We start from the raw sequence: 72,089 nt of genomic DNA, 5'->3' as shown, positions 1-72,089 counted from the left end.
AGACACCTTAATTTGGGTAAACAAGGCCGCAGCTTTATTATATTGAAGGCCCGAGTCATACAAACAATTTAACCCCCCCCCTTTCTTCAGCTTGCCCCACCCCCCTCTATCCGCCACTCCCCCCGGCAGGATAGCCTCTTCCAGCCAACCGGCTCGCTGCTCCAGCACCCCCCCCGGATTCAAACTCCCGCCGCCTGCCTGCAAGGAGCCAACCCGGGTGGACTCCCGCTGCCCACCTGCAAGGAGTCCGGCTGGATCGCTCCCGCCACTTCGAGCAAGGAGCCCTTCACAGACAACAGCCCCCAGTTGTCAACCCCCATCCACCTTAGCTGAAACCCTATTTAACCATTAACACAACACATAACAATCTTGCAGCGCTGCCTGCTCTTGCACCGCCCGAAGTCCCTCTGCCTTCCCCCGCGACCTGCTGACCCCCCTCCTCCCCGTGCCAACTGCCGACCAATCAGGGCCGCCGTTGCCTAGCAACGCGCCCTGCCGAGCTCTCACTCTACCTCGCTTCCTCCCTGCTTCTCCCCCCCCCTTCCCTTGCCCTTCCTCTGACCTGGCCTTGCTCCCCCGCTAACCCCCCCTCCCCCTCCGGAGCTGCCCGATTCCCGAGTGGGCCTGGGCCCACATTATACAGCCCCGAGCGGACACTAGGTCCACTCGAGCGCCAAAACATTTGTTGACGACCATGGACCATCTTTACCTAACTATATAGTTCTTTACATTTTTAACTTTGTAGTTTTGGAAGACTAACATGGTGGTGCATTTTCAATTTTGTATTTTATGAAGGTTGATTGTACTCCACTCAGCTCTAATTGGATATAGTGGACTATAAATGTCTTGATAGATAAATATTGACATAGTTTTAAAGCTAGGGTCATAATATGAAGCTCCAAGGATAGACAAAGGAACAACATCAAGAAATATATTTTCAATGAAATGGTAGTGAATGCCTGGAATGCCCTCCTGGAAGACAGAAGACAGAATAATAAAATAATTCAAATGGGAGTGGGATAAACTCAGAGTTTGCCAAGTGACTAGAAGATTGAAATGAAGAACCAAGTTAATCTATGGCAAGGTTTGGTGAAACATTTCTGCATGAAGATAACCTGTATGAAGAAGCAGTTAAAACCAGTCAGTGGGAGGGGGAGCTCTGGCCCTGCTTTTTAGGCTGGGATAGGGGCCTTAGGGTAATCCGCACAGAGCATCAGATATAGCCTTAAAAATCTTGCTGTGCAGTCTGGATGGACCATTTTTGTCTTTATCTGCTGTTGTTCACTGTTATGTTAGTACCATAAGGAAATATTTTTTTTCACAGAAATGATGATGGATGTATGGAACAATCTCCAAATGGAGAGGGTGGAGGCAAAAACAATTTGGATTTAAAGAAAAAAAGACAGAAAATCCTTAGCAGTGGGGAAGTAAGGATAAATCCACAGTAAAATTATTGCCAGTGGTGATGCAACAAGAATAGAATATGAGATTAGTGGGCCTTTTAGTCTTTATTTAATGGCATAGTCTATATGTCTGAGTCGGGGCTGGTCTAATAATCTCTTATAAAGAGACTTTATTTCTTTTTCTAAAGAAACTCTGGACCTCAAAGTTGCAGGTATTTTTTTAATTTAGAAAGTGACAATTCTTATTCAAGGAAGCTCACAGTTTATTTTCTTCAGAAAATACTTTAAAATAAAAAATGTTGTGAAACGGAGCCCAAAAGCATGCTTATCCTGTTATAAGATTTCTATTGCACCATGAGCCAAAACTGAAGGAAACAGATTTTTTTATTTTAGTGTCGAGGGGGAAGTGGGAGTGAAGTTTTACATGGGAATAATTTAAAGTGCTACATAAACCAATAAATTATTTTTAATGTTCAGAAATCTTTGTGAAATGTATCTATTTATCAAGACATTTATAGTCCACTACATCCAATTAGATCTGAGTGGAGTACAATCAACCTTCATAAAATACAAAACTGCAGATGCAGCACCATGTTAGCCTTCCAAAACTACAGTTAAAAAATTTAAAGAACTATATAGTTAGGTAGAGATGATGCCTTTATTAAATAATGTTTTAAGGTGCATGTTAATTGAGCTGCCAAGGTCCTTATTTTATTTATAAGTTCTATTTTTGGCTGCCTAACTGGTCAAAGTGTCAAGGCAGACTACAAAACATTCAACATAAAATATAATCAATGAAAACAAAAAGAAAATAACAGAAATGTTAATTTTATAACAGAATAAAAACAAGTAAAAGTGCATCAAGCAGTCACTTTTGTGATAATTCTAATCTCTCTCATGAACTCAACAGCCACAAACCCTTTGTACTCCAGACAGCCATGGCGTAGAAGTACTTGGTATTAGAAGAGGCATAATCAAATAATTAATGATAGTGCTTGACTGGTGCAGAAAGCTGAAATAATCTTGAAAGGATTTATTGAAATTGGCAAGTTGTTTGACATTTTATTAATGAGCAAAAACATAATTTAGTGGTATAAATCCAGAATGTTGAGTCTGGCAGTCTGCTGTAAAATAAAGAGAAGAAAGGTCTGCAGTAAGGAAGTGAATGGAAAAAAAAAATTGGTTTGTTATGTTTCTGTCTTTTTGTTTGTTTCACTTCCAAACTTATTTCATTTTGTAAATCTCTACCCTATAGGAGGGCCCACATAAATAACTCCACCTCTCAGCTGTGTGATTTAGATGGGCACATATTGCATGCCCACAAAACTAGGGGTTCTCTCAGGGATGGGGCTAGAAGGCTGGAGCAGAAAATAAAAATGACATACAACAACATAAAACTTACAATGTATTACTATTGCAAGTAATGCATATAAAACCAATGCATGCACATTTATATAGCACATTTAAATTCTTATTTTCCATAGGGAACAGAGGCACATGGCATTACAGTATAAGAAAAGTTTTTGAACATTGGAAGATAAAGAAAATCTTTTTTTTTTGTAAGTTTTAACTGAAACTCACTAAGCCCACACTAAATCTCAGTTCAGTTTACTTACAGAATATTTCAGATTTCCCACCTAAATTCTGGCCAGAAAAAAAAAACAACAACATAAGTTCTCAATTAAATATCATGTGGACATGTGGTCTTTGAATCCTTTTGTCACATTTGGCTGGCCATGAAACCTCTCTCACCCCGATGCTGACTCCATCCCACGGCAGGGACGCCACCATGCTTCCTCCTCCTCCTGGGCCTCCTTAGACGTCCACACACAGAGTATGCACTGAAGCTTAACGTGTCCACGGCAGGAAAAGCTCTACGGCACCCTGTGATGAAGTCACATGCTGGCCTATTTAAGCATCCCTGAGATTGCAGCCCGGCGCCTCAGCAATAAGTCCTCCTGCCTTGCATTGCCTGTTGCTAGTTCTGCCTTACCTTATCCAGCTTGCCCTGCTTTGCCTAGCCTTCCTTACTGTGTCCTGCCTGCCCTGCCTCGTTCAGCCTGCCTTACCCTCATCTAGCCTGCCTTGCTTTGTCGCACCTGCCTTGTCTTGTCCTTGCCTTGCCTCGCCTCATTCTGGTCTGCCCTGTCTTCCCCTGCCAGCTCCTACCCACCTCAGACTGTTCTCTCATGCTCTGACCATTGCCTGGACCTAGATGCCACCTGATCTTTGCCTGTCCTGACCTTTGCCTGGACCTTGATGCTGCCTGATCTCCACCTGTTCTGATCTTGGCTTCCTATCTGATATCATCTGACTGCTCCTTATGGGACCAATGCCTAAGTCCTGCTGGCCCCCAAACCCAAAAGCTCAACCTGCAGGAAATGGCGTTGGTATAGGTAAAGCTCAACCTAGTCCCTGTCTGAGCATGTCCGCCTGCTGTCGGTGTGGGCCTAGCAAGTTCACTTGTGAGGCTGCATCAATCATGCCACAGTCCTAAGGGCTCACTTCCCAAGATAACTTTTGACAAACTAATTTACCGTCTGATGACTGATGAAGCAGCTGTTGCTTGGGAAGCCACCACATGGATTCAGGGTCAAATTTTCTCATGAATAAAGTGTCCAACTCTGACACAAAATAAAAATAATTCCCTCTATATCATACATAAAATGTCAACAAATCTTCCTATTTTCCCTGCAGCTGAGTCAGCCTGGTACTGAATGTATACAGACCTATTCTTAATACTAGTCTATATAAATAAAAATGTTAAATAGTTTGGACAAAATCGCTAATCTCAGAAACCACTGAACCGATTGCTTTCAAATTTGGACACAACCTTCATTTCGCACACAGGAAGGTTCTTCTGTACTTACATTACAGATATGTCACACCTGTGACAGGTAAAATAGGTTTAACATTTATTTTGAGAAAACAGCGACATCTGCTGGACGTAAGCGCCATCTGTTACACCTTACACTAACACACGCTACACTAATCATTTCGCCAGTCCACGTGTCACTTCCATTTTAACACATTCGCACACTTTTTTCCCCGGAAGATAATATTTCCTTTACAGATAAAATACACCCACCACCCTCCTCACACCCCCCACTCACATGCCAAATTGATTTACTTCCCACAGCCTCCCAACACACACAAAACTACCCTCCTCACACCCCGCACACTCATGCCAAATTTATTTACTTCCCAGGCCCTCACAACACACACAAAACCTGACAGAAGTCTGGGAGGCTCCAGCAGGAGGCCAGGACCGGTCCGGGACACATCTCCTGCACTACGGCTGTCGGCTGCCAGCAATCAACATGGTGCCGACGGCCCTTTCCCTTACTATGCCACTCGGAAACACCAATTGCGGCAGTAGCCCATGTGACATAGTAAGGGCGAGGGCCCCTCGGCGCCATTTTCAGGACTGGCAGCCGGCGGACCTTTGCCCTTACTATGTCAGAGGACCTACTGCTGCCATTGCTCCACCCCACTGACATAGTAAGGGCAAAGGGCTGTCGGAACCCGTTTCGGTGCTCGCAGCTGATGGACCAACGCCAATACATCGCTCCCGGACTGCTCCTGAACGCCCGCTCCATGACTGACATTTTTATCAGGTCTCGGGGGGTCTGGAGGGTGGGGGATGGTAATGAATTTATTGCTAACATCTTGGGAAGGGGTCACGAGGGGGAGCAGGTTTCATTCATTCAGCAACACTGGAGGGGCAGGGGTGGGCTACTGTTTTTCACAGGGCTGGGGGAGGGGGGGCAGGAGAGTGTGGGGTGGTTAGTTTAAGAGAACTTTTCTCATAGGGTTGTTTTTAGGGGGAAGGGGGAGGTTCACACACAAATACATACACTAAACTTGCTCAATCTCGGGAACACACCAAAATAGCCCTCCCCAGACCACAAAACAAATGTGGAAGTGCAAATTTGGTTAGGCACTCCCCTATTTGGCTACATAACGTGCACAGACGCCCAGGGACAGACCACATGTAGCACCAACAATTTTAATTTCCCAGGTCTTGGGAGGGGGCAGGAGGGTGGGGGGTTATTTGATTTAAAGGGTTGGGATTGGGGGTTTTTTTTGGGGGTGGGGGGGTTCCCACAGAAATAGAAAGACAAAGGTTTTCTGATCTGAAGGGTAGGCAGTAGGCGGGGGGAGGTGACAGTGAGGGAGGGAGAATGAGGGGGAGGTGAGTGTCAGGGGAGGGAGAATGAGGGGAGAGGTGAGTGTGAGGGGAGAGAGTTGGAATGGGGACAGGGGAGGGAAGGGGGGGTGAGTGACCAAGGGGGAGGAGGATGAGTGACTGAGGTAAATGAGCAAGGGGAAGGGGGAGGGAGGGTAAAGAACCTGACTTTGCCACTGCATCGCGTGGCCGGGTACCACTAGCTAGAAATAAAACAAAAAGTAAGAGGTGGAGTTGCAGAAATTCACTGCTTATTCCTGGGATAAGAACATAAGAACATAAGTAGCATGGAATCTATTTTCTCTTTGGGATCCTGACAGGTACTTGTGACCTGGATTGGCCACTGTTGGAAAGAGGATACTGGGCTTCATGGAACTTTGGTCTAACCCAGTATGACAAATCTTATGTTCTTACAAAATATTTAAAACTCATCTTTCTTTCCCTCACTACAAAAGAACAAACAATTATCTGTCTCAGTACTTCTGTATAAGTATGTTTATTCTAATAATGATGATGTAATGACCCAATGAGGTTCATTACCAGTATTGCTCTGGTGTACTCCTTTAGGTAGAGATGACAGACAGGTTGGAGATTATGGGGAGGCACCATTTGTTACAGCCCCCCTCCCTTTGAGGCAGCTGGGATGCCCAACCCCCCTGGTGAGGTAATAAAAGCAGCTCTCTACTGAGAGAATATAGGAAGTACAGTTTTGGTTTCAAGTTTAGAGGAGGTGTTGGAGGTTTTGGCTTTTGTTAGATTTTGGGGCCTATCCCTGGACTCAGGTGCCACCTGCTTACAGTTCCTGGTGCAAGATCAAGAAAGCTGCCTCTGCAGTCCACACCTTGGCTGCAAGTTTGGTTCACTGGGTTGTTTGGGGGATTTTTCCATTTTTCTTGGTAAGGAATGCATGAGACCTCTGGGTGTTACTTAGGGAAGAAGTCATGGGGAAATCTCTCCCTGGGGTGCCCAGAATTGGTAAAATCTACCTCTCTGTAACCTCCATGAATACAGGGGACTAGTGGTGACCCACAGCAGATATTTCCTGGTATTTGAACTCCATTATGGGAACAAGAAATTTCTGTTAGAAGAACTAAAGGAAGATTTTACTGCCCCTTCCTTCCTTGGAGAGAAGACCTTTGAGAGCTGTTTGTCCAAAAGGGGATCCTGTTCATCATGGGATTCAATAGAGAGAAAAATATCGAGAGAGGCACTGCAGAGGAGAACTGTGATTAATACCAAATTTGAGAACTATTAAGGACACCTAATTGGAGTTATTACCCCTGGGGTGAGAAGATTTGAAACTATCTGTGCAGAAACTATTGTACCATTTTTGCCAGCTTGGAGGGGTTTCCCATGCCCAAAAAAGGGAACACTGCCTACTTGGGAACCTCATTATATCCATTAGAGATGTGCATTCATTTTTCAATGTCAATGACATTGTCTAATTCGTCATTGTTTGGCAATCCAAAAAAAGAAACAAATTTCAATGAATTTTCGGGTTAAAGTTGTTTTTGTATTACTGCGCACTAACGGACATTACTGTGCACCTAATATCCGATATTACGCAGTAACACCAGTTAGGATACAGTATGTCACAAGTGCATTGTGCGCAGTAATGTCCTTTAGTGTGCGCTGTGTCAGGCATTACCGCGCAGAAATGGGACCTTAATACGCAGTAAATGCCGTGACTATACTGCACAGTAACTCTGTGCTAATGCACACTATGTGTATGTCAGTGCACATTACTATGCTAGTGCGCAGTAAGATAAAATGATACTAAATTGATACTTTTAGTCAATTTAGGGATGAATATGTATTCCTATTGGTTGTCTTCTTGTTATTTATTCATGTTACCAAGGTTACTAGCAGCTGAGGTACTGTTTTTTGTACAGATTATTTTATATGGAATGGGAATGGGGGATAGCTTGACAAAAATTCTAGTCCTACTGTGAATCTGTGATGACTGATTATGTCATCAGTCATTTGACTAGAATTTGTTTGTTATTCTTCTGTTACCAGCACTGACAGATGAAATGCTAGTGCATGTTTTGAATTTGCCAATCCCTGTGAATTTTAGAAAGGGGGCCGTTGTTGTATTATATATGCATTATACATATGCAATATGCAATGTGCATGCACACACTTTTAATTTTCCAATCCTGTTTCATTTTTTATGAGAAGTACATGATAATTGGTTAAGTGTATTTTTGAATTGGCCTTTCCCTCCTACTTTTACTAACTAGCTATTAAGCATAGCTAATAGCTATATAATAAGGGGTGCTTGTTAGTGTGTTGCTTTTGTTTTGTGGGTTTGAGAAGAAAACATCAGCTCTTTATTCAATCAGTCATTAGCTGTAGCTGTTGATTGATAGTTATACAGTCTTTATTGTTAAGGGGTAGCTGCCTGGCTTAGCTAGCTTAGGCATGCATTTATCAAAATGTGATAGTAAAAGGGGTGTGTTTTATGCTGAGAGAGAGAGAGACTAGCCATAGTGTTCCCTTCCTAGATAGGTATTTGTATCCCTATGGATGGCCCACCTAGTAACTCGAGGTGAGGTTTAGGTATTAGTGTAGGGGGTTAGGGGCCACCTTGACATTCAACGTGAGATGTAAGAACAGAACAGTGGTCTCTTGTGAAGATTTGATGGCCTACAGAGTGAGGAAACTCCAAGATGATATTTGTGCAAGGTTCTCTCAATGGACTATCTACCTGGGTAACATCAAGCTAGGTGGAGAGAACATTGCCCAAATCTCATCTTTGAGTGAGTTTCCTCTACCCATAGGTCATCAAATCTTCACAAGAGACCACTGTTCTGTTCATATGTCTCACATTGAATGTCAAAGTGGCCCCTAACCCCCTACACTAATACCTAAACCTCACCTTGCATTACTAGGTGGGCCATCCATAGGGATACAAATGCCTATGTAGGGAGACAACATTATGGCTTCTTTCTCTCTCTCTCTCTCTCTCACTCAGCTAAGCTAGTAGCTTCAAATATACTAAAACAGGCCTTTCAGGAGACATCACAAAATGTGATGCAAGCTTAACACTACCAAAGAAGGTGTGGTTAGGTCTGTGCAATAGCACTTCACAGACTGGCAAACCCAGCCCACTCCTCCTCTTTTTCAAATTTGCATCGCATCATAAAATATGGTGCTATTACATGCATTAATGGGGCTTTTCATTTTAGCTAGCTGCTACTACTACTAGCCACAGTAGCCTATATAACTAGCCAGTAGCCACTACCAGTGAGCTTGCTATTAGAAGTACTGCTTCTAATACTTCTAAATACTGCTTTCTAATTAGCAGTGAGCACTTCGCAGCATTATCCTAGCCTGCGCACCAGCAACAGTGCTTGTAAGGTAGGTGCTTTCTGTGCATTGCAGCAGTAGAGTTTTAGTAGATTTATTAATATTATATCAATCTACTAGATGTATTATATTAACTTGTTTAATCTACTAGATTTATTATAGCTAGCTAGGCTATTAGCCTAGTGTCACTGGCTAGTGGCTAGTGGCTAGCTATTAGCAGGTGAGCCACTACTAGTATAGTATATCAATCAGATTACTAGTGTCACCTATATCCTATACATCCAATATATATCTATCCTATATTATAATATATATCTGTCTTGTGGTCTGGGGCTTAAGTATATAATATATCTAAAAATACCAAACAGTGCAGCAGTAGTGTAGTAGATTATTTATTATTATATCAATCTACTAGATAGATTTAGAGCTTAGCTAGCTATTCTAGTAGCCACTAGCCAGTGAGCTATTAGTATATTAATTAAAGTTGTAAAAACACCAAACTAGTGTCTCACTGCTATTTGCCTACCAGCTTAGTTGCATTTCCAGCTTTAACTGTGCCTGGCTGGTAGTCAGTCATCAATCAGATCACGCAATAGCTTCTTTTACATGGCTTAAACTAGGCATGAATTTTTGGCTTTGGATTTGTTTTGATAATTATTTCCATTCCCAGCCACTGGAGACTGTGTTTCTTTTCTCAGCATCTGCTTTACATTATCACAACACTAGCTCTAACACACAATGAAGGTTCACTTTAGGGATGTGCAGCAGGGACGGATTCGTCCCATTCGGTATTCGTATTCGTCGGGACCCAAATCCGTTGCATCTGTTCTCGGGGGACCCCAATCTGTTCATTAGTTACATATTTATTTATTTAAGGTTTTTATATACCGGCATTCATGATAAAAATCACATCATGCTGGTTTACATATGAACAGGAGTGAATAAATACATCAACTAGAACTATCGTGCAGGAAAAAGCAGTTACAAATAACAAGGAATGATGAACTGGGAGAAGATGGAGATAAAGGAAAGAGATTAGTAATGGCTAAAAACTATGTAGAAGGAGACGGAGATGAGCTGCTTGTTTTAAATATGTAGAAGGTGAAGGTATTAGTTTGAGTCAGGGAAGGCTTGCTTGAACAGCCATGTCTTAAGTCTTTTTCTAAAAGTGGGGAGGCAGGGCTCCTGTCTGAGATCGGGTGGGATGGAGTTCCATAACGGTGGACCAGCTGTAGAAAGGGCTCGATCTCTTAAGGTGACATGTCTGGTTGTTTTGGCGGGAGGTACTTGGAGAGATATTTTGTAAGCGTCTCTGGTGGGTCTTGAAGAATTGCATATCTGGAGAGGGATTTGCAGGTCAAGTGTGGTGAGTTGATGGATGGTTTTGTATATAACAGAGATAGATTTGTAGATGATTCTAAAGTGTATTGGTAACCAATGAAGATCTTTTAGGATAGGAGAGATGTAGTCTTTTTTCCTGGTGTTTGTCAGTAAACAGGCTGCCGCGTTTTGTACCATCTGAAGCAGTTTGGTGTAGGATGAGGGGAGACCTAGTAAGAGAGAATTACAGTAATCTAACTTTGAGAATATAATCGCTTGGAGGATCGTTCTGAAATCTTGGGCGTGGAAGAGAGGTCTTATCCTTTTTAGCATTTGGAGTTTGTAGAATATGTATTTGTTTCCCAAAAAAACCCCATCCCAACCCTTTAAATTTAATTAACTACAACCCCCTACCCTCCTGACCCCCCAAAAACTTGCCAAAAGTCCCTGGTGGTCCAGCAGGGGTTCTGGAGTGATCTCCTGCACTCGGGCTGTCGGCTGCCAGTATTCAAAATGGTGCTGATAGCCTTTGCTCTTACTATGTCACAGGGGCTACCGGTGCCATTGGTTGGCCCCTGTCACATGGTAGGAGCAATGGACGGCCAGCACCATTTTGAAGACCAGTAGCCGACAGCCCGAGTGCAGGAGATCACTCCAGGACCCCCGCTGGACCACCAGGGACTTTTGGCAAGTCTTGCGAGGGTCAGGAGGGTGGGGGTTTATTTTTTCATGATAAGTTGTATTCGTGGGCGTTCGCCATACATTTCATGACCCCCACAAATACAACGAACATGGCATATACGTTGCGAATTGCCAATATGTTGCAAAAGAATGCACACCCCTAGTTCACTTTGCTGTTCCCAATTCAGGCACTCACCAGCATAACTCCAAACCTTTCCCCTGCCAGTCATGTCCAAGATTTGTCAATCGTCAGTGTCACTCACTCACTATATCCTTCTTTGTCTTGTGGTCTGGGGCTTGCCTATTATAGCTATTAGTTCAGTAAAGTTTAAAAAATACCAAACAAATTTATTAACTTGTTTAATCTACTAGATTTATTATATCCTTCTTTGACCACAGGATCATCATGCCACTCCCCTCTGGAAAAAAAGTGGCGCGGGCAATCCATTGCTCTTACCATGTGACAGGGGCCGGCCAATGGCACTGATAGCCCCTGTCACATGGTAAGGGCAAAGGGCCATCAGTACCATTTTGATTAGTGGCAGCCGACGGCCTGACAATGGGAGATCTCTCCCAGGACCCCCGCTGGACCACCAGGTACTTTAGAAAAGTTTTTTGGGGGGTCGGGACGATGGGGGATTCTAAATAATGAGATTTAAAGGGTCAGGGTGGGTTTCGGGGTTGTTTTTCTGTGCTCTTTCTTCCCACTACCCCCCAAAATGCTAAGAGAACCCCACAAAAATTTCATGGGAAAATATCGTACGATTCACATCCCTAATTTTTATGTTATTTTATCAAATCTCCTGAGGCAGCCACTTGAGGAGTGGTGAAACTTAGCCAGAGTCAGGCATTTTTACATGTCTCCATTGTAATAAACACTTTGAAAGGACATTCAGCATCTATCTCCTTTGTTTACACCATCAGGACATGGTGAAGGCCAAGCCCCATCACTAACCCCTAGTCTGAGGCCAAGGCTGAGACCAAGGCTTAGGCCTGGGAAGACTGCCAGGTTCCGGCCAAGGCTAGGTCCCAACACTGAGGCTCAAGGCCAGATTAGAGGCCCAGAACCAGGCCTTCTACAAGTTTTTTTTCCCATACATTTCAATGGCTGTACTCCAGTCTGGAGAAAGGCATCTCAGCGACATCATCGAGGTGCATTCTTTCACCAGGCAGCATCATTTTTTGTCAACAGAAGAAGAAAGAAGACCTATGGAAGGCCTGATCCTTGGTCTCCAGGCCTAGATATTGGGAATGGACCTTGGGGGTGGGACCCATCCTCACCTGTACTTTGCCTTTGGACCCAGGCCTATACCTAGATCCAGGCCCTGGATCTAGGTATAGGCCTTAGCAACAGAGCTTAGTCTTGTCCAGACCTTAGTGGCCTTAGTGATGGGACCCAGCCTTGGCCCAGCCCCAGCATTGAACCTGAGCCGAGGGATAAGCACAGGCTGGACCAACGTGAAAGGCCTAGATCTGGGCCTTGATTATAGGACATGACCTTGGTTATAGGATCCAGCCTTGAACCAGGCCCCTATGCATAGTTCCACCGGTGGGCCTTTTTTTTTTATACATATATGCAAAAATACCTGAAATTGTTCAGGTATTTTCATCTGAGATTAATTTTTGGTTCATTCCATTCATTCAAACCAAAAATAGCCTCATTTGTTGCAGTTCACTCATTCATTTAGAACAAATGCACATCACCATTATGAACCTAACAGCAGTGGTATGGATTCCAAGAAGACATTTGGGTGATCTGCATGGATGACCATGTTTATTTTCCTTATCTGTAGATATGATGTTAAATATAAGCATTGTTGATAACTAGATACAATCTAGGAAGGGTTTAATTATTTGCACTTTTATATTTTGTTTCTCTTCTTTTGCAGCCATGTAACATGCTACTTCTCTTCAGCATCAACAGGGAAGGACAAAAGGAGGAGAAACCTTAATCATCCCAGAAGCAGGTCATGGATTGGATCAAATGGGGCAAGCTACACAAATTGTCCCCGCCCACTACAACAATTATCACCATCTCTTTGGTTCAACAAGACACAGAATGTGTACTATTTTTTTTTCTGTAAATTAGAGTTTTATGTTTTTTTTATTTCTAGTTTTGTGGTGCCATATCCCATATGAACTGTATTGTGCAGTGCTTCATATGATTGAAAAGATCTAAGTGGCTAACTATATGAGTTTTGTGTGTATGGTGTGAAGGAGGAGTGTAATTCAAGCATATATACATATTAGATTATTTGATCCAGAATTGATTATGTATGGTAATGCTATCAATCGTCAATGGGGCATCATGCTTGCTAATGAATCACTGATGTATCACAATAGAGTCTTAGTTTATTTTTCCTTGGGTTTCATTGTACTATTGATATGTGCTTAGATACCTTCATTTTCAGTTTTCACTTTATTTTTCCTTGGAATTTATCAGCAATTTTTGTAACAAAAACAGAAATGGGAAAAATCAGTGGAAAGAAATTATGTAACTTTTCTGGGTAAATATGGTTTTTATTCTTTTTGTAATAAACATTTATAAATTCCCAGGAGAAATAAAGTAAAATACAAAACAAAGGTCACTATATGTGCTATACATTAGAGAAGATGAGAGTTGTATATATATGAAGAAATGTTTGCATATACCTAGAAAATATATGAAGTGCAAGTTAGGGGTGCGAAGGAATAGGAATGACAGAAAGAAGGGATGTAAAGTTGTGATTGAAAGGAAAATTGATACTTATAGTAGAATGAAGAAGAGAATGGACCTATTATTTAGATGTACAAAGGTGTTTGCATATGCCTAAATGGATTACAAAAGGTGAGCACATTGAAACAAGGCATAAGAAGAGAAATTGACCCTTTAGAGACAGTTTTCGCAGATAAACTTAGGGGGGTAACTTTCAATTAAATGCTCGCGGTGGCATATATGTGTGTATAAGGCCCCAAGCAGCTCCAGACAAGTATTTTATAATATGTGCATATGATATATGCATGCTTTATAAGATATGAACATCTCTACCCTGCAACATGCATGCATATGTAAGCTTACATGTGAATATATGCAATGCATTGAAACCATGCATATCAAGGAATTAAATGTGCATTCTTTTCCTACCTATTTAAAAAATATACAAATCAATATTGTATGCAGAAAAGTAAAGTAGGACTTGCATAAGTACAGATTTATGCATGTAAGCTGGCCAATTTTAAAACATGTGCATGTAAAAGAAAGTACAGGTTTACCAGTTAGGTCTCAATGATCTGGAAAGGGACTGGGTCAACTGATGGATTTTCTGACTCTTCAGCCTAAACTCTAGGGGTCTGCATTCGTTTGCAACGTATTGGCAATCCGCAACATATATACCATATTTGTTGTATTCGTGGGGGTCATGAAACATAAGGCGAACCCCCACGAATACAATGTATCACAAACAAATAAACCCCCACCCCCCTGACCCCCCCAAGACTAACAAAAAGTCCCTGGTGGACCAGCGAGGGTTCTGGAGCCATCTCCTGCACTTGTGCCTTCGGCTGCCAGTATTCAAAATGGCGCCGATAGCCTTTGCCCTTACTATGTCACAGGATCTACCGGTGCCATTGGTCTGCCCATGTGACATAGTAAGGGCAAAGGTTATCGGTACCATTTTGAATACTGGCAGCCGAAGGCACAAGTGCAGGATATGGCTCCAGGACCCCCGCTGGACTACCAGGGACATTTGGCAAGTCTTGGGGGGGGGGTCAGGAGTCCCCCACAAGACTTGTCAATGGCACCAGTAGCCCCTGTGACATAGTAAGGGCAAAGGCTATCGGCGCCATTTTGAATACCGGCAGCCGACAGCCCAAGTGCAGGAGATCGCTCCAGACCCCCGCTGGACCACCAGGGACTCTTGGCAAGTCTTGGGGGGGGGGGGGGGTCAGGAGGGTGGGGGTTTGTAGTTAATTAAATTTAAAGGGTTGGGATGGGGTTTATTTTGGGAAACGAATACATTTGTAACTAATGAACGGATAGGGGTCCCCCGAGAACAGATGCAACGGATTTGGGTCCAGACGAATACGAATACCGAATGGGACAAATCTGTCCCTGCTGCACATCCCTACTAAACTCCCTGCAGTTCACCCAGACCACCCACCCAGTTATTAATTCATAATAAACATGTTTAATATTACAGCAGATAATTAGCAGGTATAAAAATATGTGAGCAAGCTGTATATACACTAGGGATGTGAATCGTTTTTCAACGATTAAAATTATCGTCCGATAATGTTTATATCGTCTTAAATCGTTATAGAACACGATACAATAGAAATTCTAACGATTTATCGTTAAAAATCGTTAAATCGTGTTAGTGCGCACTAACTCGAGTTAGTGCGCACTAACTCCCCGTTAGTGCGCACTAACTCGATTTAGTGCGCACTAACTGAAAATGATACAAATAAACACTTTCCAGGTCACTGAAGGTCAGTTAGGAATGAATATGTGTTCCTATTGGCTGGCTGCCCTCTTATCTATTGATGTTATCAAGGTTACCACTGAGGTGATGGTTGGGGGGATGGGAAATGGAACTGGAAACTAACGAACACCAACAGAAAATGAAACAAAGTGTTCACACTTCCCAGGTCAGTAAAGGTCACTTAGGAAAGAATATGTATGTATGTATTCCTATTGGCTGGCTGTGCTCTTATCTATTGATGTTACCAATATGGTTGGGGGGATGTGAAATGGAAACAGTTGGAAGCTTGACAAAAAAAGTAATGTAATGATCAGCACTCACGTGACTAGAACTTGTTTGTTTATTATTTTTGTTAGCAGGCACCTGAAATGCTAGTGCATGTTGAATTTGCCAATCACTGTGCATTTTAGAAAGGTGGTCCTGGCTGGAACTGTACACAGTTCAAATATATGTAATTGATTGTTGGTAAGTGTATTTTTTAAGTAGCCACACTGGCACCAGTATGTTTACTTTTCCTCCTACTTAACTCACTAGCTCAGCTTTGTAAGAAGGGCTTCTCTGCTTGTGTGTTGTTTTTGTTTGGTGTGAGGAGAGCAGAAACATCAGATCTTTATTCAATCTACTACAGTCATCTCTTACAGTGCCCTATCCCTATTAATACCAGGAGTGTTGTGATCTTCCTGCACACAGTGCCCTAACCCTGATACCAGTCTGAGACAGCTCCCTCCCTGCATTACTAGTGAGAGGCTGGCTTCACAGACAGGGGGAGCTGCCTGACCCTCCCTCCTGACTTCCCCCATGTCCCAGCTAGTGAAAGGTGTGTGGGTGAGGGGGGGGGGGAGGATGGTGAAGTCTGAGACAGCTCCCTCCTTGCATTACTAGTGAGAGGCTGGCTTCACAGACAGGGGGGAGCTGCCTGACCCTCACTCCTGACTTCCCCCATGTCCCAGCTAGTGAATGGTGTGTGGGTGAGGGGGGGGGGGAGGATGGTGAAGTCTGAGACAGCTCCCTCCCTGCATTACTAGTGAGAGGCTGGCTTCACAGACAGGGGGGAGCTGCCTGACCCTCACTCCTGACTTCCCCCATGTCCCAGCTAGTGAATGGTGTGTGGGTGAGGGGGGGGGGAGGATGGTGAAGTCTGAGACAGCTCCCTCCCTGCATTACTAGTGAGAGGCTGGCTTCACAGACAGGGGGGAGCTGCCTGACCCTCACTCCTGACTTCCCCCATGTCCCAGCTAGTGAATGGTGTGTGGGTGAGGGGGGGGGGGGGGGATGGTGAAGTCTGAGACAGCTCCCTCCCTGCATTACTAGTGAGAGGCTGGCTTCACAGACAGGGGGGAGCTGCCTGAACCTCACTCCTGACTTCCCCCATGTCCCAGCTAGTGAATGGTGTGTGGGTGAGGGGGGGGGGGGAGGATGGTGAAGTCTGAGACAGCTCCCTCCCTGCATTACTAGTGAGAGGCTGGCTTCACAGACAGGGGGGAGCTGCCTGACCCTCACTCCTGACTTCCCCCATGTCCCAGCTAGTGAATGGTGTGTGGGTGAGGGGGGGGGGGAGGATGGTGAAGTCTGAGACAGCTCCCTCCCTGCATTACTAGTGAGAGGCTGGCTTCACAGACAGGGGGGAGCTGCCTGACCCTCACTCCTGACTTCCCCCATGTCCCAGCTAGTGAATGGTGTGTGGGTGAGGGGGGGGGGAGGGATGGTGAAGTCTGAGACAGCTCCCTCCCTGCATTACTAGTGAGAGGCTGGCTTCACAGACAGGGGGGAGCTGCCTGACCCTCACTCCTGACTTCCCCCATGTCCCAGCTAGTGAATGGTGTGTGGGTGAGGGGGGGGGGGGAGGATGGTGAAGTCTAAGACAGCTCCCTCCCTGCATTACTAGTGAGAGGCTGGCTTCACAGACAGGGGGGAGCTGCCTGTCCCTCACTCCTGACTTCCCCCATGTCCCAGCTAGTGAATGGTGTGTGGGTGAGGGGGGGGGAGGATGGTGAAGTCTGAGACAGCTCCCTCCCTGCATTACTAGTGAGAGGCTGGCTTCACAGACAGGGGGGAGCTGCCTGACCCTCACTCCTGACTTCCCCCATGTCCCAGCTAGTGAATGGTGTGTGGGTGAGGGGGGGGGGGAGGATGGTGAAGTCTGAGACAGCTCCCTCCCTGCATTACTAGTGAGAGGCTGGCTTCACAGACAGGGGGGAGCTGCCTGTCCCTCACTCCTGACTTCCCCCATGTCCCAGCTAGTGAATGGTGTGTGGGTGAGGGGGGGGGGGGTGGATGGTGAAGTCTGAGACAGCTCCCTCCCTGCATTACTAGTGAGAGGCTGGCTTCACAGACAGGGGGGAGCTGCCTGACCCTCACTCCTGACTTCCCCCATGTCCCAGCTAGTGAATGGTGTGTGGGTAAGGGGGGGGGGGGGATGGTGAAGTCTGAGACAGCTCCCTCCCTGCATTACTAGTGAGAGGCTGGCTTCACAGACAGGGGGGAGCTGCCTGACCCTCACTCCTGACTTCCCCCATGTCCCAGCTAGTGAATGGTGTGTGGGTGAGGGGGGGGGGAGGATGGTGAAGTCTGAGACAGCTCCCTCCCTGCATTACTAGTGAGAGGCTGGCTTCACAGACAGGGGGGAGCTGCCTGTCCCTCACTTCTGACTTCCCCCATGTCCCAGCTAGTGAATGGTGTGTGGGTGAGGGGGGGGGGTGGATGGTGAAGTCTGAGACAGCTCCCTCCCTGCATTACTAGTGAGAGGCTGGCTTCACAGACAGGGGGGAGCTGCCTGACCCTCACTCCTGACTTCCCCCATGTCCCAGCTAGTGAATGGTGTGTGGGTAAGGGGGGGGGGAGGATGGTGAAGTCTGAGACAGCTCCCTCCCTGCATTACTAGTGAGAGGCTGGCTTCACAGACAGGGGGGAGCTGCCTGACCCTCACTCCTCCGGGGTATTGTGATCTTCCTGCACACAGTGCCCTATCCCTGATACCAGGGGTGTTGTGATCTTCCTGCATGCAGTGCCCTATCCCTATTAATACCAGGAGTGTTGTGATCTTCCTGCATGCAGTGCCCTATCCCTGATATCGGGATGTGTGCAAGAAGATCACAACACCCCCGGTATCAGGAATAGGGCACTGTGTGCAGGAAGATCACAACACCCCCAGTATCAGGAATAGGGCACTGTGTGCAGGAAGATCACAACACCCCTGGTATTAGGGATAGGGCACTGTGTGCAGGAAGATCACAACACTCCTGGTATTAATAGGGATAGGGCACTGTGTGCAGGAAGATCACAATACCCCTGGTATCAGGGTTAGGGCACAAGTTCTAGTCACATTGACTGATCACATTACTTGTTTTGTCAAGCTACCAACTGTTTCCATTTCCCATCCCCCATATACTGTCAGTAGGAAACTTGGTAACATGAATAAATAAGAGGGCAGCCAATAGGAATACATATTCATTCCTAAACTGACCTTAACTGACCTGAAAAGTGTCAAATTGTATCATTTTCAGTTAGTGCGCACTAACTCCCGTTAGTGCGCACTAACTCGAGTTAGTGCGCACTAATCGGAAAAAAACGATTTTTAACGATTTTTTAACTAAAAAATCGTGCCTAAGACGATTTTCTTGCCCTGCCACACGATTTCTATCGTTAAGACGATATGGAAAACGATTCACATCCCTAATATACACACACAATTGTCTGAAAAAAAAAAAAAATGTGTGCATGTGTTGACTCTGCCGGGGAATGCAGCCAGTCCTCCCCTTTTTTACATGCATATATGTGTGCCAGAAAATGAAATACAATCATAATTTTGACTTTAAAAAAAATGAAATATGTGAGTAAATGCTTTTTATGCGCATCACTGTAAATTTTTACACACTTAACATTTTGAAAATTCACCCATAGGTAGTGCTTAGGGGGAAGGTTAACATTTTTCATACGTATTATCTGATTAACAGGGTCATTCATCAAAGTGTGTTAATGCCAGCAACAACACCATAACGCACTGCAATACTTATCGCAGCGAGAGGCGCAAATGCAAATTTGTCAAAATTATTCAAAGGGGCGGGATTGGGAGGATTAATGAAAATGAGGGGTTTTTAATGCCGGAAATAACTACACCATTTTTGCTGCTGTTAAACTCTGTGCTATGCTCGAAATGGCCGAAATGCAATTTGCAATAAATATTACAAATTCCATTTCAGGCATGGGGAGAGGGAGTGGAGGGGGGTGGAGAAAGTGAGGGAGAGGGGGGTAGACAGAGATAAAGAAAGTGTTGCGCCAGGAGGTAGACCCTTGGCCTAGTGCAGAATTGGTAGGCTCCCTGGTTGGACCCAGACAGTGCCTGCCACCAGGAGGAAGAGTACAAGAGGAGACAGAGGCTAGCTGGAGCTTCGCCACTAGTAACACTAGGTACCCCCGGGTTGAGCCCTTGGGTACCCGGGCCGCCTGGTCTTAGGTGAGCCTCGCAGGATATCCTTGATAGGAAGTTCAAGGGTGTGCCCACCATGATCAAGGGTGTGTGGTTGATACTCAGGCTAGAAGTCCTGGGTGCCTGAGAAGGCCAGAAGAGCGTCTCTGAATGTATGGCAAGGATCAAAGCCAAATTCAAGGAAGCGTGGTCAGCTAGTGCAAGAGTCAGAGCCAGTAATCAGTTCATGGATAGTCAGGCAAAGCAGGGGTCAGTTACCAGTAGTTGTTGCGTCTGCCAGTCGCAGACGGCTGCGACTGCTCTGTCTTACCTCTTTTTCTCCCTTTTCTCTCTTTTTGGGCAAGATGGCTGCCTCTGGTTCCGAGTGCCGAGGGTCTCGGCGTTTCCAAACCAGCATGGGCATCCCCATCCGCCATGCTCACTCCAGAGGCCTCCTAGGGCGTGAGAGCACACATCTCCTACACTCAAATACACGTCATAGTTGGAACCTCGGGGGCGACCCCACCGCATGATGTCAGTACCTCCGGGTATATCTAGCCTCCGCTTCTGCTACCACCTTTAGTTAGCAAGGACTTCGGTTTAAGCTACTGTGACCGCTCTAAGCTGTATGCTCAGATATTGCTTCACTCCAAGGGCCTCGCTTCAGTAGAAGCTCAAGATACCTGATCCTCGGGGGTTTCTTGCTTTCAGCTACCCTTCGGGGTTCTCTCTAACTAGACAACCGCTCCTCAGGGGTCTTGCTCTCTCTTCTACATTTCAGGATATCGTACCATTGGGTACTCACTTCTCGAGGGCCTACCAGCCATTATATCCTGCACCATGGACCTTCGGTCCCAACCTACCACCATCAGGAAGATGCCATCATTCCTGTGAGTACCTCTACGATCCAGTGCTCCAGCTCCACCCACCATCTGTGACATTAACCACACTGCGGGCTTCCACCTATCGTGAAAATCTGGGTGAGACTTCACATCTGAGCCTGTTGAACGTACTGGTACTTCTTGGATCAGTGCTTTACCTTCCTGCCTTACCATCTATCTACAGCATTACAATAAAGCCTCTATCCATACTGTGTCTGCTATCTGAGTTCAGCCTATTGCAGTGGGTCCCCACAGGACCCCCTCCCCATGGGCGGAGTCATCTCCATTGTGACCAAGGTTCCACAATGCCACAAACACAACAGATTGCTAACTCTATGGATTCGGCTCAGCTTGCAGCCCTGCAGGCCATCCCTTGCCTAGCCCAGCAGATCACAGAATAATAAAAGTCTTTGGAGAGCCTAGCTACTGCCTTCAATCAGTTACACAATCAACTGAACTCTTCAGCACCTCCACTGAAGGAATTGCTGTCCCCAGTGGTAACCCTTAAGACCACTGTACCTTTATCCACGCCTACCCGCTTTACGGGTGAAGCCAAGATGTGCAGAGGGTTTGTTAATCAATGCAGCGTGCATTTTTCATTACAGCTTACCCTCTTTCCCACTGAAGCTTCAAAGATCATCTATATCCTGTCGTTCCTAGAAGGACGAGACCTGGCCTGGGCCTCACCATTATGGGAACGTGAAGATCCTATCCTGAATGACCTACCAGAATTTCTAAAACTTTTTAAGTCTGTGTTTGATGACCCGGCTCACCAGACCATTGCTGGATCCGCCTTGCTCAACCTTCAGCAAGGTAACAAGCCACTTACAGACTTTGCTATTGAATTTAAGACTCTAGCATCCGAACTACATTGGGACACTGGGTGCTTACGTGCCATATTCATGGAGGGTCTCAACTCTCGCGTAAAGGATGAATTAGTAGCTCGTGACTTGCCTGATACCCTTGAGTCCCTGATGGAACCAGCAGGGAGAATTGACCACCGTATCCACAATCTTACTCAAGAGGCTAAGAGTCTACAAAAGTCTACAGTGGGGGCTAACCGTCTAAACCTGTACCTATTGTTTCCAGCTTACTGTCTTCACCCCTAGAGGAGGAAGAGCCTATGCAACTAGGTCAAAGCCATTTGACCTCTAAGGAGAGATGTTATCACAAGTGTATGGGGTTGGGCATGTATTGTGGCCAATCAGGTCATGCAGTCCAAACCTGTCCCAATTGTCCGGGAAACTGATGGGCCTGGGATCTGCAGGAGGACTTCTCCTGGGCCTCACCTCTCCTCCATTATCATTACCTGTATCTCTGCTTTGTGGAGGTCTCAAATTTCAGACTCTCGCCCTCATTGACTCCGGTGCCAGAGCTTATTTTATTATGAAGCGCTTGGTTGAACATCTATGGATTCCTACCACACCAATAGCTAAGCCTCTGCTATTGTCATCCATCCATGGAGAAACACTTCCTGGAGAAGTTTCATTGACCACCCAGGCCATTGGCCTGCGCACTGGAGCTCTACACTCTGAGTCAATTTCCTTTCTAGTGTTGGAAAAAGCCATGCATCCGGTGGTATTGGGGCTGCCGTGGCTTCAAGACCATATGCCACAATTTAATTGGGCTACCGTCGAACTGTCCCAGTGGGGACCAGACTGTCATGGGTGGTGTCTTGCTGAAGTTTCACCGCTCATCTGCATGCCCACTATACCATCATTACCTGGCTTACCTCCACAATACGCCTCCTTCCAGGATGTTTTCTCAAAACAAGCAGCTGATGTTCTTCCGCCACACAGATAGTTTTATTGTGCAATAAATCTAGTCAATTCAGAACCTCCCAAAGAAAGTGTTTACCCTCTTTCAGTAGCTGAGACTAAAGCTATGTCTACCTACATACAAGAAAATCTTCAAAAGGGATTTATCAGACCTTCCAAATCACCTGCCAGTGCAGGCTTTTTTTTTTGTGGGGAAAAAGGATGGCACCTTACGCCCCTGCATCGACACAGGGCTCTGAATGAGATTACCATCAAGGGCAGGTACCTCCTGCCCTTAATATCTGAACGGTTTGATAGGTTCCAAGGGGCCAAAATATTCTCCAAATTAGACCTAAAAGGAGCTTACAACTTGGTGCGTATTCGAGAAGGAGATGAATGGAAGACTGCTTTTAACACCCGTGATGGACACTTTGAATACCTCGTCATGCCCTTTGGTTTAAGTAACACACCAGCAGTCTTTCAAAATATGATGAACGACATCTTATGGGACTTACTATGTCAATGCGTAGTAGTATATCTCGATGATATACTGATCTTTTCTCAAGATCTGCAAAGTCATCAAGAGGATGTTAAGAAAGTTCTAAGATGCCTGTGTGAGTACCACCTTTACGCAAAGCTTGAGAAGTGTGAATTCCACAAAGAGGCTGTACCCTTCCTGGGATACATTGTTTCTAAGAATGGGTTTCAAATGGACCCCAAGAAACTTGAGAGTACCCAGGACTGGTCTCAACCCACAGGCCTGAAAGCACTGTGTCGCTTCTTGGGATTCACCAATTACTACAGATCCTTTATTAAAAACTACTCATCATTGATGGTCCCTCTAATGCTATGACCAAGAAGGGAGCCAACCCTGCCAATTGGTCTCCAGAAGCCATCTCAGCCTTCCTGACGCTCAAAGAGGCTTTTCAAAAGAAGCCGTGTCTCCGCCACCCTGATCCACATCGTCCTTTCATTGTGGAGGTCAACGGATCCGACATTGGTGTGGGGGCAGTTCTAAGTCAGTACAGCGAATCCAATGAGCTCCATCCTTGCTCCTTCTTTTCTAGGCGATTCTCGCCTGCTGAGAGAAATTATGGGATAGGAGACAAGGAGCTTCTCACAGTCAAGCTGGCTTTTGAAGAGTGGCGTCCCTGGCTAGAAGGTGCACAACACCAAATAGTAGTATACACTGATCACAAGAATTTAGAGTACCTTCGACATGCTCAACGACTCAACCACCATCAAGCAAGTTGGTCTCTGTTTTTCAACAGATTCAACTTCCTTCTGAAGTACCGTCCAGGAGACAGGAACACTCGGTCTGATGCCCTCTCCCGATCCTTCTCACCTGAGGATGTGCCGGATGAATCCCATCATATCATCGATCCCGAAAGAGTGATCCTTGCAGCCATCCACATGGTACCTGCAGGGAAGATGGTGGTGCCAGAAGCTTAAGGAAAAAACTGTTGAAATGGGCACATGATTCCCGTCTGGCAAGCCATCCAGGACAGAGTCGTACTCTAGCTATGTTGCAAATGGATTATTGGTGGCCAACCATGAAGAAGGACGTACAAGCATATGTGGGTTCCTGTACTGTCTGTGCCAAGCAAAAGCCACCACCTGGGTGTCCTTGGGGCCTATTACAGCTTCTACCATCACCGGATGAACCATGGACCCATATCGCTACCGATTTCATAGTGGACCTGCCATCGTAACCCATATGGCAATAACACCATATGGGTTATGGTCTACCGTTTCTCTAAAATGGCACACTTTGTAGAATTACCAGGATTACCCTCTGCTACTGAGTTAGCAAAACTCTTCATTAAACACATCTTCCATCTTCATGGAATGCCTAAACATATCCTATCTGACAGGGGAGTGCAATTTACTGCAAGGTTCTGGAGAGCATTATGTCAAAAATTTGACATCGCCTACCATCCTCAATCTAACGGTCAGACTGAAATGATGAATAGGACGCTGGAACAATTTCTGTGATCTTATGTTAACTCTAGACAGAATGACTGGGTTCAATTACTGCCTTGGGCAGAATTTGCCATCAATTCACATCCTGCTTCTTAAACAGGGTCTTCCCCTTTCCAGCTTGTCTTCGGGAGACAACCATTACCTCTGCTGCCAATTCCATTGTCAGTAGCCTCTCCTGCTGCCCAGGCTACCGCAGCAGAATTATCCCAACTTTGGAGACAGATGAAGGAGCTTCTCCTCAAAGCAGGACAAAAGGCAAAGAGAACCTATGATATTCATCATCAAAAGGCACCCCAGTTTAAGCCTGGAGACAAGGTTTGATTAAGAACCAAGTACCTTTGACTGAAGCTTCCTTCTGCAAGATTTGCACCTTGCTTTGTGGGACCTTTTGCATCCTTAAGCGATTAGGAAATCTAACATACAATCTCAAACTGCCTCCATCAATGAAGATACACAATGCATTTCATGTATCTCTACTAAAGCCAGTGATACTCTCCGAGTTCTCCAGGAAAGACCCAGAGCCTACTAGCCTGGATACAGAAGATGACATTGAATATGCCGTAGACGACATCCTTGATGTATGTAAAAGAGGCAAGATGTGGGAGTATCTCATCTCATGGGAGAACTATGGCCCAGAGGAAAACTCCTGGGAACCACTGGCTAATATTATAGACAAGGAGATGGTACGTCAATTCCACCCACGCAAGCCCAGACCGCCTGGAAGAGGTCTTGGAGGGGGCCTTTTGAAGGGGGGTACTGTTGCATCCGTCAGTTGCAGATGGCTGCAACCTCTCTGCCTTACCTCTTTTTCTCCCCTTTCTCTCTCTTTGGGCAAGATGGCTGCTTCAGGTACCGAGTGCTTTGGCATTTCCAAACCAGCATGGGCGTCCCCATCCACCATGTTCACTCCCGTGGCCTCCTAGGGCACGAGTGCGTACATCTCCTATGCTCAAATACACATCAGGGCGGGAACCTCGGGAGTGGCCCCACCGCATGACGTCAGTACTTCTGGGTATATCTAGCCTCCGCTTCAACTACCACATTTAATTAGCAAGGACTTTGGTTTAAGCTACTCTGACCGCTCTAAGCTAGATGCTGCTTCAGTCCAAGGGCCTCACTCCAGTAGAAACTCAAGATGCCTGCTCCTCGGGGGTCTCTCACTTCCAACTACAACTCTCTTAGACAACTGCTCCTCAGGGGTCTTTCTCTCTCTTCTACATTTCAGGATATCGGACCATCGGGTACTCACTCCTCAAGGGCCTACCAGCCATTATATCCTGCACCACGGACCTTCGGTCCTAACCTTCCACATCAGGAAGATGCCATCATTCCTGGGAGTACCTTTACGATCCAGTGCTCCAGATCCACCCACCAGCTGTGACATTACCACACTGCTGGCTTCCGCCTATTGTGAAACATCTGGGTGAGACCACATCTGAGCCTGTTGAACGTACTGGCACTTCTTGGATCAGTGCCTTACCATCTATCTACAGCAGTACAATAAAGCCTCTATCCATACTGTGTCAGCTATCTGAGTTCAGCCTATCGCAGTGGTTCCCCACGGAGCCCCTCACCATGGGCGGAGTCATCTCCATTGCGACCAAGGGTCCACAATGCCACAAACACAACAGAAGTCAGTCTATGGATAGTTAGCCAAAGTAGAGGTCAGTTACCAGTAGTCAGTCCGTGGATAGTCATCCAAAGCAGAGGTCAAGTTCCAGAAGACAATCAGATGTGGTTGAGTTCAGGCAGAGGTCAGTTCCAGGCAGCGTGCAGACGTGGTCAGTAATCAGGCAGAGGTTAGTTCCAGGCAGTGTGTAGACGTGGTCATGGAAACAGGCAGAAGATCAGAGGCAGGCAGCAATCAACGTAGTCAAAGGGAAGTCGAGGTCAATACCAAGAAGACAGTCCGAAAGGTACTACCTCTGGAGATGAGGAGACAGAAGGACGCTGGAACAGAAAGATGCTGGATCAGAAGGACGCTGGAACAGGACTGGAACAAAGGCTGGTACGAGACTGGAACACAGACTAGAATGCAGAGGTAAACTAGAAATCACTAGGATCGACCTGATTGCCAAGGCAAGGAAATAAGGGTAGGAGCTTCCTGTTATAGTGCGATCAATCAGGGCGTGCCACATTGCTGGGATCCGGCCCTGGCCCTTTAAGGGTCCAGGCAGTCCGCGCGCATCTAGGGGCGGGGCCTACTTCATGGAGGACACCGAGCCCCACCGTGAGGCCTGGCTGGAGGACAAAGGCCCGGTAACCGCCACCGCGGGACGCTGAGGCCTGGCTGTGCTTGCCACCGTTGCAGGGGAGGACAACCTGGGACCCTTGGAGGAGCTGGAGAGGTGAGCAGGCCTGGGCGCGGGCCGAGCTCGGATGGGACACGCAACAGAAAGCCTCTGGGGTGGCACACATAGTATTCAACTATTTATACTACTTAGGAGGGCCAGCTAGAAAGTTGAGGTGAGGTTTTCGTGATGGTGTAGGGTTTTGCAAGCAGAGTGAGACATATAAACCTCTCAGTAGACCTCAGTGAAGATTTGACATCATTTGGAGTGAGGAAAGTCACACAAAGATAAGTTTTCTACAATATTCTCTCGCCCTAGCTTGATGGACTCTCTACCAGGGTGCTATCAAGCTAGGGCGAGACAACATTGAAGTTATCTCATCTTAGTCTGACTTTCCTCACTCCAAATGACATCAAATCTTCACTGCCTGTGTGGGCACTTCACGAGTAGTGAAGTACAAGTATTGTGGGGTGTGAAAACGTTAACACACGTTGCATTAAACTACTTATGTGAAGCACTAACATGTGGTGCAGTAATTCAAAAATTATCATAGCCACGCACCTTTTTCTTATTGCGGGCATTATCCATGCAAAAATTATAGCATTTTGATGAATCTAGGGGTACGTTTGAGAAGAAAGGTTGTTCCATACACCTTTCCTAAATTTCTCCAAGCATAAAAAGTTTCAAATGTGGAAAATGTCCTGCCATAGAACATAATGTTAACTGCACGATGGTGGCAGAATTCCAGCTTGGGTTTATACTAGCCTCGATCAGGAGTGATAAATATATGTAGTTTTGAGAGATGCCACAGACGAATAAAAGATGTACATGTATTTGGGTGAATGAGTAGTTGTCGGTATCTCTGCAGATGGAATGGAGGGTATCTATGGAACATTTATATTGACTCCACTTCTTGTTCTCTTTTTAAGCAATGATGATAATTTTCTTTCTCTGCTGAATACTGACTGTATAGTTGCCTTTCTGACAGTTGCTGTTTGGGATTTGTTTGATAATCACCCTCCAGAGGTCCAAAAGATTTTGCGTGAAATGAGCCATGCGTGTTGTCATGGATAGTGGAATTTTTCAAGGCTATACTTTATCTGGCACCACTGCAACTTTCAGCTAACCAGTGGAAACTAAAGCTAAACAACATCCTGATCTGCAAAGGCTCAGCACTCCCTGGCTTCAAGTACTATCCAACATAACACAGGCTTTTCAGCTTAAATGTAAAATAAATAAATGCAGTTTTTTTCATATGAGCTACATTTTACAATACATAAAACAGACACAGAGCATTAACCACTTATCCTGCTCACCAACAATTTTTCTAAGGTTTGAAGTTGCAGAAGACATAATAGACTCTTAGTTCCCCTTCCAACAGCTGCCTGTGCAAATCTCCCTGATTGAGCCCTCTCTAATCCTGACCTCATGCCAGCACCAGAGGAAGGTGCTGCTTTAAAGCTAGACGTGCTCATACAAACCAGCCACAATCATTCTGAATGTTTGCTCTGAAAACACATTATTGTCAATAGCTTTCTAACAGATTCCAGTAGTCCTCTGCTTAACACACTGCAGTCTATGTCATTATTTGCTCTCAGTTTAAATTATAGATCATGTAAAGCAACAAAAACTGTAAAATTCATTATGAAATTAATATTAGCACATATGTCAATGCTTTCAGAAATAGCAAATGTACTTTTACAAAACAGTGTCCTCCTTCAAGGAAATAATTAAACTCAAGACAGTTACAAAGAAGATGTGGTTCGCTAAAACAAATAATGATTTCTGGATTTCTGGCAGCAAAGTAACTAACCACTTGTTTATCTTGGATTTTCAATAGTCATTTTCAATGTTCTCTGTAATTTTGACCCATGAGTACGAAGTAAATTTATATGTATGGATATTGTTCAGTCCTGTGTGTGTAGTCTTGAGTGCAGTAAGATGCATGATTCATTTGAAAAAAAAATAGAGAGGGTAATATGCAAACATTTTGGAACCCCTTTTATGTTTTGCTGAATCCCTAACTGAAGAGAAGCCGACACAACATCTACATAGCACAAAGCTAAACACAATAACCTTTTGCATTTTGTATGCACAGTTACTATTTATTTTGTCTTTCTAACAGGTTGAAAATAATCAGGTGAATTTTCAAATGTTGCACATGTACAAATTAGCACTTGTGTGCATAAAATAGCACAAACACAAATATATGCTATTTTCAAACTGCAACTGACGTGTAAATTGGGGACTACGAGCAACTTTGTGTGTGTAAGAAAAGGGCGTTTCGGGGATGGACCACAGAATACGCAAATAAGTTATTTTAAAATCTGCTAAAGTGATGTGTGTATATCTTTTACTTGCTTATATTTACTCCTGCTCATTATCTGGTGCAAGTGATCGTAAACATCGTTAAAGTGAAAAACTGAGCAATGAGGGCACTTCAGGCTGAAGAGCCAGGAGGTCTTCACAAACTGCAGTTGGACTGAGCAAACTGGTAGACTAAGTAATAAAACTGGTTATTTGATTGCCATATGCATGTCGAAAAATAACCTGATTTATGTAGGTAAAAGACAACTTACAGGGAGTAAAAGTGTCAAATTAAAGTGCTAAAAATCTACACGTGTATTCATATAAAATTGGAAATACAAATACATAGCCAATTTCCAACGTATTCAGCTAAGTAGTGCCTTTCCCCACTAATTAGATGGACAAATTTGAACTTATTCAGATAAGTAGTATCATTTATCCAGCTATATTCTATTTATCTGGCTAAGTAGCAGGGGTCTGCATAGCTTGATGAGTCTGAAAAGCAGTTCTTGTCCATTTAATTAGCACTTTTCAGACTTATCCTGCTATGTACCACATTTTAGCTGGATGAATCAACATTTATCCAGAAAGTCTGAACTTGCACGGCATATGTTTTTTACATATGCAGGCATTTGTGCTCATATATGTACTCATATTTTATAACCTTTAAGTGTTGGTTATAAAATACAGTAGCAACTTTGGGTACACCCATATACACATGTAAATGGGCAGTTGTGAGCAGTTTTGAAAATTATCCTCTAAATGTGCAAAAGTTTGGACACTAGACCAGTTGATTCATTATTACTTTATAACAAGTTGGTAATAAGACTCAAAAGGTTGTGTGACTTGTTTGGCCTTCGGCTAGTTAGGTAAAATCAGTTTCACAGTTGAACACATAATCTTCTAACCCTTTACCCCAGCCATAACCCTTCCACCTACCCGAACTTTTGCAAAAGCCAATCTGGCCATAGGATCACAATACACTCATGCTGAGATCGCAACAGCTTTCAGCATTGTTCTAACAGCAACGCTGGAGGCATAAGTTGCCGGCATAGTGGTCAAAACTGGGATCATAGTACAAGCATACAGTGACTCCAGGGCCAGGCTAGCTTTGGCAATGGTATTAGCTGGATGAAAGCGTTAGGGTTGAGAATGGGACGGAGACGAGGGGAGGGGAGGGAGGGGCATTACTGAGCAATTTTGCCTAACCAGGGAGGGGTTTGAGGGATTTGGGGGATCTGTGATTTTTTTTTAACTGAATGGCCACTTAACCAGCTATATTCTTTTGAACTTATCTTGCTTCGTTAACGTCCGATACAGAAAGAAGCGCAGGAGAGCCGGTGAGTGCACATGCCAGTGTCCTGGGCGCGCGATTCAGTATCGGCCAGCATGCAAATGAGGGCCCATGGTAAAAGGAGGCGCTAGGGACACAAGCGCATCCCTAGCACCTCCTTTTTGATAGAAGTGGTGCAGTCAGCAGATTTGACAGCCCACGCTCAATTTTGCCGGCGTCGGTTCTCAAACCCGCTGACAGCCACGGGTTCGGAAAATGGATGCTGGCAAAATTGAGCATCTGTCTTCCAACCCGCGGGCCGCGGGCATATTTTTAAATTTTTTTTTTCATTTTTGGGGCCTCCGACTTAATATCTATGATATTAAGTCGGAGAGTATACAGAAAAGCAGTTTGTTCTGCTTTTCTGTCACTTTCCCAGTGCCAGCTGAAATTAATGCTTGCCTTTGGCAGGCGTTAATTTCTGAAAGTAAAATATGCGGCTTCGCTGCACATTTTGCTTTCTGTATTGCACGGGAATGACTAATAGGCCCATCAACATGCATTGCATGTTGCGGGCGCTATTAGTTTCGAGGGGATTGGCCGTGCGTTTTCGACACACTATTATCCCTTACTGTATAAGGGGTAAAAATAGCCAAACGTGGGCTAACAGTGCACTCTGCCGGAGTGCACTTTACTGTATCGGCTTGATAGCTGGATAACTTTAAACCAAACTAGCTCTATTAAAACATAGTCGGTTAGATTAGATTAAAAAGTCATCCAGCTAATGTTAGCTGGACTGCTGTAATTCTTTATCCGATTGAATATCCCAAATAAAGTTATCTGGCTAACATTAGCTAAGTAAGATAGCTGGTTTCAGGGCTTTTGAATATTGATGCCTTATTGTATGTCTAAATGGAAGAGGATCAGTTAGAACATTCTGGCTTGTGGTAATTTATTCCGGCAAGTTGGGACATCTTGCAGTAAAATACTCGTATTGCCGTAAATGCCTAAATACCACGTAGTGTATTAAAAAATACCGCACAGAATTTATCCAAACATATAAAAGATCCTGCAGCAGCAGGTCCTTTATCATTACTGATAGGAGATACAGTGGGTATTAGGCACTGCAGAAAAGATTTTGGGGAGAAAGAGAGAGAGAAAAAGAGTGAGAAGAGAATACTAATTGTTGCGGGTTCCGGCCGCGTGGGTGCCACGACAGGGCCTGCTCACCTCGCGCTGCCCTCGACTAGCTCCGGTCTTGCCGCTGCTGCCAGCTCCCGCCATCCCTGTCACTCACCACGGCCCTCTCTGGCTTCCATCACGCTGCAGGCCTCGCAGCAGAGCTCCAGTCGGGGCTCCGCGTCTTTGGCCACCTCGGCCTCACCCCTAGGCATGAGTGCGGCCAACGTACTCCAATTTATAGGACCAAGTGCAGGAACTCCGAAGGGGGCACAGATTGATGACATCACCTGAGGGTCCTATAAGTAGCGAGGCCCTGTCCCCAGGATCTCACCTTGGCAATCGGGTCGACACCATGGTGTAGCAAGCTTGCCTAATCCTGTTCCAAGTGTCTCCTTGTTCCAGTGTCTCCTTGTTTCTGAGTCTCTGTGTGTTCCTATATCCTTACTCAGGTAATACCTCCTTGGACTGATCTCTGGTACTGACCTCTGCCAGCCTGACCATTCTCTTGTCTGCTGCCTGGAACTGACCACTGCCTGCCTGACCATTCTCTTGTCTGCTGCCTGGAACTGACCATTGCCTGCCTGACCATTCTCTTCATCTGCTGCCTGGAACTGACCTTCACTTGTCTTGACTATGCTCGGACTGACCTTGGTACTGACCCCTGCTTTGGCTGACCATTCTGGACTGATACTCTGGCTCTGACCCTTGTGCTTCACTCGGACACTCTCTTCTGGCCTACCGTGACTACCAGACCAACCTGCTTGGAATCCACCTGTGGCCTTCACCTGACTAGATCCACAGGCACTGCCTACCTCACTCAGAGAGCCTTCCTGAACTGTTACCTTCCTGAGGTCTCTGGAGCTTCCAGTTTGGGTCTGGTCCATCCTTTCTGCATCAGCCATGCACCCTTGCTCATGGTTGGCACACCCCTCTGCTACCTCTCCAGGAGACCCTCTGAGGCCCACCTAAGTCCAGGCGGTCTGGGTACCCAAGGGCTTAACCTGTGGAAACCCCGGACTGTTATTTGCGAAGCTCCAGCCTCCTGGTGGCAAGCGCTCTCTGGGTCCGACCAGAGGGCTGTACCAATCCTGCACCATGCCAAGGGTCCAGCGCAACAGGTTGCCAAGGCCATGGACTCAGCGGAGTCTCATGCCTTGCAGGTCATCCCTGGTCTGGTCACTCATGTCCGAGAACAACAACGGATCATGGAAGCATTGGCCTCCTCCATGGAAAAGATGTGTTCTCAATTGGAGGAATCTGCCATGTCCAACCCAGGGGCTCTTGCCCATACCTTGTCCTCACGGGCACCGCTGGCCCTCCCAGCTCCATCCCGTTTTGATGGGGATCCTCGCCTCTGTCGAGGCTTCATAAACCAATGTTATATGTAGTTCTTACTGCAACCCTCACTTTTTCCCAATGAAGCAACTAAGATTACGTTCATCCTTTCACATCTTGAGGGGAAGGCCCTGGCATGGGCTTCCCTGCTTGGGAGCGTTCCAACGCAATTATTCACCAGCTCCCTCAGTTCATCTCCGTCTTCCGATACACCTTCGAGGACCCAGGCCGACAGGCGGTCGCTGGCCACCACCTACTCCACCTCCATCAAGGCTCGCACTTGCTCGCTGAATATTCAGTGGAGTTTAGAACTCTAGCTACTGAGTTGGGTTGGCAAGAAGACTGCGTGCGGGCACTCTACCTAGATGGACTATCTCCTGCCCTTAAGAATGAACTAGCTGCCTGCAAGATCTTCGTATCTCTAGAAGACCTGATCTCCTTGGTTGGTAGAATCAACTACCACCTTCGACAACGGCATCAGGAGGTAAGGGTCCTTCGACCTCCTGCCCTACAACTATCCCGTTTGGCGAGTCTTCGGTTGAAGGTCTTACCAGTGGCTCCTCAACCTATGCATATTAACCACGGCCGCCTGTCTTCAGACGAATGTTTTTGACGCAGAAAATCTGGTCTCTGCTTATATTGCGGCGGTTCTGGACACCTTCTTCAGACTTGCCCTGTGCGTCCGGGAAACTCCAAAACCTGAGCCCGGCGGGGGTCCTGAGCTTGGGTGCTACAGTTTCTGGCCCTCAAGTGTTGCTGCCAATCTCCCTCCTTAGGGAGTCACGTTCATTCACCACCACCGCCCTCGTGGACACTGGGGTGAGTGGAAATTTCATTATGGAAGAAATCATTAAGCTCCTTCAGATACCAGTCCAACGACTAGAGGTACCACTATGTATCACCTCAATTCAAGGAGAACCTCCCCCTGATAGGATCACTCACCATATCATGGCCATTTGCCTCACTGTTGGGACCCTCCATGATGAGGAGATCTCCCTCCTGATCTTGAAACGATCAACACATCCCGTAGTCCTTGGACTTCCTTGGCTTCAGTTACATGAACCCCACTTCAACTAGAAATCCCTGCAACTCACCCAGTGGGGTTCTCGATGTCAAACTCACTGTTTACGACAAGTGTCTCCAACTGTGACAGTTCTAACCTCTAAACCCTTCCTGGGTTACCTGCTCCGTACTCTGAATTTAAAGATGTGTTCTCCAAACAAAACACCGATATCCTGCCTCCACTTAGGAAGTATAACTTCCCCATAGAACTCCTACCTGGAATCATGCCTCCCAAGGGCAGAACCTTTCCTCTTTCACTCCCAGAAACCCAAGCAATGTCAACATACATCAAGGAAAATCTGGCTAAAAGTTTCATGAGACCCTCTACTTCCCTGGCAGGTGCCAAGTTCTTCTTTGTAAAGAAGAAGGCTGGCAGTCTAAGACCATGCATAGACTACAGAAGTCTGAACACAGTAACCCGTAAGGACCGATACCCACTGCCACTTATCAGTGAACTGTTCGACCACCTACAGGGTGCACACATCTTTACTAAACTAGATCTTCGGGGGGCATATAACCTAGTACAGATTCAAACGGAAGACATCTGGAAAACTGCCTTCAACACAAGAGACAGTCACTACGAGTATGTAGAAATGCCCTTCGGGCTTTGCAATGCCCCTGCAGTCTTCCAGCAGCTAATGAACTAAATTTTCCGGGACCTTTTGTACTCATTCATCGTAGTGTATCTGGACGATATATTAATCTTCTCAAAAGCCCTGAAGTCTCATCATTCCCATGTTCAAACAGTCCTCCAATGCCTTAGAGACCATCATCTCTATGCTAAATTGGAGAAGTGCATTTTTGAGCAATCCAGTTTCCCATTCCTAGGCTACATCATCTCCAGCCGTGGTTTCACCATGGATCCTGACAAACTCCAGGGTATTCGATATTGGCCTCAACCAGTGGGTCTCTGAGCCCTACAAATATTCTTTGGATTCACAAATTACTATCAAAACTTCATCGCCAATTACTCCACATTGGTCGCTCCACTCACCGTTTTGACAAGGAACGGATGTGACCTTCAAGTCTGGAGCCCCAAGGCCCAATTAGCCTTCCACACCTTGAAAGGGACCTTCTATACCAGCCCGTGTCTATGTCACCCGGATCCTAACCGCCCCTTCATAGTTGAAGTTGATGCATCCGCCATTGGAACAGGAGCAGTCTTAAGTCAATACTCCACCAAGGGAACCATAGTTTCATGTTCTTCCTATTCACATAAATTCTCCTCCACAGAACAGAATTATACCATAGGGGACTACAAACTACTAGCAGTGAAACTTTCCCTCCGGGAATGGCATCCCTGGCTTGAAGGGGCGCAGCACAAATTCATAATATTTACCGACCATAAAAATCTAGAACACCTAAAGGAGGCGCAGTTACTTAACCCATGACAAGCCCGCTGGGCCCTGTTCTTTGAGTGCTTCAACTTCAAGCTCCACTATCGCCCAGCAGCGAAAAACCTCTGTGCAGATGCGCTCTCTCGCTCCGTTGAGCCAGAAGACACACCCAAGACTCCCAGGCACATTATTGATCCAGCTTGCATATCAATTGCAGTTACCACTATAGTACCAGCCAGGAAGACGGTGGTCCCCCACCATCTCCGTGAGCACGTGCTCCGTTGGGCCTACGAATCCAAGCTGGCTGGTCTCCCCGGCTGAGCCCGGACTCTTGAGATGCTCCGAAGGTACTATGGGTGGCCTGGCATGACAAAGGACGCCTGAGAATACGTGGACTCCTGTACGATTTGCGCATAGCAAAATCCCCCGACTGGTCGCCCATGTCTCTCCACAGATTTCGTCGTGGATCCGCCTCCTTCAAAAGGAAATACTGTAATCTGGGTCATCATTGACCGCTTCTCAAAAATGGCCCACTTTGTCCCTTTACCTGGACTCCCATCGGCCCCAGAGCTAGCTCGACTCTTTTTAACTTATGTATTTAGTTTCTCACAGGACAAGCAGGATGGTAGTCCTCAAATATGGGTGATATCACATGATGGAGCCCAATCACGGAACACTTTTGTCAAATTTAAAAAGTTGCTTAACACTTTTTTATTCAACGATGCCTATAAATATAATATCTGAACCAAATTTAAAAAGTTGCTTAAAACTTTTTTATTCAACGATGCCTATAAATATAATATCTGAACCTAACTCAACGTCGTTTTGATATTGCTAAAATCAACAAGTTTGTTTTATTTTGTTCTACTATGTATGTAATTTTCTCATTGTTCTTACTATGTACATAAGTTTGTAAACCGCCTAGACGGACATGTAAGTGCCCAAGTGCGCGGTATATAAAAATTTTTTAAATAAATAAATAAACCTTGACTGGCACCTACTGGGCATACCCAGCATGGCACTAAACCTGCAGCCAGCAGGGGTTCCCCTTCAGTCTTCTTTTTTCCACGTAGCAGTAGCCACACGGGTTAAGGAGCTCCACAGAGATTCCTGACAGGAATTTTCCTCACAGAATTACTAAAAACTTTCATACCCCACAGTGGTTACTCCTTCGAAGTTTTCACTCCGGGGTACTCTGGTAAGTTTTTACCAGTTTTCGGTCGATTCCCATCGAGTTTGGCCCTCACGGCCTTCTGCCGTCGACTGTACCGCTGCTCAATTTTTCAGAGGCCATGGTGTTGGGGTTCCATTGGTGCCCGGACTGTACCTGCACCATGTCCATAACAGACTCTCATAAAGTCTGTGTAATGTGTCTTGGGTACGAGCATGATGTCTTGACCTGCACCAAATGTGCCTTAATGACACCAAAAGGTTGCAAGGTCAGAATGGGGAAAATGGAACTTCTCTTTCGTTCTCAAACCCCGATGCCGTCTATTCCATCGATGTCGTCTGAACCGGCACCGTCCACTTTTCGCCAGTATAAGCCACTGGCCGGTGACCGCCCGGCGCCAATGACTTCTCGGCCTTTGACTACCTCTACCCCACCTCAGGACCGAGGAGATCATAGAGAGAAACATCGGCATTGACACTGGAAGTCTCGGACCATCGAGGAAGGAAAGTCATCGACTTTGCCATCGTCCAAGCCGCCATCGAAGAAACCGCATCCAGAAAAGGCACCAATCTGCCTCTGCCTCCTTTTTCCCTTACGGTCCCGGGGCTGCTTGCTCCAGGTCTCCGTGAAGAAATGGACCGGATGGTTCAGGAGTCCATCGATAAGGCGAAAAACAGACTCCAAGGTCCCCCGGCGTCGAAATTGGTACCTGTCGTGGAACCGACCATCGATCCCATTCCGGCAACATTGGCACCACTGCTCTCAAAGATGGAAGTGCTTATAGCCACTTTTCCACTGATGGATCCTGGGTCACCGATGGCTCCGGTGCCTTTCCCGCTTACTCTGTCATCGGGAGGAGAAACACTGTTCCACATTCCACCATCGGGTGTCCTGCCGATGCCTCAACCATCGATGCCGATGCACCCATCAGTGTCACCTATCCATCCATCGATGCCCTCGATGCCTGCACTGGTGCCCTCGATGCCTTCATCAGTGCATCCAGTACTTCCCTCAATGCCTTCGGAGCCTAGACCAGGACCTTCAGAAATACCATCGTCCCGTCCTTGTCAGGTACCTAGAGGGGCAGGTGCTGATCCCTATGACACCTGGACCGACGATTCTTCTCAAGACACCGATGACTTGCCATCACCACCTTCTCCTACTGAAAGCAGGAAGCATTCTCCTTCAACGGACCCATCTTTCATAAATTTTGTGAAGGAAATGTCTGAATTGGTTCCCTTCCAATTGCAGACTGAACAAGATGACAGACATCAAATGATGGAGCTGTTACAATTCCTGGATGCTCCCAAGGAAATAACCTCCATCCCTAATCACCAGGTTCTTTTGGATCTCCTCAAAAAGAACTGGGAACATCCTGGTTCTGTTGCTCCAGTCAACAGAAAAGCTGATACCACTTATTTGGTCCAGTCAGCCCCAGGATTTCAGAAACCTCAGCTGGATCACCAATCTGTAGTTGTAGAATCTGCCCAAAAGAGGGCAAAAAGATCAAAACCCCACTCTTCTTTCCCCCCAGGTAAGGAACAGAAATTCCTGGATGCCATCGGCCTGCATGTCTTCCAGGGATCAATGCTCATCTCTTGGATTGCCTCTTACCAACTATATGACCCAGTACAACAGGGTCTTATTCAAGCAGATACAGGACTTTTCAGAGTCTCTGCCTCAGGATTTCCAGGAACAGCTTCAAACCCTGGTATACAAGGGTTTTGAGGCAGGGAAGCATGAAATAAGATCCTCTTATGATATCTTCGACACCACTTCCAGGGTGTCTACAACTGCTATTTCGGCAAGAAGGTGGGCCTGGCTTAAATCTTCTGACTTGCACCCTGAGGTACAAGACAGATTATCTGATCTGCCCTGCATAGGAGACAATCTGTTTGGTGAACAGATTCAGCGGATGGTGGCGGAACTCAAGGAGCATCATGAGACCATTTGCCAGCTCTCTCTGATGCCCTCTGAGTATTCCTCCAAACAGCCATTCAGGAAGGATACTAAAAAGTAATTCTTTCGTCCAAAGAAATCCTATCCACCACAGTCTAGGACTCGTTCCACGAGACCTTTCCAAAAAGCCCAGTCTCATCAACTTTGTAAACAAAAGCCTCAAGCAGCTCCTCAGCAGGGCCCTGCTTCTGGCTTTTGACTCCTGCAAAGAGAGCAGCAGCCAGTTTCCAGTGCCTCAGATACCAGTGGGAGGTCAATTATGCCATTTCAACAACAGGTGGCACACAATCACCTCTGACCAGTGGGTCCTTGCCATAATCTCTCAAGATTATTGCCTGAACTTTTTCTCCATTCCACCGGACTCCCACCTCTACCAACATGGAGAACATCCAACCACTCACTACTCCTGGAGCAGGAGGTCTCCCTCCTGCTCTAGTCCAGAGCAATAGAACCAGTGCCCTACTCCCAACAAGGCCTAGGATTCTATTCCTGGTACTTTCTAATTCCCAAAAAATCAGGCGGTGTTCATACAATTCTGCACCTATGTGCCACTTCCTCATCCTACTGGGACACATGGTGTCCTCAGTACAGGTTACCCCAATGGCCCGCTTGGCCATGAGAGTCATGCAGTGGACTCTAAGGTCACAATGGACTCAGTCTGTCCAACCTCTATCAACCACATCACAGACTCACTCCATCAGTCTCTAGCCTGGTGGAAAAGTCATATCAATCTCCTCCAAGGCCTGCCCTTCCAGGCTCCAGACCCTCAAATAATTCTCACCACCGATGCTTCCAACCTCGGCTGGGGAGCCTATGTTGCCAATTTGCAAACACAAGGTACTTGGTCTCCAGAGGAAGCCAAACACCAAATTAATTTCCTGGAGCTGCGAGCAATCAGATATGCTTTCAGGGTGTTTCAGGATCGCCTTTCTAATCAGGTCATCCTAATTCAGACAGACAACCAGGTGGCCATGTGGTACATCAACAAACAGGGAGGGATGGGCTCCTACTTACTGTGTCAGGAAGCTGCACAGATATGGGCGGAGGCCCTCTCCCACTCGATGTACCTCAAGGTCACCTATTTGCTGGGAGTGGACAATGTGTTGGCGGACAACCTAAGTCGCGCTTTCCACCCACACGAGTGGTCCCTCAACCCCACAGGACTCAATATTCCAACGTTGGGGTTATCCTCGCATAGACCTCTTTGCGTCACCTCAAAATCACAAAGTGTAGAACTTTTGCTCTCTCACTCGCAGCCAACACTCTCAGCCAAGAGATGCGTTCTCACTCTCATGGGCAACCGGTCTCCTATATGCATTTCCTCCACTCCCATTTCTTTCAAAGACTCTCATGAAGTTATGTCAGGACAAGGGATGCATGATCCTGAAAGCACCTCACTGGCCTTGCCAAGTGTGGTATCCAATACTTCAGGATCTATCCATTCGCAGGCACATTCTCTTGTGAAAGGACCCGCTTCTGATCACTCAGAACGATGGGTGCCTACGCCTCCCCAATCTTCAAGCTTTGTCCCTGATGGCCTGGATGTTGAAAGTTTAATTCTTCAGCCACTTAACCTTTCAGAGCCAGTTTCCCGTGTCCTGATTGCTTCATGGAAGCCTTCCACGAAAAAGTCTTACCTCTACAAATGGAACAGGTTTGAACCATGGTGTTATTCTCAATCCCTTTATCCCTTTACCTGTTCTACCATGAAGTTTCTAGACTATCTCTGGCACTTGTCAGAATCAGGTCTAAAAACTTCCTCCATCAGAATGCATGTCAGTGCGGTGGCCGCCTTCCATAAAGGTGTCGTGGACGTTCCTATTTCGGTACAAACCTTCGTAACACGTTTTCTGAAAGGCTTGCTTCACCTCAAGCCTCCACTGGGAGGCTTGAGGTGAAGCCTCAAGCCTTCGACCCCTTCCTGGGACCTGAATCTGGTTTTGGGTTGGCTCATGAAACCACCATTTGAGCCTCTCCAATCCTGTGATCTTCGCTATCTCACATGGAAAGTGATTTTTCTTTTGGCAATCAAATCTGCTCGCAGAGTTAGTGAGTTACAGGCCCTAGTTACCTATCTGCCTTACACTAAACAACTGGGCAGTACTCCACACTCACCCTAAGTTTTTACCTAAGGTAGTATCGGAGTTTCACCTTAATCAATCCATTATACTTCCTACCTTCTTTCCCAGGCCTCACTCCAATCCAAGAGAACAGGCTCTGCATACACTTGACTGCAAACGGGCTCCAGCCTTCTATCTAGACCGTACAGCTGCCCACAGGAAAAGCACTCAATTGTTTGTCTCTTTCCATTCCATCAAATTGGGGCAGCCTATGGGTAAGCAGACTCTCTTCTCCTGGTTAGCGGACTGCATATCCTTTTGCTATCAGCAAGCAGGCATTCCACTTCAAGACTGTGTTAAAGCACACTCTGTGAGGGCCATGGCGACTTCAGTAGTACATCTACGCTTGGTGCCACTTCCTGACATTTGCAGGGCGCTACCTGGAATTCTCTCCATACCTTTACAGCCCATTGTTGCTTAGACAAGGCCAGAAGACAAGATTCCATCTTTGGCCAGTCTGTCTTGCGCAACCTTTTTACAACTTGATGTACCAACACCCTTCCGCTTGCCCGTTAGGGTTTAGGATGCCCTCTACCAAATTCCACCCCAGTCCTTGTGCCTATTGCACATCTTGGGTACATTTGGTGCATTTCCCGGACATCCTCAGCTCGGTACTCACCCATATGTGAGGGCTACCATCCTGCTTGTCCTGTGAGAAAGCAAATGTTGCTTACCTGTAACAGGTGTTCTCACAGGACAGCAGGATGTTAGTCCTCACGAAAACCCCCATGGTGTTGGGTTTCGTTACGTTTTCTTATTTTATTTTTCGGCACTTCCTGTAGCTTTAAACAAGACTGAAGGGGGACCCCTGCTGGCTGCAGGTTTAGTGCCATGCTGGGCATGCCCAGTAGGTGCAAGTCAAAGTTCTAGAAACTTTGACAAAAGTGTTCTGTGATTGGGCTCCATCCTGTGATGTCACCCATATGTGAGGACTAACATCCTTCTGTCCTGTGAGAACATTTGTTACAGGTAAGCAACATTTGCTTTACATGGACTACCACAGGAAATCGTCTCTGATTGTTGCCCTCAATTTGCCGCTAAATATTGGAGGTCTCTCTGTAAAAAGTTCAATATTATGTTAAACTTAACATCAGTCTATCATCCGCAAGCAAAAGGCCAGACTGAGAGGACTAATCACTCTTTGAAAACTTTCCTGCAATCATATATCAACGACCAGCCACAGAAGTTTCACCCTTTATGTAGTCTTTGGCCATCAACCATGCCTACCCCTGCTGATTCCACTCAGTGTACCCTCACCTGCAGCCCAATCTATAGCACAAACCATATGCCCGCTCTGGAACCAAGTAAGGGAGCGGCTCTGCCAAGCAGCTGACTGGGCCAAATGCTTCACAGACACCCATCATCAGACCGTGCCTCTGTTCCTGCCTGGACAAAAAGTCTAGCTTAGTACTAAGCACATCTGGTTATGATTATCTTCTCAACGACTAACTCCCAAATTCATTGGTCCATTTTCCATCCTTCGACACATAGGAGCAGTCACCTACCAGCTAAAGTTTCCAGCTTCCATGGGAATTCACAATACGTTCCATGTGTCGCTAATTAAACCTTTGGTCCTATCTTGGCCTTCCCAAAGGCCTCCTCCTCCTACGCAACAATCTACGCAACATGAAAACACCTTACAAGTCAAAGAAGTTCTGGATGTCCGAAACTGTCGAGGCCACTGGGAGTACCTCCTGTTGTGGGAGGGCTTCTGCCCAGAAGAAAACTCCTGGGAGCCCTCTCACCATATTTTTCACAAAAACCTGCTCTTGGACTTCCACCAAGATCATCCAAAGAAACCCAGAACAGTAAGGGAGAGGCCTAGAAGGGGGGTACTGTTGTGTGTCCCAGCCGCATGGGTGCCGCGACCTGGCCTGCTCACCTTGCTCTGCCCTCGATTAGCTCCAGTCTCGCCAATGCTGCCAGGTCCTACTGTCCCCATCACTCACTATGGCCCTCTCCAGCTTCCTCCATGCCGCAGGTCTCGCAGTGGAGCTACTGTCAGGGCTCCGCGTCTTCAGCCACCTTGGTCCTGCCCCTAGGCGTGCATTTGGCCGACGTACTCCAATTTAAAGGACCAAGCGCAGGAACTCCGAAGGGGGCGCAGATTGATGACATCACCTGAGAGTCCTATAAGTAGCGAGGCCCTGTCCCCAGGACCTCGCCTTGGCAATCAGGTCGACACCGTGGTGTAGTAAGCTTGCCTAATCCTGTTCCAAGTGTCTCCTTGTTCCAGCATCTCCTTGTTCCTGAGTCTCCGTGTGTTCCTGTATCCTTACTGAGGTAGTACCTCCTCGGACTGATCTCTGGTACTGACCGCTGCCTGCCTGACCAATCTCTTGTCTGCTGCCTGGAACTGACCACTGCCTGCTGACCATTCTCTTGTCCACTGCCTGGAACTGATCACTGTCTACCTGACCATTCTCTCATCTGCTGCCTGGAACTGACCACTGCCTGCCTGACCATTCTCTTTGTCTGCTGCCTGAAACCAACCCTCGCTTGTCTTGACTATGCTCGGACTGACCTTGGTACTGACTCCTGCTTAGGCTGACCATTCTGGACAGATACTCTGGCTCTGACCCTTGCGCTTTACTTGGACACTCTCTTCTGGCCTACTGTGACTACCAGACCAACCTGCTTGGAATCCACCTGCGGCCTTTACCTGACTAGACCTGCAGGCGCTGCCTGCCTCGCCCGGAGAACCTTCCTGAACTGTTACTTTCCTGAGGTCTCCAGAGCTTCCAGTTCGGGTCTGGTCCATCCTGTCTGGATCAGCCATGCACCCTTGCTTGTGGTGGGCACAACCCTCTGCTATCTCTCCGGGAGACCCTCTGAGGCCCACCTAAGTCCAGATGGTTCAGGTACCCAAGGGCTCAACCTGCGGAAACCCCAGATTGTTATTGTCGAAGCTCCAGCTAGCCTCTGTCTCCTCGTGTGCTCTGCCTCCTGGTGGCAGGTGCTTTCTGACCAGAGGGCCGTACAATCCTGCACCAGTCCACCTCCAGCGCAACACTAATTTATACCTAAATGTGTAGTCTTCTCTTTTGGTGTTTACCATACTGTTTACCATTCTCATTGTCTGCTGTTTCTATCAGTGAGTTAAAAGAAGTTTGAGAGTATTTATTTACATGTTGATTTATATTTCAATTTATAGTACTTCAAAGCAGATTATATTCAGATACTGTAGTTATTTCCCTGTCCCCAGAGGGCTCACAGTCTAAAGGCCTAATTCACTAAACTGTGTTAAGCCATTTATCACGTGAAAAAAAAACACTGTTTTTAATGTGGTAAATGGCCTAACACAGGGATATATTTGAAAAATCTCGTCAGAGCCATGGCAGCAACAGGAAGTGCTGGAAGAAACCCAGAAACATACAGTGGAAATACTGGATGACACTGAAAATAGGGACCATCGAATAAATCTGTGCTTAGTGAGTCTGCCTGAGAAAATGGAAGGAGCTGACCCATTTGGCTTCTTGGAGAAGTGGAGTCCATGTGCACTGCACCTAGAATCTAAAAATGGGCAGCTAAAAATTGGCACTGACTTCGGCAGCAGATGGGTGGCCTAGGGCTTTGATCTTCAAATTCCGTCATTTCAGTGATAAGAACTGTATATTAGATGCCAGCAGGAGACATAAAGGAACTTTTGTTTCAGGGCTGGTGTATATATTTTTTTCAAGATTTCATGACAGACATTTATTTATTTATTTATGAACTTTTTTATACCGACGTTCGTGAGAACTTCACGCCGGTTTACATAATAACTGACAGAATGGAAAATACAAAAAACAGGGATGGGGAAGGGGGGGCAGGCAGGAAGTAAGGAGAAAGGCGACAGCAGAGAAAGGAGAGCAGAGGGGAAAAAAAAACAAGATAGGAACAAGTACCTCAGGGAGGTACAGGTAATGATAACTTCTTATACAATCATTAACAGAGCTTACTAAAGTACAATAACAATAATACAGTGGGTGCCTGGGGTGAAAGTCTTGGGGAGGGTACAGAGGGGATAACCTAGTAAACAGAGGGCCGCATTATAAGCACAATAATAACAATTTAACAATAATAAAAACAGAAAACCTTCACAGAAAAATACCGTCAGAGGACACTCGAAGATCGGAAGAAGAGGATTATACAAACCAATTCACAATATACTAGCACATTCACAATAAACACTGATTCACAGTGAAACACATTCCTTAAAATGGAAACAATTTCACAAAGGTACAGAGATACAAAGAAAAAACTTCACAGACTGTAAACTTTGAGGGCGCTTGGAGATAGTGAGCAAAGGATTATACAAACAAGAGTAGAGATATAGCAAGGGAGAGGAGAAGAGAAAAGGGGGAAGGGGATAGTTAAAACAGGGTCAAGAGGCGAGGTAGAAGTGGGATTGTAAAGGAGCAGAGAAATTATACATTATGAGAAGTGGGAAGTTGAAGAAAAGGTATGGGTTTAGGGGAGCAGGCTATGTTTGGTCTGGGTAAGCCAGTTTGAAGATCCAGGTCTTGACTTCTTTTTTGAATTTATGCAGACATGGTTCTAGCCAGAGTTCTGTGGGTAGGGTGTTCCAGAGGGAGGGGCCAGTCATAGAGAGGGCTCTTTCTCTGGTGAAAGCTTGGTGTGCGGTTTTAAGGGTGGGGGTATAGAGAGTTCCTGCGAGGGTGGTTTTAGTGGGACGATTGGATGAGCGGAAGCATGGCGCATCCTCGAGCCAAGAGTGATTGTACTTGTACAGGCAATTGTGAAGGATGGTGAGAGTTTTGTAGACATGCAGAAGAAGCATCAAGGCTTCACTGATATTAGAGGGAGCTGCAGGGGACACTAGCGAGTGCTGATGGTGATGGACACATTTCTCTGAAGCTTCAACCTGATCTGAAGGCTCTGCCTTCTACCCTCCCATATGCCCCCTGGTAATGTAATGCTAAAGAAGATGTGACCCTGTGATTAATTCAGTCAGATGGCTACTTGTTGAATCCACAGCACTGTCGAAAGTCAAATTACTGATTATTATAAGAAGGCAGGGGAGATTGACCTGACTCAGCTAAATGAGAAAACCCAGCCTGTGGGCCTCGATATGAGGAAGGAGAATGCAGATATAGCCACAATATGTCTTATATTGTCTGAAATTAAGGAGTTAAGAGTGGACTTTAAAAAAGGATTTATCTGCTATACAAGTGGCAATTGGAGCAATAAACAAAAAGGTGGAGAGAATTAATCCTAGAGTGGGCGAATTGTAATGCCACATGTCTGACCTTGAGGATTGGGAGACATCAGCGGCAAACTCCTTGGTTGATTTAAGGAAGCAAGTTGTAGGGCTGCAAGATAAGCTGCAGGATAAAGTTACTGACCTGGAAGACAGATCATGCAGATCAAATGTCTGTGTAGTTGGGGGTCCCCAAAAGGCAGAAGGTGCTGATGCAGTGCTATTTTTGGAGAGGATGTTTGTGTCTTTATTTTCACTGGGATATGGGAATCCAAACTGATTATTGATCATGGTTATCGTTCTCTGAGTCAGCTGAGAGCTGGAAATAATGTGCTATGTCCCTTCTTGGTGAAATTTCATCACTTCCGAGCTAAAGAATAGGTGCTGAGGAAAGCGCAGGAAGCGAAGGGCTTGCAGTATAATGGACAGAGACTGGTGATCTGGTACAGAGAAGGGTGTCTATCAGGAAAGACTAAAGAGGTTAGGACTTTTCAGCTTGGAGAAGAGATGGCTGAGGGGAGATATGATAGAGGTGTTTAAAATCATGAGAGGTCTAGAATGGGTAAATGTGAATCGGTTATTTACTCTTTCAGATAATAGAAAGACTAGGAGGCACTCCATGAAGTTAGCATGTGGCACATTTAAAACTAATCGGAGAAAGTTCTTTTTCACTGAATGCACAATTAAACTCTGGAATTTGTTGCAGAGGATGTGGTTAGTGCAGTTAATGTAGCTGTGTTTAAAAAAGGATTGGATAAGTTCTTGGAGGATAAGTCCCTTACCTGCTATTAATTAAGTTGCCTTAGAGAATAGCCACTGCTATTACTAGCAATGGTAACATGGAATAGACTTAATTTTTGGGTACTTGCCAGGTTCTTATGGCCTGGATTGGCCACTGTTGGAAACAGGATGCTGGGCTTGTTGGACCCTTGGTCTGACCCAGTATGGCATGTTCTTATCTATTCGGATTACAGTTTTGAAACACAAAAATGTGAGCTGCATATATGGGAGTTAAAAAGAAGCTTTTTGAAAAAGATATAAGATTCTACTTGCTGTACCCAGCGAGATTACTCATTTATGTGCTTGGAAGCACCTGGATACGCTAGAGGAGGCCAGGTCATATTTGCAGATGATGGCTAAAGATGGTGGATCTTCTGGTACGCGAGCGCGTGCCTCTCCAATGCGTTCCATTCAGAGCTCTTCAGATGCAGCTAAGAGATGACAACTAATAGGGAAAGATGTCCCTACAGAGCTCTTGGATAGTAAGAGCTGGCTGGCACTTTTAGTGTCTGCAGGTCCATTGGGAACCCAGCAGCAGGAATGATCAGATGGTGGCAAAAGTTGGATCTACATAGTGCATGAGGGGAGCAAACATGGTGGCAGTTTGCATTCTCCCAGATGGGGGGAGATAGCTGAGAATGCGGCAGGGAACGCAGGCTGAATGTGGGTCAGTGCTCTAGACTGGTAAATGAGTCTGTGACTGTTAAAATTCTTGAGTATTTACAGGGTCACGTCATGTGTTTTTATTTATTTTCTTTCTTTATTAGTGAATGATGATATTTTTCTTGTACTTGGAATTCTTTTTCTTTTTTACTTTTCAGTACATTCCTGGTATGGTGTGGAGGAATTGCAGACTGTGGATTCTGATCCCGACATAATTCTATTTGGAGTAGTGGGGTGTTAGCCAGCACTGATGGTAATTGAATGAAGGGCGGGAATTCTTGGGTGGGGGGAAGAGGGGAGGGGAGATGGGGGGAGATGAGTGGGAAGTTAATAGGGGTGGTGAATTTAACTAGTGGGTAGGGGAGTTTGAGGAGGGGGTCTGAGGAAAAGGGGAGATGGAAATGCCAACTAATTGGGTACATTGGTATGAGGTAGAATCATGAGGTGGGGAAATGGTTGAAATAAGACAGTGTGGAAATTTGGGTATTTTCTTGTTTTAAATGATTAAGTATTGTTCTTGGAATGTAATGGGTTGAATTATTAGGTTGAAATGGATTTAACTCTTCTCCAGTGCAGGAGAGCAGAGATATACTTTTTGCAAGTAACACATTTTTCTAGTAGATATATAATGATAGGTTGAAGTTAAAGTGGGTGGGAAATTGTTATACATCCTCTTGGAGGGGAGACAAGTTCAAGGACTCTTGAAAGGAGTTGAGGTAACTCTGCTTAATATACATGATTCTAATGATATGCCTAAGCAATTCTTTATCTGGATATTTGATTTAATATGTACTGAGTGGAAGGGGTTATTTTAAGGGTAGGTGATTTTAATATTATTTTGGACACTTTAAAAGATATGTCAGGCCCAGCCCCAAAACATACAAGGGTTAAAGGTTTGACAAAATTTGTAAAAGGAAGAATGAAGAGCTTGGGATTCATAGATGTCTGGAGGAAGATGTTTACTTTGTGGAAAGAATATTCTTTTTACTGTCCTCCTCACAAATTGTACTCCTGTATTGATAAGAAGGGGTCTGCATTTGTTTGCAACGTATTGGCAATCCGCAACGTATAAGCCATATTGTATTTGTGGGAGTCACGAAACATATGGCGAACCCCCACGAATACAACGTATCACTAACGAATAAACCCCCACCCTCCTGACCCCCCAAGAAGTGCCAAAAGTCCCTGGTGGTCCAGCGGGGGTCCTGGAGCGATCTCCTGCACTCGGGCTGTCAGCTGCCGGTTTTCAAAATGGCGCCGATAGCCTTTGCCCTTACTATGTCACAGGGGCTACTGGTGCCATTGATCGGCCCCTGTCACATGGTAGGAGCAATGGACGGCCGGCGCAATCTTAGAAAATGGTGCGGGCCATCCATTGCTCCTTCCAAGTGACAGGGGCTGACCAATGGCACCGGTAGCCCCTGTCACATGGTAAGGGCAAAGGGCCACCGGCGCCATTTTGTTTACTGGCAGCCGACGGAATGGCACCATTGCCTCGAAGGTGCTCAGTGTCACACTAACATTTACCCTGATCACAAAAACTTAGAACATGGCTGAACAATGGCTGAATATCCACCAAGCCCACTGGTCTCTGTTCTTTGCACATTTTGATTTTGAGCTAAGATACCGGCCAGCCATCAAGAACCTTAGAGCAGAAACTCTCTCCCGGCCTTTCCTGATGTAGGACAATATGGAACCTCCCAGGTATATTTTTGATCCCACCCACATGCTTCTAGCCTCCACCATGACTGTCCCTCCAGGGAAGATGGTTGTACCATGCAAACTCTGAGAAAAAGTATTAAAATGGTCCCACGACTCCCATGTCGCAGGTCACCCTGGATGAGTTCAGACTCTCATGCTGCTGCAGCAGTACTACTGGGGACCACAAATGCCAGAGATGTACAGGCCTATGTGGACTCATGACCCACCTGTGCACAGCAGAAATCTCTGAAAAAATGGCCCTGGAGCTGTTACAGTCATTGCAATCCCCAGAGAACCCTGGACCTTCTTGTCCACTGACTTTGTGGTAGAGATAAGAACAAGCCATACTGGGTCAGACCAAGGGTCCATCAAGCCCAGCATCCTGTTTCCAACAGTGACCAATCCAGGCCATAAGAACCTGGCAAGTACCCAACAACTAAGTCTATTCCATGTTACTGTTGCTAGCAATAGCAGTGGCTATTTTCTTAGTCAACTTAATTAATAGCAGGTAATGGACTTCTCCTCCAAGAACTTATCCAATCCTTTTTTAAACACAGCTATACTAACTGCACTAACCACATCCTCTGGCAACAAATTCCAGAGCTTAATTGTGCATTGAGTGAAAAAGAACTTTCTCCGATTAGTTTTAAATGTGCCACATGCAAACTTCATGGAGTGCCCCCTAGTCTTTCTATGATCTGAAAGAGTAAATAACCGATTCACATCTACCTGTTCTAGACCTCTCATGATTTTAAACACCTCTATCATATCCCCCCTCAGCCATCACTTCTCCAAGCTATAAAGTCCTAACCTCTTTAGTCTTTCCTCATAGGGGAGCTGTTCCATTCCCCTTATCATTTTGGTTGCCCTTCTCTGTACCTTCTCCATCGCAACTATATATTTTTTGAGATGCGGCGACCAGAATTGTACACAGTATTCAAGGTGCGGTCTCTCCATGGAGTGATACAGAGGCATTATGACATTTTCCATTTTATTCACAATTCCTTTTCTAATAATTCCCAACATTCTGTTTGCTTTTTTGATTGCCGGCTTGCACTGAACTGACGATTTCAATGTGTTATCCACTAAGACACCTAGATCTCTTTCTTGGGTGGTAGCTGCTAATATGGAACCTAACGTGTAACTATAGCATGGGTTATTTTTCCCTATGTGCATCACCTTGCACTTATCCGCATTAAATTTCATCTGCCATTTCAATGCCCAACTTTCCAGTCTCACAAGTTCTTCCTGCAATTTATCACAATCTGCTTGTGATTTAACTACTCTGAACAATTTTGTATCATTTGCAAATTTGATTAACTCGCTCATCGTATTTCTTTCCAGATCATTTATAAATATATTGAAAAGTAAGGGTCCCAATACAAATCCCTGAGGCACTCCACTGCCCACTCCATTCCACTGAGAAAATTGTCCATTTAATCCTACTCTCTGTTTCCTGTCTTAGCCAGTATGTAATCCACGAAAGGACATCGCCTCCATGACTTTTTACTTTTTACTTTTCCTAGAAGCCTCTCATGAGGAACTTTGTCAAACGCCTTCTGAAAATCCAAGTACACCACATCTACCGGTTCACCTTTATCCACATGTTTAATAACTCCTTCAAAAAAGTGAAGCAGATTTGTGAGGCAAGACTTGCCTTGGGTAAAGCCATGCTGACTTTGTTCCATTAAACCATGTCTTTCTATATGTTCTGTGATTTTGATATTTAGAACACTTTCCACTATTTTTCCTGGCACTGAAGTCAGGCTAACTGGTCTGTAGTTTCCCGGTTTGCCCCTGGAGCCCTTTTTGAATATTGGGGTTACATTAGTTATCCTCCAGTCTTCAGGTACAATGGATGATTTTAATGATAGGTTACAAATTTTTACTAATAAGTCTGAAATTTCATTTTTTTAGTTCCTTCAGAACTCTGGGGTGTATACCATCAGGTCCAGGTGATTTACTACTTTTCAGTTTGTCAATCAGGCCTACCTACCACATCTTCTAGGTTCACCGTGATTTGGTTCAGTCCATCTGAATCATTACCCATGAAAACCTTCTCCGGTATGGGTACCTCCCCAACATCCTCTTCTGTAAACACCAAAGCAAATAAATTGTTTAATCTTTCTGCGATGGCCTTATCTTCTCTAAGTGGCCCTTTAACCCCTCGATCATTTAACAGTCTAACTGACTCCCTCACAGGTTTTCTGCTTCGGATATATTTGAAAAAGTTTTTACTGTGAGTTTTTGCCGCTACGGCCAACTTCTTTTCAAATTCTCTCTTAGCCTGTCTTATCAATGTCTTGGATAAGCGTTGGCAAGTTAAATGTATTATTCTATTTTCTTCTGTTGGATCTTCTTCCAATTTTTTAATGAAGATCTTTTGGCTCCCCTTTTTTTAATGAAGATCTTTTGGCTCCCCCAATTTTTTAATGAAGATCTTTCACCTCCACTTTTAGCCATGCCCGTAATCATTTTGCCTTCTTTCCACCTTTCTTAATGTGTGGAATACATCTGGACTGTGCTTCCCTTTAGAGAATATTCCCCTTAGATGGGTATTCAGCAGCAGAACTATGCTGCTGAATATCCCCATTTCAAGTCAGTTGGATAAATCATATCTGTCTTAGACATGCTATTGAGAGGCCTAGCTTATCTAGTTATGTTATCTGCCTAAGGCTGAATATCTTCTATGTTATTATTATTATTTTATTGTTTTAATTGTAATGTACTAATTTACTGTACATCACTAAGAAACATCTTATTGTAAGATCTATATAGTGATTCATAAATTATAGAAATAAATAAATAAATAAATATCACTACTTAGCCAGATAATTCTGGATATGTGACTTATGCTGCTACTTAGTGACCACTGAACATAACCAGATGTTCAGCTGTCACTACATAGTTGGATAAGTCCTACTTATCTGACTATCTAACATTTGAATATCAACCTCATTACGTATAACTGCAACACTTAAATAAAACCAACTCAAAATTGTTAACTAAAAGCTTTCATAAATAAATGGCATTTCAACATTTTCTGAAATACGTTTACATCTGTAATTATATGTAAATCATATAGTAAGTCATTCCAATGTGTCACCTATCACAGAAAATACACGCTTCCTTGTTCTTGTTAATTTTATTTCTCTTAAGGAAGGGATCAACATCTGTTCTTGTGAATACTTAGGAATATAAAGATGAAGAATGTTAACTAAATACTGAGGCTTTCCATTTCTTAGAACTTTGTACACCAACAGTAAAATCTTAAAAGCTATTCTAAAAGCAACTAGTAACTAGTTCATCTGTTTCAAAATGGTTGTAATGTGATCTGATCAAATACAGGGATAATTAACCAGGAAACATTCTCCATAAACTGTAGGATTGAAAGCTAGGTCTTAGGAAGATCCTCATAAATTGAGCTACAGTAGTCAAGTGAAGTGATAACAAATGAATGGACCACAATATGAAAATATGAGTCAGTGAACACAATTTTCATCCACCTCACTAATTCATTTCAAGTTCTACTACTTTAATAAGGATACTAAGATCAGATTTGAGGGAATTTATTAATTCTATAGTGCAAGCCTCTTTGATTGAAGGTTGCTTATGATGAGTTCTAAAGTCTGCAGTTGTTCAACCTATTGCAAAAAAGCCGAATGTTAATTCATCTCATTTCTATAATTACTGCCCCATTTCTTCATTTCCTATGCTGGCAAAGATAATCGAGAAGGAGGTCTTTATCCAACTACCGGAATTTTCAGAACATAATAATATCCTTCATTAGGCACAATATGGTTTCCATCCCTGTCATAACACCAAATCGTTTCTTATGTCTTATTTCGATCTAATCAGGACCAGAATTTACTCAGGTCTTAAATTTTTCTGAGTGCTACTGGTTTTATCAGCAGCATTTGACATGCTCATCCATTCTATTATTCTATGTTGTCTCAAGTGTCTAGGTATCACATCAACAGTTCTTTGTTGGTTTTCCTCATTTCTATCAAATCTTTCTTTCAGAGTAGTTATAGTGGATTCTATCTCTTGTTCATTGCCCTTAGTCACAGGCATCCCTCAAGGACCATCACTTTCTCTGGTTTTATTCAACATTTATATGTTACCTTTCTGTGCCATTCTTTCTCAGCCTGACATTAACTTTAAACTGTTCACAGATGACATACATTTTTTCATTCCCATTACTTCATCCCTAAGTCACACTTTGATAAACCAACTCAATGCTTTTCCCAAATTAACACATAGCTGGCTGATGACCACTTAGTTTTGAACCTTAATAAAACTGAGTTTCTGCTGCTTTTTCATTCTGAGATAGATAATACACCCAAAAGTTGGTCATTTAGTCAGTAGGAAAACTTACCCCAAACCCCCCCTGCGCGCGCCGAGCCTATTTTGCATAGACTCGGTGGCGCGCGCAAGCCCCGGGACGCGTGTAAGTCCCGGGGCTTTGCAAAGGGGGCATGTCGGGGGGGTGTCGGGTGGGCGGCACAAATTTTGGGGCGGGGCGGGAGGCGTGTCGGGGGCGTGACGCCGGCCCGGGGGCATGGTTGGGGCCTCCGGACCAGCCCCCGGGTCGGGTGATGGCGCTCCAGCAGTGCGTGCAGATTTACGCTTGCTTTCGGCAGGCGTAAATCTGCCAGCAAAGGTAGGGGGGAGTTTAGATAGGGCCGGGGGGGGGGGGGTTCGGTTAGGTAGGGGAAGGGAGGGGAAGGTGGGGGGATGTGGCCTCGGCCTCAGAGAGAACAGAGGCAGGCTGCGCGGCCTTGCACGCCGACCCCGACCGGCTACGCACGTATCTTATAAAATCTGGTGTACTTTTGTTCGCGCCGGCGTATGTTTTGAAGATCTACCTCTGTATGCATAACCATTCCAATCAGTTCTAGAGCTAGAGATTTGGATAGTCTGCTTAATTCTAGCCTTCTTTACATCCTTGTATTCAATCCCTGGTTAGGGGATCCATTCACAAACTCCATCTACTGCATTCCATTAAGCCATTTTTAAGCTTTTCTGACTTAAAACTTGTAACTCGTGTGTTAGTTATAAACTCATTAGATTACTGAAATTCCTTGGTTTTGAGCCTACCGAAATCCACAGTTCATGCATTACAACTTATTTACAACTCTGCAGCCCATCTTGTTTCAGGTACACATTTACATGCTCACATCTCCCCTGTTCTAGCCAAACTCCATTGGTTATCTGTAATCTGGTCATTGAAAAAAGACAATTAAGACATGCAAAGAGAAAGTGGAGTACTTTCTGATACAAAGTATCTTTTCCCTTAGATTAATATTATTATTATTATTTTTTAAATTGTGTTTTCCTTCAGTGTCTCTGCAAGTCTGTCCAGACTTGTATTGATGTTGGTACACACTTAGCTTTCTTGCTTCTGGGAAATGAAGCCAGTGTTGTTGGGAAGCGTTGTCTTCTCTGGTCTATGCTGTAATCTGTCTGGTCAGGATTCGGCTCCCTGTTTCCCTATTCTTTAATAACCAAAAGAAAAAAACTAGCTCCCTGAACCCAAGTATTCTTCTGCCAGCTAGTAGTGTAAAGTATTCCCTGTCTCTTTGGCTGGAGCCTTGATGAAACATGATTTACTAACTAGTGTGAAATGAAATCAAACAACAGTATTTGCCTAAGCTAAATTCCTTTTATTTTAGGTTGTCCAGGAATTTTAATAATTCTCTTATATTTATTCACTCTTCTCTATTAATATTACAGATTCTTTCAGTTAAGCTCTCATTCTGAGGATTTATTCTGAAATTCTAATTTTCTTTACTTTTTCCTCTGTCAGTTGGCAATAAGAACATAAGGGCATTCCATACTGGGTCAGACCAAGGGTCCATCATGCCCAGTATCCTGTTTCCAACTTTGGCCAATCCAAGCTACAAGTACTTGTAGGTACCTAAAAACTAAGTATATCCCATGTTACTGATGCTAGTAATAGCAGTGGCTATTTTCTAAGTCAACTTGATTAATAGCAGGTAATGGACTTCTCCTCCAAGAACTTATCCAATCCTTTTTTAAACCCAGCTACACTAACTACACTAACCACATCCTCTGGCAACAAATTCCAGAGTTTAATTGTGCGTTGAGTGAAAAAGAACTTTAATTAGTTTTAAATGTGCTAAATGCTAACTTCATGGGGTGCTCCCTAGTCCTTCTATTATCTGAAAGAGTAAATAACTGATTCACATTTACCCATTCTAGACCTCTCAAGATTTTAAACATCTCTATCAAATCCCACAATGGACTGAGGGACTGGACTGTCAGTCTGAGACTGAATGCCTAAAATGAACTAGCAGCTTATCAAAGGGATATGCACTATGCACTCCATCTACTCAAAAGGAATTTTTGGGAAAGTTTATCAGAACTTCCTTAGGAAAACCTGATTTAATCTGCCTCTCAGTATTCCTTCCTTGTTAGCAGGGGCTATTTTTTAAAAAAAACATTATTATTTCATTAATGGAAATTATTTCCTACTTGGCGCGAACCTCAGGGGTGTCCCCTGTGATGACGTCAAGCTGCCCTGATATTTAAAGCCTACACTGCTTGCTAGCCTTTGAGTTAGCAAGGGGATTCTTGCGGATGGGATTCACTCTTTGTACCCAGCTATTCTGCCTCCAATCTTCATTGGACTCTTAACGCTAACGGGCTACCCGCTCCTCGGGGGCCTCACTTGCTTTTCAGGTCACTATCAGGAAACCAGTACTCGCTCCTCGAGGGCCCATGTCTATCTATCTATGTATCTATCTATCTATCTATCTATTGCAATAATAAAGAACCCCAATAATTTTTTACTACTTTCAAATAAATGTTTCAAATGAAAATGCTTTTATTAAATACCTTATAAATATATTGTACATGCTATTACATCATTAGCCCTATTAAAAACCATTCATACTTCAGTCATACCAATTATACTGCATCACACTTAAAAAATCAGCACCCCCGCATATATTATAACAACAACAATGCTCTTCTATGCATAATAATTCTCAATAATCCTCTTTCATGTTAATAGGATAAACAACAATGAAAATAGGAAAAGTTCTACTCTCCAATAGTAATCCACCCACAAAGAAGGAGAGTAGACAGAGTATGCAGTCCAAAGACTTAAATAAAGTTTTTCAAACAAGAAGTATGAATAGGATAAACACCATTGAGCAACAACTTAAAGTTCTGCTTATGAGTTTTTCTTATAGATGATTTTTCTTCTTTCTGACATTGGCCTAAGTTTCACCTAATGAAAGGCTTCATCAGGTGTACATTATGAAAAGCTTATGTAGGTTTGTGAATATACACTGACTGGCAGCACAGAAAAACCTTTCATTTGTTAAATATACTTATGTCCTTTTATGAAGAATCCAATATCACTGTTCAAAAAATAACATGTCAAACTGACATGCTTAAAATAAGATGAATTTGCTTCTTCCCAGAAATTCCATTTTCCAAATGTAGTGTATCTTTTTTTAAAACCATAAAGTTCAAACGGTGTATTAGTCCCGGAGTATTCCCCATTCCAATGCTATCCATTGCTCATTGCCTTCACTCAGGGAGGTCAGAGATTGTAATGCATGTTGCCTCTTTCAAAAGCACACATGTCTTTTAAACTCCAAACATGCTGTTTTGAAACATAGTATGTCATCGGGTTCTTCTGCAAACACACTGTATTTCAAAACGGCGTTTTTGGAGTTTAAAAAACATGCGTGCTTTTGAAAGAGGTAACATGCACTACAGTTTCTGACCACTCCAAGTGAATGCAATGAACAATGGATAGCATGTTTTGCTATCTATCTATCTATCTATCTATCTATCTATCTATCTATCTATAAATTCTGCTTCCTGGGATGATGGTGCCATGACATGGTCCACCACATGAGAAGGCTATTACAACTTTTCACTTTAACCATATGTCAGATACCAGCACCCATTAATAGGAGTATCCTCTAGGGATGTGAATCGTGTCCTCGATCGTCTTAACGATCGATTTCGGCTGGGAGGGGGAGGGAATCGTATTGTTGCCGTTTGGGGGGGTAAAATATCGTGAAAAATCGTGAAAAATCGTGAAAAATCTAAAAATCTAAAAATCGCAAAACCGGCACATTAAAACCCCCTAAAACCCACCCCCGACCCTTTAAATTAAATCCCCCACCCTCCCGAACCCCCCCCAAATGAGTTAAATAACCTGCGGGTCCAGCGGCGGTCCGGAACGGCAGCGGTCCGGAATGGGCTCCTGCTCTTGAATCTTGTTGTCTTCAGCCGGCGCCATTTTCCAAAATGGCGCCGAAAAATGGCGGCGGCCATAGATGAACACGATTGGACGGCAGGAGGTCCTTCCGGACCCCCGCTGGACTTTTGGCAAGTCTCGTGGGGGTCAGGAGGCCCCCCACAAGCTGGCCAAAAGTTCCTGGAGGTCCAGCGGGGGTCAGGGAGCGATTTCCCGCCGCGAATCGTTTTCGTACGGAAAATGGCGCCGGCAGGAGATCGACTGCAGGAGGTCGTTCAGCGAGGGTTCCGGCGCCTCGCTGAACAACCTCCTGCAGTCGATCTCCTGCCGGCGCCATTTTCCGTACGAAAACGATTTGCGGCGGGAAATCGCTCCCTGACCCCCGCTGGACCTCCAGGAACTTTTGGCCAGCTTGTGGGGGGCCTCCTGACCCCCACGAGACTTGCCAAAAGTCCAGCGGGGGTCCGGAAGGACCTCCTGCCGTCCAATCGTGTTCGTCTATGGCCGCCGCCATTTTTCGGCGCCATTTTGGAAAATGGCGCCGGCTGAAGACAACAAGATTCAGGAGCAGGAGCCCGTTCCGGACCGCTGCCGTTCCGGACCGCCGCTGGACCCGCAGGTTATTTAACTCATTTGGGGGGGGTTCGGGAGGGTGGGGGATTTAATTTAAAGGGTCGGGGGTGGGTTTTAGGGGGTTTTAGTGTGCCGGCTCACGATTCTAACGATTTATAACGATAAATCGTTAGAATCTCTATTGTATTGTGTTCCATAACGGTTTAAGACGATATTAAAATTATCGGACGATAATTTTAATCGTCCTAAAACGATTCACATCCCTAGTATCCTCCCCGGGGAAGGGTGTATCCCCTCTCCCCATCGGAAACCATAGCCATGTCCTAATGCATCCAGGAAAATCTCAATAAAGGATTCATGTGACCATCCTCCTCACCTGCTGGTGTGGGTTTCTTCTTTATTACCAAAAAGGATGGCTCCTTAAGGCCCTGCATTGATTATTGGGGCCTCAGTGCTATTACTAAGAAGGATAGATACACCCTGCCGCTCATTATGGAACAGCTAGATCGCCTCAAGACTGCCAAGATTTTTTCAAAGCTGGACCTGTGTAGAGCATACAACCTTGTCCGTTCCGCCCAGGGGGCGAATGGAAGATGGCTACTACGAGTATCTCGTCATGCCCTTTGGCCTATGTAATACTCCTGCAGTGTTCCAGCATATGATGAATGAGGTTTTTCGAGATCTCCTATACGACTCAGTGGTCGTTAATCTTGATGACATCCTTATTTTTTCTCTTGACACCCAGAGTCATTGACAACATGTACAGACAGTGTTGCAATGCCTGCAAGCCCACCGACTTTACGCCAAGTTCGAGAAATGTGTATTTGAGCAAGAGAATCTGCCCTTCCTGAGCAACATTGTGTCCTGCCAAGGCTTCCACATGGACTCTGAAAAGGTTTGCTGCATCCAGGAATGGGCCCAATCCTCTATCCTCTGGGGCCTCCAAAGATTCTTAGGATTTGCAAACATTTATCATCATTTTATTCCTCATTTCTCTCAGCTAGTGGCTCCCCTAAACACACTCACCTGGAAGGGGACTGGCTGCCCGAATCATGCTTAGCCTTTTCTAGACTTAAGCAATCCTTCTTACAAGAACCATGCCTCTGTTGCAACCGTCCCTTCCCAATGGCTGCACTCCTCCTATTGCTCCTCCTCTTGCTGTTGGCAGGCGCCTGGCTGCCACGGCGTCTGTTTGCCGTCCTCTCCGGTGTCCCCAGACCGGCTTGGGCGCTGCCTCCCGCCATACTCCATCTGTACCTTAGGGCTACCCGCTCCTCGGGGGCCTCACTTGCTTTTCAGGTCACTATCAGGAAACCAGTACTCGCTCCTCGAGGGCCCATGTTCCCTGACTCGCTGCCTCTTTCTTCCTTCTCTTCTGCCTGGAAGGATTCACTATCTTCAACACCAGTGATAACTACCATCTCCACCTCAGAGCTTTCCCTGGAACCAGGTACTCACTCCTCGAGGGCCTGCCTCCGTTCCAGCCCTAGTGCCATCTCCTATGTGGAACCGCTGTGTGAGTACATCTCCTTCAAGCCTCTCAGCTCTCAGGGATCAGGTACTCACTCCTCGAGGGCCTGCTCTTCCTATCCTAGAGTTCTCCATACTGGAGCTTGTTCATATTCCACTGTACTCATTCTCAGTTCTTTCCACTACAGCACTGCTACCGGAGGAGTCGCTGTTCCAGTGCCTGAGGGATACTAGCCCAGCCAGGCTACTTCAACTACTCATCACTGCCACCTCTGGTGGCTGCACATCATTGTTTAATAAAAGATCTATCTCTGTGTTTGTGTGTCCTCAGCTGAGACTGACCTGTGGCCCCTCACGGGACTGCCCCCCTTGGGCGTGGTCAGCTGCCACAGTGTCCAAGGGTCCACCCAAACCTCACTAATTATAACAGATTGCTAACTCCATGGATCCGGCACAGCTCAATGCCTTACAGGCCATCCCTGGCCTGGCCCTGCACATTGCCAAACAACAAGACACATTGGAGAAACTCACTTCAGCGTTTCATCAGCTACAAGCACAGAAGACGCAAGGCACTACTTCCAGTAATGAAGGTCAGTTACCTGACTGCTCCAGTTCATTTCTCTGGAGAGATTCAAAGAACCAGAGGATTCCTAAACCAATGCTGCATGCATTTTGCCTTGCAGCCTGCACACTTCCCCACAGCCTACGCCAAGACTACTTATATTCTATCTTATCTTGATGGAAGGGCCTTGTCTTGGGCTTCAATGCTGTGGGAATGTAAGGATCCAATCCTGCAGGCTATTGATGGATTTATTGATTTATTTAAATCCATGTTTGACGATCCTGCTCGAGTGACTGTTGCTGGTTCTGACTTGGTGGACCTGAAGCAAGGCAACCGACCACTGGCTGATTTTGCAATAGAGTTCAAGACTCTTACTACAGAATTATGCTGGGAACCTAGATGCCTGAAAATTCTCTTCTTCAGAGGTCTGAATACCCGCTTGAAGGACGAGCTTGCCGCTCGTGAGACACCTGACTCGCTGGATGAACTAGTGGCCTTGGCTACTAGAATTGACCACCGGCTTCATGATAAGGTGAAAGAACTCAAGCCCACTAAAGGACCAATTCAGAAGGAGACTCATGCTAAACTTGCACTTCGGATGGTTCCAGCTGTACCTGTTGCCAGTGGAGAAGAACCGATGCAAATTGGTCACAGTCATTTGACTTCAAAAGAAAGAAGACTTCGGAAGAGACAGGGCTTAGAGGACAAGCTGGTCACGATGTCCCAACATGCCCCATTTGTCAGGAAAATGGACGGGCCTAAGTCCTGCAGGAGGACTGTTATTAGGCCTTACTACGCCTTCTCCTCCACTCTCTCTACCAGTCTCCCTGACTTGCAGACCGTCTACAATCCAAACTCTTGCCCTTGTGGATTCGGGGGCAGGAGGCAACTTTTTACTTTGATACCTAGTGGAACATTTGAGGATTCCCCTCGTTACTTTAGAAGCTCCACTACTCTTGTCTTTAATCCATGGAGAGCCTTTGCCCGGTAATGTGACTTATTGCACCGAACCAGTGACCCTTCACACCAGAGCCCTCCATATGGAGACAATCCCCTTCTTTGTGTTAGAGAAGGTCATGCACCCTATCGTTCTGGGGTTACCCTGGTTGCAGTTGCATCAGCCTCAATTTGACTGGTCCGCCTTGGAACTCTCCCGCTGGGGCCCAGGTTGTCATGGCAGTTGCCTCAAGGAAGTTTCTCTTGTTCTCTGCATGCCTACAACTCCAGTGATGGCAGGACTGCCGCCTCAATACACATTATTCAGTGATGTGTTTTTCAAAGAAGCTGTGGACATCCTCCCTCCACACAGATCTTACGACTGTGCAATTCGGCTAAAACCAAACACTGAACCTCCTAAGGGATGTATCTATCCACTCTCTGCAATAGAGAATAAGGCTATGTCCGAGTACATCGAGGAGAATAGGTTTCATAATTTTATTTATTTATTTTATTTACTTATTTATTTATTTAACATTTTTTTTATACCGTCATTAGTGGGCACATCATATCAGTTTACAGTAAAACAATAGGTGGAAAATACAAAGAACAGGGAGAGGGGGAGGGGACAACAATGCAACATGTGCAGTAACGGTGCTGCTGTTAGGGTAGGCTATAGAGGAGAGCCTGAGAAGGAAAGGTGGAGAGGTAACAGGTTAGCATAAACGCTTAACGGTAACAGGTTAACATAAAACTTAGAGTGCATGAGGTTAGCGGATGAGGTGGTGAGGTGGTGTAGAGAAGTACATGTGTCTAGTCTGGGTATGCCTGGTGGAAAAGCCAGGTCTTGAGCATTTTCTTGAATTTGAAGGGGCAGGTTTCAAGGCGGAGGTTAGTGGGTAGGGCGTTCCAACGGGTGGGACCGGCTATTGATAGGGCACGGTCCCTTGTTGAGGTGAGGCCAGCATTTTTGAGGGGTGGGGTGTGCAGAGTGCCTTTGAGGTTTGCTCTGGTTGGGCGGGTTGAATGTGTGAATTGGAGGGGTTCGTTGAGCCAGGAGGAGTTGTTCTTGTATATGGATTTGTGAATAATGGTGAGGGTCTTAAATAGGATGCGTGATGGGATAGGGAGCCAGTGGAGTTCTTTTAGGAGGGGGGTTATGTGGTCAGATTTACATGCGTTCATGATGATTCTAGCGGTGGCATTCTATAGTATTTGTAGGGGTTTTATTGTGGAATAAGGGAGGCCTAGGTACAAGGAGTTGCAATAGTCTAATTTGGACGAGAGGGTGGCTTGGAAGACTGTTCATTAGACCTTGGATGACTGTTCATTAGACCTTCAAAGTCGCCAGCTGGCGCAGGATTCTTCTTTGTGGGGAAGAAGACGGTACCTTACATCCTTGTGTCGACTACCGAGGTCTGAACAAGATTACGATTAAAGACCGCTACCCCCTGCCTTTAATTTCAGAGCTGTTTGACCGGCTTCAGAGGGCCAAGATATTTTTGAAACTTGACCTGAAGGTGGCCTACAATTTAGTCCGGATTCGCAGTGGCGATGAGTGGAAAACGGCTCTCAACACTCGAGACGGTCATTTTGAGTACTTAGTAATGCCCTTCTGCCTGTGCAATGCACCCGCCGTGTTCCAGAACATGATGAATGACATTCTGCGGGATTTGTTGTACAAGAGTGTCGTAGTGTACCTAGATATTTTCTCAGAATCTGTCTACTCATCTAGAAGACGTCAAGCAAGTTCTATTAAGACTTCAAGTACACCGACTCTACGCCAAGCTATGCAAGTGCAAATTCTATAAAGACTCCATGCCTTTTCTTGGCTACATTGTGTCTAAAGATGGCTTCCCGATGGATCCCCAAAAATTAGAAAGTATCAAGAACTGGTCCCAACCTACCAGCCTGAAGGCCCTGAGATGATTATTGGGGTTCACCAATTATTATAGAAGCTTTATAAAGAACTATTCTTCTTTAACAGTGCTTTTGATTGCTATTACCCGGAAAGGGGTCAATGCTTCTAAATGGTCTGCGGAGGCCATTTCTGCGTTCGAAGAATTAAAGACTGCCTTTTCCACGGAACCATGCCTATGTCATCCAGACCCCAACAAACCATTCAACGTAGAGGTCGACACCTCTGACGTCGGTGTGGGAGCTGTTCTGAGCCAGACTGGAGATTCCAAGTCCTTACGTCCCTGCTTTTTCTTCTCATGACGTTTTTCTCCAGCAGAGAAGAATTATGGGATTGGTGACAAAGAGCTTCTGGCTATTAAGTTGGCATTCAAGGAATGGCAGCCTGGGCTTGAAAGTGCTCAACATCAAATTACCGTGTTTATGGACCATAAGAATCTAGAGTATCTCCGCCATGGGCAACGTCTTAACCATAGACAAGCTAGATGGTCCTTATTTTTCAACCGCTTTGACTTCGTGCTCAAATATCGCACCGGAGACAATAATACCAGAGCTGATGCCCTATCATGCTCCTTCCTCTCAGAGGATATTCAGTAAGAGCCTCAGCACATAATCGACCCAAAGAAAGTCATCTTAGCAGCTACTCATTCTGTGCCCACTGGTAAGACCATCGTGCCAAAACATCTCAGAAAGAAAGTGCTCTATTGGGCGCATGATTCCAAGCTGGCTGGCCATCCTGGTCAACGCCATACCCTGCTGAAGCTACAGAAATATTATTGGTGGCCAACTATCAAGGAAGATACACTCTCCTATGTGTCATCTTGTGCCAACTGTGCCAAGCACAAACCTACTTCTGGCCAACTGTGGGGAATTCTGCAACCGCTTCCAGCTCCGGAACAGCCCTGGATGCATATTGCTACTGATTTTGTAGTTGACCTATCCCTTTCTGGAGGTATGAATACCATCTGGGTCACAGTCGACTGCTTTAGCAAGATGGCCCACTTTGTGGCAGTGTCGGGCTTACCTTCAGCCTCTGAACTTGTGAAGCTCTTCATAGTCCATATCATTCACCTCCACGGCCTACCAAAGCACATAGTCTCGGATCGAGGATCACAGTTCACGGCAAGATTCTGGAAGGCCCTGTGCAAACTCTTTGACATCTCTCTAGATTATACGTCTGCCTATCATCCTCAATCTAATGGCCAAACAGAACAGATGAATAGGACCTTGAAACAGTTCACCTGGGCCTATGTGTGTTGCCGTCAGAATAACTGGGCTGAACTGTTACCATGGGCTGAATTCGCCATTAATTCAAATCCAGCAACATCAACTGTATCAACACCATTTGAAGTGGTATATGGACATTCACCATCATCGCCACTTCCACTGAAGCTCTCAGTGACGTCCCCAGCAGCTCAATCCACTGCTGAAGAAATCCATCAATTATGGACTCAGACGAAAGCAATGCTACTCAAGGCGAGTAATTGAGCCAAAAAGTTCTTTGATGCTCATCATTCCAAAGCGCCTGCCTTTCAACCTGGTGACAAAGTCTGGCTATCCACTAAGCACCTTAGACTGAAGTTACCCTCCTCTCGATTTGCTCCTCGCTACATTGGACCATTTCCAGTCCTCCGATGTCTTGGCAATGTTACCTACAGTCTGAAGTTACCACCTGGATTGAACATCCATAACGCTTTTCATGTTTCACTTCTGAAACCACTCATCATCAGTGCAATCTCTTCCAAATCTCTGGAACCATCTTCAATCAATGCAGAAGATGACCTTGAATACAATGTCGAAGCCATTCTGATGTCCACAAATGAGGCAAAACCTTGGAATACCTTCTATCATGGGAATGTTTTAGCCCAGAAGAAAATTCTTGGGAGCCTCTGGCTAATATCCTTGACAAAGAGATGCTCCATCAGTTTCATCTCTCGCATCCTTAGAAACCAAAACCTGGTACTGCAGAGGAGCCCGCCCATTGAAGGGGGGTACTTTTGCAACCGTCCCTTCCCGACGGCTGCACTCCTCCTACCTCTCTCCTTTTGCTCCTCCTCTTGCTGTTGGTGGATGCCTGACTGCCGCGGCATCTGTTTGCCATCCTCAGACCGGCTTGGGCGCTGCCTCCCACCATGCTCCGTCTGTACCTTAGGGTGCACGCACCGTGTGGCCCTCGCTCTTATTTCCTACTTGGCGCGAACCTCAGGGGCGTCCCCCTGTGATGACATCATGCTGCCCGTATATTTAAAGCCTACACTGTTTGCTAGCCTTTTGAGTTAGCAAGGGGATTCTTATGGATGGAATTAGCTCTCCGTACCCAGCTACTCTGCCTCCAATCTTCATTGGACTCTTAAGGCTAATGGGGTACCCGCTCCTTGGGGGCCTCACTTGCTTTTCAGGTCGCTATTAGGAAACTGGTACTGGCTCCTCGAGGGCCCATGTTCCCTGACTCGCTGCCTGTTCCTACCTTCTCTTCTGCCTGGAAGTATTAGCTATCTCAACACCAGTGAGTACTACCATCTCCACCTCAGAGCTTTCCCTGGAACCAGGTACTCACTCCTCGAGGGCCTGCCTCCATTCCAGCCTTGGTGCCATCTCCTACATGGAACCGCTGTATGAGTACATCTCCTTCAAGCCTCTCAGCTCTCAGGGATCAGGTATTCGCTCCTCGAGGGCCTGCTCTTCCTATTCTGGGGTTTTCCATACTGGGGCTTGTTCATATTCCACTGTACACATTATTCTCAGTTCTTTCCACTACAGCACTGCTACCAGAGGAGTCGCTGTTCCAGCACTTGAGGGATACTAGCCCAGCTGGGCTACTTCAACTACTCATCACTGCCACCTCTGATGGCTACACAACATTGTTTAATAAAAGATCTATCTCTGTGTTTGTGTGTCCTCAGCTGAGCCTGACCTGTGGCCCCTCATGGGACTGCCCCTGTGGGTGCCCCTGTGGGTGTGGTCAGCTGCCACAGTGTCCAAGGTTCCACCCAAACCTCACTAATTACAACAGCCTCAGGCACCCTCATCCAGAACGCCCCTTCATTCTTGAAGTAGACGCTTCCTCTCTGGGAGTAGAAGCAGTGTTAAGCCAAGTAGCGGACTCTGGGACCCTACGACCTTGTTCATTTTTCTCACACAAGTTCACTTTTGCTGAGGTAACTATGGCATAGGGAATAAGGAGCTTCTTGCCATTAAACTAGCCTTGGAAGAGTGGTGGCACTGGTTGGAGGGGGCACATCACCGAATCACGATTCTCATAGACCACAAGAACCTTGAACAACATCTTAATCCCCGTCAGGCCCGGTGGTCACTTTTTTTTGCCCACTTTGATTTTGAACTGCGTTACCACCAGGCCGAGAAGAATGCCAGGGCAGATGCCCTTTCCTGCTCTTTCGAAGCTGATGAAATCCCGGATCCACCAGCATACATCATAGATCCAGCCCAAATCCTCCTAGCCGCAACCTCACCTGTACCCCCCCTGGAAGACAGTGGTCCCCACTAGACATCGCCAAAAGGTCTTGGAGTGGGCCCACGACTCTCTGGTGGCTGGACACTCGGGCCAATGACACACCCACATTTACTCAAATGATATTACTGGTGGCCATCCATGACCCGTAGGACGACCGTGGGTACTTCTGCAACCCGTAGGAAGACCGTGGGTACTTCTGCAACCTTTGACTGCCCCCAAACAACCCTTGAATCACTTATCTACTGATTTTATTGTGGATCTCCCTACGTCCCATGGCTGTACCATCATCTGGGTAGTCATGGATCGATTTTCAAAAATGGCTCATTATGTGGCTCTCATAGGCCTTCCATCCGCACCAGAACTGGCACGCCTGTTTACCTCCCATGTCTTCCTTCTACATGGCCTTCCCTATCATATCATCTCTGACGAGGTGTACAATTTACAGCAAAATACTGGCAATCCCTTTGCCAAAAATTCAATATCCATCTGGGACTCACCAGTGCCTATCATCCCCAGGTCAACGGACAAGTGGAAAGACTCAAGCGTACCCTTAAAACCGTCTTAAGGACATTTACCAATACTCGTCAGGACAATTGGGCAGACCTCCTTCCTTGGGCATAATTCTCGCATAATTCCCACATCAGTTCCTCTACTGGCACCTCACCCTTCCAGGTAGTATATGGGAGACAACCCTTGCCCCCTCTTCCCTTACCGCTCTCCGTACCCTCCCCTGCTACCCAGTTGACAGCCACCAATCTGCACAACCTATGGCGACAGACTGAAGAATTGATCCGCAAAGCCGACTTATGGGCCAAGAAGACAGCTGACCACCACAGACAACCGGCACCTGATTTTACCCCGGGGAAAAAGTTTGGCTGAGCACATGCAACATCCACCTTAGGGTTCCGTCTATGAAATTTTCATCTCGTTATATTGGTCTTTTTCCCATTATGCAGCACATTGGGTCAGTCTCTTACCGGCTGCGGCTACCATCATCTCTCAAGATACACGATGTCCTCCACGTCTCCCTACTGAAACCCCTCATTCTGTCCTGGCGCTCTCACAAGTTACCCGAACCCTCCAAGATTTCGACGGAGGATGATCAGATTTTTGAAGTTCAAGAGATTCTGGATATCCATCATTGCCGGAATCACTGGGAGTACCTCATATCGTAGCAGGGCTTTGGCCCTGAAGAAAATATGTGGGAACCCATCTCCAACATACTATATAGGAACCTCTTGCACCAGTTCCACATTGCCTACCCCTGGAAACCCAAACCCCCTGAGAGGGGGCTTAAAAGGGGGTTACTGTTGCATGGGCCGGCCTGGTGGCCACTCGACCGTCCCCACTTACCGGCACCTTCAGTTCCTCCACAGCAATTCCCCAGCGTGTTGACCAGGGTGCCTCCAACTCTCGGGGCTCCGACGAGGTCGGACGCAGGCATAGGGGGGTTTCCAGATGCTCGTCCCACCTCTTAAAGGGACACGGGACCAGGAAGTGCCCCAGTCCCGGGAAATGATGTCAGGCCCAGCACTCCTTATATCCCTGGGCCCCGGCAGTCCGCTTTGCCTTACAACAGGTTTCCTCTGCGAGTAGCTGCTGCTGTGCTTTCTTCTGTTTCCTGTCTGTGCCCTGACCTTGGATTACACTCTGACTCTGCCTGCCTGCTGCCTGTCTCTGAACTTGGGCGGCCGGCACCATCTTTAAAAATGGCATGGGCCATCCAGTGGACTTCTGGCGCCATCTTTAAAAATGGAGCTGGCCGTCCAGTGCTCCTACCATGTGACAGGGGCCAGCCAATGGCACGGTTACCCTGTCACATGATAAGGGCAAAGGGCCATCGGTGCCATTTTTATTAGTGGCAGCCGACAGCCCGAGAGCGGGAGATCACTCCCGGGGCCCACTGGACCACCAGATAATTTTAAAACATTTTTGGGGGGGTCGGGAGGGTGGTGGAGGCTAAGGGTGTGATTTTAAAGGGTCGGTGGGTTTTTTGTTTATTGGCCGACAGCCCGAGCGTGAGAGAATGCTCCTGGGACGCCCGCTGGACCACCAGATAATTTTAAAATGTTTTTTGGAGGGTCGGGAGGGTGGTGGAGGCTAAGGGAGTGGTTTTAAAGGGTCGGGGTGGGTTTTTAGGTTGTGTCCTAACTCCCGTTAGTGTGCACTAACCCGATTAACAATTTTTTCACGATAAATCGGTGGAATTTTTATTGTATCGCACTCTTTAACGATTAATGACGATTTAAAAAATATCCGACGATATTTTAAATCGTCAAAAAACGATTCACATCCCTAAACAGTACTATACAATTAAAACATACACTCTAGGTCAGAAATATAGTATTGCCTCAAACATACCTTATACAAAGTTATTATCAACTAAGATAGGGCACACACTGGCTAAACAAGAATGCTGATTATATAATATCTTATGACCGACCATCAATCTCCACATAAGGAGCTTTTACAGCTTTTCTAAAAGTAGAAGCATAGGTCATTGTTCTGTTAGATTTAGGAAACATGTTCTACAATAAAAATCCCGCTACTGAGAGCACACAATCAAAATCCTTGGTCAAATGAACCAAATGCAAAGATGGAACTTCCAAAGGTCAGGTTTAGGTAAACTGAGGGAACAGGTAGGCACATACAAATGTAAAATTGCATTGGTCCATATTGCAATGTTATTATTTACTAACATATACTAGCATGCATATTTAATGTGACTTTTGACTGGTAAGCAGTGAAGAGATTAATGTGTTGTTGTTATGTACTCATGGGAACTAATCCCAGCATGCATAATCTGCAATACTATTAGGGGCGGATTTTCAGAGCCCTGCTCGCCTAAATCTGCCCAAAACCGGGCGGATTTAGGCGAGCAGGGCCCTGCGCGCCGGGAAGCCTATTTTACATAGGCCTACCGGCGCGCGCAGAGCCCCGGGACTCGCGTAAGTCCCTGGGTTCTCCGAGGGGGGCATGTCGGGGGCGTGTCGGGGGGCGGGCCCAGTCGTCGTGGCGTTTCGGGGGCGTGTCGGCAGCGTTTTGGGGCGGGTACGGGGGCGTGGCTACGGCCCGGGGCGGTCCGGGGGCGTGGCCGCGCCCTCCGTACCCGCCCCCAGGTCGCGGCCCGGCGTGCAAGAGGCCCGCTGGCGTGCGGGGACTTACGCCTCCCTCCGGGAGGCGTAAATCCCTCGACAAAGGTAAGGGGGGGGGTTTAGACAGGGCCGGGCGGGTGGGTTAGGTAGGGGAAGGGAGGGGAAGGTGAGGGGAGGGCAAAGGAAAGTTCCCTCCGAGGCCGCTCCGATTTCGGAGTGGCCTTGGAGGGAACGGGGGTAGGCTGCGTGGCTCGGCGCGCGCCGGCTATACAAAATCCATAGCCTTGCGTGCGCCGATCCAGGTTTTTAGCAGATACGCGCGGCTCCGCGCGTATCTACTAAAATCCAGCATACTTTTGTTTGCGCCTGGAGCGCAAACAAAAGTAGGCTATTCGCGCTCCTTTTAAAATCCGCCCCTTAATGTATTAACTGAGAGAGCAATAAGCAGGGAGTTGCAGTAAACCATTCACATGAAAATGAAAGCTTGCAGGACAGACTGAAAACTGAAAAGTGTGAGCAAAGGTTTAAGCCTATGAAGTATATGAAACCTGTAGAAAGATGTCTTAACTGTGGATTTTATATGAGGCTTCATGAATAGATTAGAAATCTAAGGTAATTCTTAGGTTCCAAATGCATGTTGACACATGAATATCACATTTTTCAAACTTAAAACAAGAAGATATATCATTTAGGACTAACCTACTTACAATCTTAGTTTTATCTAAATTGAGAGCAAGACAACTTTCCTCTAGGGTATACATGTTTAGATCTTTAAGTCTGTTTCCATATGCTTTAGATCAAAGACCATTGCCCATTTTAGGAGCCACCCTAAGGACCAACTCCAACCGATTTATATCCTTTTGAAGGTACGATCTCCAGAACTGCACACAGTATTCCAAATGGAGCCTAACCAGGGACCCATAATGGGGCAATATAATTTCCCTTTTTCTGCTGACTTTTCCTCTCCCTATGCATCAAGTATATTTCTGACTTTAGCAATCATTTTATCCATCTATTTGTCCACCTTAAAATCATCAGATATGATTACCCTCAGATCCCTCTTTTCTTTTCATGCTTCACCCCCTATCTTGTACCTGTGTCTTGGGTTTTTGTAGCCTAAATGCATAACTCTGTATTTTTAAGCTTTAAATCTTAACTACCAGAACTTAGAACATTCCTCAAGCTTTGCTAAATCCTTCCTCATATTTTCCACACCTTCCTGGCTGTTTATCCTGTTGCAAAATTTGATATCATGGCAAAAAAACAAACAAACATTCTTGGCAATTCCACAATATCGCTTACAAAAACATTGAAAAAAACTGGTCAGTGGACCGATCTGTGAGGCACACTACTAGTAGTCCAGCAGCAAGAGGGGGGCTTCCCAGTCTTTTGCATCGAGTGTCACATGTATGATTTTTTACCCACCGGTGAGAAGTTGTACATGTGCACGCGATGCAAAGAGCTCCTGGCTCTCAGAGAACGAGTCCGATCTCTGGAGGCTAGAGTGGCAGACCTGGAGGAGCTGAGGGAGACAGAGAGGTATATAGATGAGACCTTCAGGGACATAGTAGTCCAGTCCCAACTTCAGACTGGCAGCCCTGGTGCTGCCTTGGAGGAAGAAGGTCTCATAATGGGAGAGCACCAACCAGATGTAGCAGGAAAGGATCCTGTAGCAAGGACCTGCTCTCTAGGTGATGCATTGTCCTTTCGCACTGAGGATATCTCCCCAAGGCCTACTGCCCAGGAGGGAAGGGTTAGGTCGGCCGTCATAGTTGGTGATTCGATTATTAGGAATGTAGATAGCTGGGTGGCTGGTGGGCGTGAGGATCGCCTGGTAACATGCCTACCTGGTGCGAAGGTGGCGGACCTCACGCGTCACCTAGATAGGATTTTAGACAGTGCTGGGGAGGAGCCGGCTGTCGTGGTACACGTGGGCACCAACGACATAGGAAAATGTGGGAGGGAGGTTCTGGAAGCCAAATTTAGGCTCTTAGGTAGAAAGATTAAATCCAGAACCTCCAGGGTAGCATTCTCTGAAATGCTCCCTGTTCCACGCGCAGGTCACCAGAGGCAGGCAGAGCTCCGGAGTCTCAATGCGTGGATGAGACGATGGTGCAAGGAAGAGGGATTCAGTTTTGTTAGGAACTGGGGAACCTTTTGGGGAAGGGGGAGTCTCTTCCGAAGGGATGGGCTCCACCTTAACCAGGATGGAACCAGACTGCTGGCGCTAACCCTTAAAAAGGAGATAGAGCAGCTTTTAAACTAGAACAAAGGGGAAAGCCGACAGTCGCTCAGCAGCGCATGGTTCGGAGAGATGTATCTTTAAAGGATACTAATGATGCACTAGAATTAGGGCATCCCGACAGTGAGGTTCCAATAATTAGAAAAGTAGTCCAAATGCCTGTAACTAAAAACTCACCTGAGCTAAAAAATTCTAACTTATCCCTATCAATTAAAAAGCAGAATAAAAATACAATCAAAAAACAAACTTTGAAATGTTTGTATGCTAATGCCAGAAGTCTAAGAAGTAAGATGGGAGAATTAGAATGTATAGCAGTAAATGATGACATAGACTTAATTGGCATCTCAGAGACGTGGTGGAAAGAGGATAACCAATGGGACAGTGCTATACCGGGGTACAAATTATATCGCAATGACAGAGAGGAGCAGTCGGGAGGAGGTGTGGCGCTTTATGTCCGGGATGGCATAGAGTCCAACAGGATAAACATCCTGCATGAGACTAAATACAAAATTGAATCTTTATGGGTAGAAATCCCTTGTGTATCAGGGAAGACTACAGTGATAGGGGTATACTACCGTCCACCTGGTCAAGATGGTGAGATGGACAGTGAAATGCTAAGAGAAATTAGGGAAGCCAACCAAATTGGTAGTGCAGTAATAATGGGAGACTTCAATTACCCCAATATAGACTGGGTAAATGTATCATCGGGTCACGCTAGAGAGATAACGTTCCTGGATGGAATAAATGATAGCTTTATGGAGCAAATGGTTCAGGAACCGACGAGAGAGGGAGCAATTTTAGA

Source organism: Rhinatrema bivittatum, chromosome 1 (assembly GCF_901001135.1).
Source record: "Rhinatrema bivittatum chromosome 1, aRhiBiv1.1, whole genome shotgun sequence".
NCBI classification, from domain to species: domain Eukaryota; kingdom Metazoa; phylum Chordata; class Amphibia; order Gymnophiona; family Rhinatrematidae; genus Rhinatrema; species Rhinatrema bivittatum.
This window is presented reverse-complemented; position numbering follows the sequence as displayed.